General features: G+C 41.8%; 2 protein-coding genes across 3 annotated transcripts; one reads left to right on the forward strand and one right to left on the reverse strand.

Moving 5' to 3' along the window:
* Window positions 1–13834: 13834 nt before the first annotated feature.
* LOC139562410 (inhibitory synaptic factor 2A-like) lies at window positions 13835–39459 on the forward strand. 2 transcript variants are annotated; one of them, XR_011672350.1, is made up of 5 exons: window positions 13835–14415; window positions 24198–25383; window positions 28512–28583; window positions 38250–38739; window positions 38879–39459. XR_011672350.1 is itself a non-coding variant. In XM_071380110.1 (4 exons), the coding sequence occupies exons 2-4, from the start codon at window positions 24203–24205 to the stop codon at window positions 38431–38433; spliced, it is 1437 nt and encodes a 478-aa protein (XP_071236211.1). In that variant the 5' UTR covers window positions 13835–14415; window positions 24198–24202; the 3' UTR covers window positions 38434–39459. The 2 variants fall into 2 exon arrangements, 1 of the variants encoding a protein (XP_071236211.1); XM_071380110.1 differs by having other exon boundaries at window positions 38250–39459.
* Window positions 39460–39718: 259 nt separating this feature from the next.
* Window positions 39719–58142, reverse strand: LOC139562411 (indoleamine 2,3-dioxygenase 2-like). The gene is made up of 10 exons (XM_071380111.1): window positions 57939–58142; window positions 56505–56600; window positions 55679–55798; window positions 55466–55584; window positions 55253–55267; window positions 55028–55127; window positions 54700–54817; window positions 45016–45067; window positions 43709–43857; window positions 39719–42990 (listed from the first exon to the last, which is right to left on the reverse strand). Exons 1-10 carry the CDS (start codon window positions 58035–58037, stop codon window positions 42617–42619), a joined length of 1242 nt encoding a protein of 413 aa, XP_071236212.1. The 5' UTR covers window positions 58038–58142; the 3' UTR covers window positions 39719–42616.
* Window positions 58143–72089: the final 13947 nt, after the last annotated feature.

Consider the following 72089-nt stretch of genomic DNA (forward strand, 5'->3'; position numbering starts at 1 on the left):
TCAAAGTATGAAGTATTTGGGCTTGAAGTGCCAAATCCAAATGTGTGACTTCGGATGTTTCCGTGAGTATTACGGGTCTTTTCCTCTGAGATGAAATGCATTTAATTTTCAGTCTACGTTTCGTTTCAGGGCTGGGTTTTATTTAAATGTTACCACCCGCCAGCATGGCAATGTTTATTAATCAGAAACACCTGCTGCCAAATCCTTCCGATTCACGAGTTGTCAGAGAGCCAAACAGCTTTTATCTGTAGCCTACAGATGGGTTTCTATTAGATGAAACAGCCACAAAGTCAAAATGAGCTATATCATACAAATTCATAAAAACTGAAATGATCTTTTTGATCTTCATTTAAGGTTAGGCTAAGGTTAGCATTGTGGCTAAGGGTTAAGGTAAGAGTTAAGTTTAACATTTTTAAAGAAGATTTTAAGAATATAACATTTATTGATTTAAGGGTTTATGACTTTGTGGCTATGTTAACTAGTGACGGGCCAACATTTGGCCGACTTGCCATGGAGCAATTTAAAAAGGGGGTGCAAACTAATGTTTTTGTATCTCCCTTTTATTAACAGCAAATTATCATAATCTATTGGATCATTTGCCAAGTTTCACTTATTTTTGAGCTAGTCTGCATTAAAAAAGACAATTTTATAAATGCCAAAATTGCATGATATGATTTTAGAACCCCACTCCCCTCATCGCCCCAAGATGAATGGTTTTGACCACTAATGTTTTAGGTAAAATCCTTTTGCATGGCCCGGTGCCCTGGATCTCCAGGGTTTGCTCATTTTCGACCATTCTATTGATCTCTAAGAGAAATCCATGCAAAATGAACTTGCACATTGCTTCAAAAAAAGCTCCAAAACATTCACCAGTTAGGCTATCCATAATAATAGAGCTTATATTCTTTCTAATTCTATGGCGGATTCACGGCCACAATTTAGATAATGCATTGCATTGATATACACTGATTATATCAAATATTAAGAACACCTGCTCTATCCATGACATACAGTCGTGGCCTAAAGTTTTGAGAATGACACAAATATTAATTTTCACACAGTTCGCTGCTTCAGTGTCTTTAGATATTTTTGTCAGATATTACTATGGAATACTGAAGTATAATTACAAGCATTTCATAAGTGTCAACGGCTTTTATTGACAATTACATGAAGTTGATGCAAACAGTCAATATTTGCAGTGTTGACCCTTCTTTTTCAAGACCTCTGCAATCCGCCCTCGGCATGCTGTCAATTAACTTCTGGGCCACATCCTGACTGATGGCAGGCCATTCTTGCATAATCAATGCTTGCAGTTCATCAGAATTTGTGGGGTTTTGTTTGTCCACCCGCCTCTTGAGGATTGACCACAAGTTCTCAATGGGATTAAGGTCTGGGGAGTTTCTTGGCCATGGACCCAAATTATCAATGTTTTGTTCCCCGAGCCACTTAGTTTTCACTTTGAGCAAGGTGCTCCAACATTCTGGAAAAGGCATTGTTCGTCACCAAACTGTTCCTGGATGGTTGGGAGAAGTTGCTCTCGGAGGATGTGTTGGTACCATTCACGGCTGTGTTCTTAGGCAAAATTGTGAGTGAGCCCACTCCCTTGGCTGAGAAGCATACCCACACATGAATGGTCACAGGATGCTTTACTGTTGGCATGACACAGGACTGATGGTAGCGCTCACCTTGTCTTCTCCGGACAAGCTTTTTTCCGGATGCCCCAAACAATCGGAATGGGGATTCATCAGAGAAAATGACTTTACCCCAGTCCTCAGCAGTCCAGTCCCTGTACCTTTTGCAGAATATCAGTCTGTCCCTGATGTTTTTCCTTGAGAGAAGTGGCTTCTTTGCTGCCCTTCTTGACACCAGGCCATCCTCCAAAAGTCTCGCCTCACTGTGCACGCAGATGCACTCACACCTGCCTGCTGCCATTACTGAGCAAGCTCTGTACTGGTGGTGCCCCGATCCCGCAGCTGAATAAACTTTAGGAGATGGTCCTGGCGCTTGCTGGACTTTCTTGGGCGCCCTGAAGCCTTCTTCACAACAATTGAACCGCTCTCCTTGAAGTTCTTGATGATCCGATAAATGGTTGATTTAGGTGCAATCTTACTGGCAGCAATATCCCTGCCTATGAAGCCCTTTTTGTGCAAAGCAATGATGACGACACGTGTTTCCTTGCAGGTAACCATGATTGACAGAGGAAGAACAATGATTCCAAGCACCACCCTCCTTTTGAAGCTTCCAGTCTGTTATTCAAACTCAATCAGCATGACAGAGTGAAAATTCATTTTATCACTTGTCATAACATTCTGGAGTATATGCAATCATACAAACTGAGGCAGCAGACTTTGTGAAAATTAATATTTGTGTCATTCTCAAAACTTTTGGCCACGACTGAAGACTGACCAGGTGAATCCAGATGAAAGCTATGATCCCTTATTGATGGCACTTATTAAATCCACTTCAATCAGTGTAGATGAAGGAGAGAAGATAGGTTGAAGAAGGACTTTTAAGCATTGAGACAATTGAGGCATGGATTGTGTGTGTGCTATTCAGAGGATGCCTTTGAACGGGTTGTGGTAGTAGGTGCCACACACACCGGTTTGTGTCAAGAACTGCAACATTGCTGGGTTTTTCACACTGAACAGTTTCCAGTGTGTAACAAGAATGGTCCACCGTCCAAAGGACATTCAGCCAACTTGACACAACTGTGGGAAGCATTGGAGTCAACATGGGCCAGCATCCCTGTGGAACGCTTTCAACACCTTGTAGGCATAGATTGTGTGTGTGCCATTCAGAGGGTGCCTTTGAGCGGGTTGTGGTAGTAGGTGCCACGCACACTCAATTGAGGCTGTTCTCAGGGCAAAAGGATATACTCAGTGTATTTCCGTTCAATTTAGATAATGCATTTATATATAGCTAGTTTGCTGAAATGATAACAGAGGGAACAAAGAATATAGCTATTTGATAATGTCCGTGTGGATGTCCAAATAATAATGATGTCTGAAATTCTACACAGTTTCACTGGAATTATCAAACGGAAAGAGTCCGACAAACATCAACCCTCAACATGACAACAGCTCGTATTGGCAGGGTTTAGCTGAGACTCATCTCTTGACAGGTAGGCTGCTAGTCTTTTTCTGAAATAATAATTTTTACCTGACTTAACTGAAATGGTGCATAACTTTCAATATCTGGCTAAGTTTAGCATACTAGCAAGTTACACCGACAGCTGTCTGTCAGTGGCCTACTTGTTGTTGTTTCTCTGCTACACCACAGAGTTCCCAACCCCAATTCCTGAATTTATATTAGCAGCCTGCATTAGTCTTCAATGTGGAACCTAAACAATCATTTCCGCTCTAGGAATTACATGAAATATGTGCGGCAACCTCCTCTGAGGTGGGCCTTTAAAAGCAGAGCAGTTTGCGATATCTTTTGCAGAGGGAGACAAAACGCAGTCCGACGCCACAGAGGTTCCCATCATCTGCCTCTTTTTTTTTTAGCCAGAGTCAGGAATGTCTGTTGACACAGTCGAGGTAGTAAACAACACTGTGGTTGTAATCCACTGGCTTCCAGTTGAAGCTCGCATCCGCTACAAGACCATGGTGCTTGCCTACGGAGCTGTGAGGGGAACGGCACCTCCGTACCTTCAGGCTCTGATCAGGCCCTACACCCAAACAAGGGCACTGCGTTCATCCACCTCTGGCCTGCTCGCCTCCCTACCTCTGAGGAAGTACAGTTCCCGCTCAGCCCAGTCAAAACTGTTCGCTGCTCTGGCACCCCAATGGTGGAACAAACTCCCTCACGACGCCAGGTCAGCGGAGTCAATCACCACCTTCCGGAGACACCTGAAACCCCACCTCTTTAAGGAATACCTAGGATAGGATAAAGTAATCATTCTAACCCCCCCCCCCCCCTTAAAAGAGTTAGATGCACTATTGTAAAGTGGTTGTTCCACTGGATATCATAAGGTGAATGCACCAATTTGTAAGTCGCTCTGGATAAGAGCGTCTGCTAAATGACTTAAATGTAAATGTAAGACTGTAACGAGTCCAGCAGATGCTGAGTCTCTCACCAGTGACCATAACAGTAACAGGCCAAAACCGGACTGCAAGAAAAAAAAATCAGGCCCCCAAAGAGATATATATATATATATATATATATACAAAGTACGTTGACAATTAGTGGATTCTGCTATTTCAGCCACACCCATTGCTGACAGGTGTATGAAATTTAACACACAGCCATGCAACCTCCATAAACAAACATTGGCAGTAGAATGGCCTTACTGAAGAGCTCATTGACTTTCAACTTAGCACCGTCATAGCAATTCGTCATATTTCTGCCCTGCTAGAGCTGCCCTGGTCAACTGTAAGTGCTGTAATTGTGAAGTAGAAACGTCTAGGAGTAACCACAGCTCATCCGTGAAGTGCTAGGCCACACAAGCTCACAGAACAGGACAGCCATGTGCTGAATTGCATAGCGTGTAAAAATCGTCTATCCTCGGTTGCAACTCTCACTGCCGAGTTCCAAACTGGCTCTGGAAGTAACATCAGCACAATAACTGAGCTTCATGAAGAAGAACGTTTGGAGCTTTATGAAATGGGTTTCCATGGCCGAGCAGCCGCAGACAAGCCTAAGATCACCATGCGCAATACCAAGCGTCTGCTGGAGTGGTGTAAAGCTCAGCACCATTAGACTCTGGAACTGGAAACACGTTCTCTGGAGTGATCAATCACGCTTCACCATCTGGCAGTCCGACGGACAAATCTGGGTTTGGAGAATGCAGGACAATGTTACCTGCCCGAATGCGTAGTGCCAACTGTAACGTTTAGCGGAGGAGGAATAATGGTCTAGAGCTGTTTTTCATTTTTCGGGCTAGGCCCCTTAGTTCCAGTGAAGGGAAATCTTAATGCTACAGCATACAATGACATTCTTGATGATTCTGTGCTTCCAACTTTGTGGAAACACTTTGGGGAAGGCACATTCCTCTTTCAGCATGACAATCGCTTCTTGCACAAAGCGAGGTCCATATGGAAATGGTTTGTTGAGATTGGTGTGGAAGAACTTGACTGGCCTACACAGAGCCCTGACCTCAACCCCATCGAACACCATTGGGATGAAATGGAATGGCGACTGTGAGGCAGACCTAATCGCCCAACATCAGTGCACAACTGGGGATACTGCAGATAGATTGTATCTTCCATCAATATAAATTGTCTGCATCATTCCCAATCCCCCATATTTTTTGTTGTAAATATATGTATATATACAGTACCAGTCAATAGTTTGACACACCTGCTCATTCAAGGGTTTTTCTTTATTTTTTTTACTATTTTCTACACTGTAGAATAATAGTGAAGACATCAAAGCTATGATATAACATATGGAATCATGTAGTATCCAAAAAAGTGTTGAATAAATCTAAATATATGTTATATTTGAGATTCTTCAAAGTAGCCTCCCTTTGCCTTGATGACAGCTTTGCACACTCTTGGCATTCTCTCAACCAGCTTCATGAGCTAGTCACCTGGAATGCATTTCAATTAAAATTCAGTGAACATCTGTGCCTCGATAAAAGTTAATTTGTGGAATTTCTTTCCTTCTTAATGCATTTGAGCCAATCATTTGTGTTGTGAAAAGGTAGGGGTGGTATACAGAAGATAGCCCCTTTTGGTAAAAGACCAAATCCATATTATGGCAAGAACAGCTCATATAAGCAAAGAGAAACGACAGTCCATAATTTTTTTAAGACATGAAGGTCAGTCAATACGGAACATTTCAAGAACTTTGAAAGTTTCTTCAAGTGCAGTCGCAAAAACCATCAAGGGCTATGATGAAACTGGCTCTCATGAGGACTGCCACAGGAAAGGAAGACCCAGAGTCACCTCTGCTGCAGAGGATAAATTCACTAGAGTTACAAGCCTCAGAAATTGCATCCCAAATAAATGCTTCACAGAGTTCAAGTAACAGACACATCTCAACATCAACTGTTCAACTGCTGGTGGTACTGTCTGTGATTTATTTAAAATTCAAGGCACACTTAACTAGCATGGCTACCACAGCATTCTGCAGCGCTGCGCCATTACATCTGGTTTGCGCTTAATGAGACTATAATTTGTTTTTCAACAGGACAATGACCCAAAACACCTCCAGGCTGTGTAAGGGCTATTTGACCAAGAAGGAGAGTGATGGAGTGCTGCATCAGATGACCTGGCCTCCAACATCACCCAACCTTAACCCAATTAAGATGTTTTGGGATAAGTGTTGGAGAAGCATTCCAGGTGAAGCTGGTTGAGAGAATGCCAGGGATGTGCAAAGCTGTCATCAAGGCAAATGGTGGCTACTTTGAAGAATCTAAAATATATTTGTATTTGTTTAACACTTGTTTTGGTTATTACTTCAGTATTATTCTACAATGTAGAAAGTAGTAAAAATAAAGAAAAACCCTTGAATGAGTAGGTCTCTCTCTCTATATATAAGTAAATTAATTAATGGATTAAGTGGATTAAATGGATTAAACACTTAGGCTTCTACTTCCAGCTTATACATACTATATACATTTTATGGACACAGTATATTTTACAATAGTTATCTGTTGTTTGTTTTTAATCCCATCCTTCAGCTATCATTAACTCCTCCCATCTATCTCTGAAGACCATCCTGTTTGATTTCTATTTAGTGGAAAACCTTCCCAAAATAGTGGAGGCTTTTATATTAGCAAAGAGGGGACCAACTCCATATTAATGCCCATGATTTGGGAATGAGATGTTCGACGAGCTGGTGTCCACATACATTTGTCATGTAGTGTATATACTGTATATATAAAATACAAAATTATCATATTTTTTGGTATTTGGGGATTTTAGCTTTGGGTCAAAAAAGACTGTCAAATCACATTTTTTAAAATCCAGTAAAATCACAGTAAAAAAATACAGTAAAATCAGGAATTGTATTCCCAAGAATTCCCACAAGTAAAAAAAGGGACAATTGTGATCGTGTCTCAATGTAATCAAGGTATGAAATTATTGTTATATTCAAATGCACTCTCTGTTTGGGCTTAGTTGTGGTCAATTTGCATTGTACTAATTATTATCATTATGTTCTGGACCCCCGACCGTTCGCTCCAACAAAAATCGAACCGTGGCTGAATCTAGTCCTATGGACACCAACGCTGTCATTACTGTTTTAAAGTGCAGAAGAATGACTATAATAGTAACACTGATATGAGACCTTTGGTCAGGGATATGGAGACAACTGTCATATGTCAGGACAGGAATTATTCCTGACCATGTGACCTGACAAGTAAACGGCTTCAGAGATTTTCTTAGTTAGGTCACATGGTCATAGAAACCTCTGACTGTTTTGTGTAACTGCAAACATCATCATGGCAAAAAGCCAATGCTATCAGATCAGAGCTTTTGATAAGCAAACATGAAGATTGGCCGGTCATTTTACAGTTCTGATGTGCCACCGTTTCCTCAAACGAGTTACTGTGTTAGTGTTTCTTCTTTGTTTAACCAGATCAATATTCATCAAATGTTTACTCCCCAAAGTGACTCAGTAAGATATCTGGGAGTAAATGAACTAGAGTCTGTTTATCCTGCACCAGTGGAATCATTTAATTAAAATAATAACTAAGTCCAACGGCATACCGCACTGACAAAAGAACCTTGGCCCTTTCTCCTTGATGAAGAACATCCTACGGGGGACAGACTTCAATTCAACGTCTATTCCAAGTTGGTTCTACGTCATTTCATTGAAATGACGTGGAAACAACATTAATTCAACCAGTGTGTGCCCAGTGGGATAACACTAACGTGTTGAATAGGCTGGCTGATTCCTCTGTGCGTACATTCATGTATTCCTCACTAACCCTGATCCCATCAAAGCTGTTGCTCCAAGTCTCTGAAGCTATATTTAATGCTGTGTAAGGAGCTGGTCTCAGGAGGGCTGACTCGCGTTTCTAAAATGTAAATGCCTTGCAGACACCCAATTACACTTTACTCTCTGTGCAGAAGGGAATTCTGGGTTGGAGTGGATGGAAGGGAAGAGAGAATACAAGAGGTAGGAGAGAGAAATAGGGAATGATTGCCAGAGAGGGAAAGATAATCAACATTCTACAGTATGCATGTGTAGATTAGGGATCTGTAGTAGAATGCATGCGTAGAATCAGGATCTCTGACAGGATCTCTGAGAATAACTTTTCCATGTACTCAGTAGGGAGATTAGAAAAAAATAGGTATTTTTACATTTGATTATTACCCTACAATTCCAAAGTCATTTACCTTCAATTACATTTAATTATTTATGGTAGAATTATAGGGAGGCCCAGCCCTTGAAGTGAATGTTTTATTGTCTTCTCAGGAATTCAGCCTTCTCTGTGTTGCTCTCCACATCACCCATTCTGTCACACCTGTGAAGGAGAGGTTCTGTTGTGATAACATCCTGTAGGTCTGGTTGGAGATTAACTTTACAGTAATACTATTGGTCAACAACTCAGAGTTTGATTCCAAACAAGTCAGATGTTTTAAAGGGGTTTCAGATTCATTGTCTCTTTATTTTTGTTCCTGGCCTACCTTGGTGAGATACACTCGTTCTCTCTCCTCACCAGGGACTCTTTGGGGCATAGCCTTTGAGGCTATGACTTCTCTCTCTCAATCGCTGATCGTGCTTAAATACTTAATGTTTTGGTAGCCCTTTCCTGCAGTCAGTTGACCTCGTGGCCTCATGGGTGGAATGTTATTGATAGTTATTATAATGTCATACTTAATACACTTATTTTATATATTTTTTTGCAGAAAATCCTATGTTTCTATGTCAAACGGTTTTGCTATATTTCAGTCTTCTGTGATGTATATAAAGTGGAATTGTCACGATCGTCTTCGGGAGAAAGAGAGGAGGACCAATACGCAGCGTGGTAAGTGTTCGTCATTTTAATGGAAAAAACTGAACACTACAAAAACAACAAAGAAACAACCGTGAAGCTAAATACCAATCGTGCTGACACAAACACTACACATAGACAATCACCCAAAACCCACAATGACAAAACAGGCTACCTAAATATGGTTCCCAATCAGAGACAACGACTAACACCTGCCTCTGATTGAGAACCATATCAGGCCAAACACAGAAACAGACAAACTAGACATACAACATAGAATGCCCACTCAGATCACACCCTGACCAAACAAAACATATAAATATACAAAGCAAACTATGGTCAGGGCGTGACAGGAATATTGGGATGCAAACTCAAAATTGAATACATTTCAACTCTATATGTGACATGGTACAGGTGTCTTGTTTTTTTAAAGCCCATAACCATGTGTGTGAGGTGTATACTTTTGTTTCAAAGTAGATTAGTTTAAGACTACCAAGAAACACTCTATGTGACACTGATTTAGCCGACTGCAGTAAAAGGTTAAGGTCAGTATTGCCTTGTAACTTCTTTATGCCTTTTATAATGTTTTGTTCATTTTACAATGTAATAAAATCTATTTGCCTTTTGATAGACAACTCTCATGACCCTTCCTTAATCTTAGGCAGATAAACTCATAATACTTCATTGCACATTGTTTAACTATAATATTAAATGAAGTCAGATTTATTAAATGCAGATTTTTAAATATTATTTAGCCCTACAGAATAAAATGTGCATCAAACGCAAACCAAGGCCTAGATTCAATCCGGGCCGTGGAATATCCGTCCTATAGGGCGATTCAATTTTAAAGGCAATGAGACTGCGTTCACGGTAAACGCTGATTATGTCGACTCAATCGGAAATAGCCTTAATTTCAATTGCGCTATAACACGGATCTTCTGTGGTCCAGATTGAATCTAGCCCTAAGACTTCAGTGACTTGCAGTCACAAATACAGTGACTCAGCAATGTGAAAAAGACAAGCAACAAATTGACTTATGTAACAACTATGGCCCTATGGTTTTTGTTTACAAGGAAATATAATGGAAAACAGATGTTTTTTTTCCCCTCCAGTAACTGATCCGTGGGTGGTTATGCAGATAGTTATACCAATTTTCAGAGCCATTATTGGTAAATCATTATGACACAGAGTGAATAGGTTGGTGGAGGAGATATTAAACAAAGAACCTAATTTCATGAAAATTGGGTTTCATTCCATGTTTTCAACAAACACTGTTTACCTCAATAACAAGGACAAAAACAATTACAGTTTTGCAATTTGGGGGAGTAGTCACCATCTGTGTTTAACAGGCTATGCAATCCGTGCAAGCTATGCACACACACGCACACACACACGCACACACACACACACACACACACACACACACACACACACACATACATACACACATCTGTATAAACCCTTATAACAGCAAAAAAAAGGATAGTACCAAACGTGTAATACCTGTATGTGTTGCAATGATGTTGTTTGATGTTGATGCATTCTGTATCAGTAACTTAGGCCGGCATTCAATCCAACCACAGGTTGTTGACAATGGTGCTTTTAAAGACAATGCTCCTGTGTTTGCTGAGATCATATTTTTTGGTAAACGCTGCATATGTCGGCTCAATCGGAAATTGTCACACCCTGATCTGTTTCACCTGTCTTTGTGCTTGTCTCCACCCCCCTCCAGGTGTCGCTCATTTGCCCCATTATCCCCTGTATTTATCTATACCTGTGTTCTCTGTTTGTCTGTTGCCAGTTTGTCTTGTCTCGTTGAGCCTACCAGCGGTTGAGCCTACCAGCGGTTTCCCGGTTTTGACAATTCTGCCTGCCCTGAGCCTGCCTGCCATTCTGTACCTTTTGGACTCTGCTCTGGATTACTGACCTCTGCCTCCCCTTGACCTGTCATTTCCCTGCCCCCTGTTTTTGTAATAAACGTTTGTTACTTTGAACTCTCTGCATCTGGGTCTTATCCTGAGGTCTGATAGAAATTGCCATTAAAAGTGCTTTCCTCGCCATCTTAAATAAGCATGCCCCATTCAAAAAATGTAGAACTAAGAACAGATATAGTCCTTGGTTCACCCCAGACTTGACTGCCCTTGACCAGCACAAAAACATCCTGTGGCGTTCTGCATTAGCATCGAATAGCCCCCGCGATATGCAACTTTTCAGGGAAGTCAGGAACCACTATACTCAGCCAGTTAGGAAAGCAAAGGCTAGCTTTTTCTAACAGAAATGTGCATCCTGTAGCACTAACTCCAAAAAGTTTTGGGATACTGTAAAGTCCATGGAGAATAAGAGCACCTCCTCCCAGCTGCCCACTGCACTGAGGATAGGAAACACTGTCGCCAGCGATAAATCTACTATAATCGATAATTTCAATAAGCATTTTCTACGGCTGGCCATGCTTTCCACCTGGCTACCCCTACCCCGGCCAATAGCTCAGCACCCCCTGCAGCAACTTGCCCAAGGCCCCCCCCCCCCCCCCCCGCTTCTCCTTCACCCAAATCCTGACAGCTGATGTTCTGAAAGAGCTGCAAAATCTGTACACAGCCAATCTGTAAATAGCACACCCAACTACCTCATCCCCATATTGTTATTTATCCTCTTGCTCTTTTGCACCCAAGTATCTCTACTTGCACATCATCATCTACACATCTATCACTCCAGTGTTAATGCTACATTGTAATTAGTTTAATGCCTTACATGCCTACTCTTCTAAATTTGCACACACTATACATATATTTTTGTATTGTGTTACTGACTGTACGTTTGTTTATGTGTAACTCTGTGTTGTTGTTTTTGCCGCTCTGCTTTGCTTTATCTTGGCCAGGTCGCAGTTGTAAATGAGAACTTGTTTTCAACTGGCCTACCTGGTTAAATAAAGGTGAAATATATTTATTTTTTAAATTGACGACAACCCATGTCTCTCAACTCAGTAGAAATGGCTGAGAGTGAAGTTCCATTATTGGCCTATTCAAGAAATGTTCCTTTATTCTTGCATTGGGACACATTCTCCACGTTTTATTTGTTCTGGTCCCCTTATTTACCAGCAAAGGAAAAATGAATAATTTTGATAAAAATGTTTAGTGCTTCAAGTGTTTCATCCCAAGCCATAATATGCTAATGTAAACATTTCAGTTTCACCTAGGGATGTAGATCTGAGAGAGGCATTTGACAGCACTCTTCCTTTCTTCTGAGCCTTGGAAGAGTGGAAAATTAACTGGAAAAACAAGTGGAAGACACAGAATAGCGTTGGCTACTGAACCTCAACAGAGTCCCCTTACAATTTGCGAATACATTTCCCATGTTCTCTGTTACCAACAAAATGGGATCACTTTCCAGTCTCAGCACGTACAGTGGCCTTCCAGGCACAAACAGTACCCCTGGGACCACAATGAACAGTTAAGAACTGACAGTCATCACCACGGACAAGCTATTTGCATAAAACACACACTCACTAGCCAGCCCTTGGCGGATCAATAAGTGAAGTGGAAGAGAGATGAAGAGAGATATTTTTCTCCAGTTCGACTTTGCGTTGTCCACTCTTTAAGTCAGTTTTATCTGGGCTTCAGGCTGATGGTGAGAACTTAAGGCTGTTTCTGGGAGTGAGAGAGCAGAGCTACATGTGCATTCCGTAGTGTGGCATAGTCAGGCTTATGAACAGGGGGAGCCAGGAGGGAAACAGACAATTAAATCAATAAGACAGCAGTCAGCAGATTACCATTCTGCCTCCCCCTCAGCTCTTTGCAAGAAAAACTTAATTTGGAACGCTTTCTGCAGGTTGCTTACACAAGCAAAGCACAGGGAAACTTTTAGTCACAAGCAAAGCACAGGGAAACTTTTAGTCACAAGCAAAGCACAGGGAAACTTTTAGTCACACTGGCTGAAGTTGTGCTGAGAGCTCTCCCAGCAGCCACCTGTGGTGCCTTAGGAAACACTGCATCTTTTTTATGGTAGCGATGCTGTAGTTTTTCCAGCAGAGAAAAACAACCCACAAAGGTGGCGGATTGTATTGTTTTGAAGATCCTTTCCAATCACTTATCCCCCTCTTGATATGCACACCACATTTCATTTCACTATATCTAAAGCGTGTATCACAGCCAACTGAATAGAGTTCAAGTATTTCACAGACGTTAGTGCATCTCAGAAGCACGAATCCCTGACTGAATAACAGACATGCCAGTGCACTGACCATGACTGCAGAGAAAAAGAATAGAACACTTGCATCAATCAAGAAATCAAAGCCAGATAGGCTTTGATACAGGCGTTGTGTTTCTTGCTAGTATACCATGCAAATTCCAATAACACGATAACAAGACTGAGAATAAGTTGGACAATCAATATACATTTTGCGTGTATTATATTTTGGAATTACTATCGTTGGCTGCAAGTCAAGTTATCTCTGTGAGGTCAGAAATCAGCAGTAGGTCATGCAGTTGGATGAAATTAATTAATCTCTCTCTCATCTCTTTCTCTCTCATTCCCTTTCATTATGTCTCTCTCTCATCTCTTTCTCTCTCATCTCTCTCATTCTCTCTCATTCTCTCTCTCTCATCTATTTTTCTCTCATCTCGCTCGCATTCTCTCTATGTACTCTCAATTCTCCTCCCTGACTCCCCCTTCCCTCTATATTGCTCTCACACATACTATTGCTGCCTCAACTCCTCTCTCTCCCCACCGTTTCCTCTCCCTCTTTTCCTTCCATCCCCCTCTGCCTCTTCTCCTCTCCTCTCACAAACAGGGTGTCAGATATCTAAAAGTAACGGGGGCAGGAGGCATCCAATTAAAAACACAATGCATTATTATTTCAGAGCCTTCCCCCCCGCCATCTGGGAAGCACATCGGATGATATAACAGCTCTGTGACAGCTAGTCTCACCAGCCCCTACGCCACTACGCCAGCTCAGAGGACATGATAAGGAGCTCTTTACTGTTGCTGCATGAGCTCACCAGCTGTGGCGACTCTGGACTTTCCCCAACAGCTTGCACTATCCCCCTCTCTCACCCTCCCTATCACTCACCCTCACCCTCTCTCACCCTCACTCTCTCTCACCCTCACTCTTCCCCTCTCTCGCTCTCTTTCTCTCACTCACTCACACTCCCAAATGCACAGGGATTGCAGCAGCGCGAGATGGAGATCTCCACTGCGTGTGTGAGTGCCTATTGCCGGTGAGTGCAGGAACGGCAGCGGACGAGTGTCAGTGGTGCTTGAGTGAGGGGAAAGAGAGAGAGAGAGGCAGAGAGAGAGGGAGAGAAGGGGGGGATATCATTGTGGATCTTACGGGTTTAGAGGCTTTTTTCTTTCTTTCTCACTGCTATCCTGAACCTTGGCTGATGTGCCACAACTATTGCAGCTGTCACTGCAGCGGTCCCCTCTCCTCTCTCTGGACAGAGCTCTCTATGCCACTCAATGAATGGATATGCACCGGCTCAGTGGGAGATCTCTGCTTCGTTGTCCTTTGAATCACTGATTTGTTTCTCAAGGTAAGTGTTTTAAGTCTGTAAAGAAATACTGATAGGAAGTGAATGTACAAACATAGGAGAATCTGCACTTAATGTCAGTTTATCAGCTATGATTTGTCAATATATAGTAGGCGCCTGAGTGGTTTGAATGTCTGTACTGTATGCGCTGTGATATATTGTAGTGTTGTATGTTTAACTGCGTTAGTTTTTTGTAGGCTGATATGATTCAGGAGGTGGGGGGGATGGCGGGTGGGGGGAAGCATATCTGCATTCCAGCCAAGCAGTAAAGGGCTCACGATTTATCTGGAGAAAGCAATGATGTTGTCTTTATGTTAGCTGTTTCACTTTTGGCTGATACTATCTGATTCCCTGTTTTGAAAGTGTAATGAACATCTTACTGAACAAGAAAATGTTCAGATTAATATTCAGTCAGAATTTATGTGTTGATTAAACATTGATCAATTGAACTTAAGCCATTATTGCTCATTTGAATGACTTAAACAGACGAGGCAATCATTGACATTGTATAACTCACCATAATTTACCATGGCTTGATTTTTAGGGATATCAATGATAGTGATCAAGTGCTCATGACAGTGAGATGTAATAGGTGTTCAGTGTTAAAAACCATAACTACTGTATTGCTGCTGAAAGCACAGTGAGTATCATGGGCGATGGACGTGTTCTTCAAGACTTCATGTGACGAGGAGATGAGGATCTTGCCTGGGACTGGAGACTTATCATGAGTAATGACATGTGTGATCTTGACGCCACAGGCAGGGCACTGCATCACATTCAGGGCAGATCAGATTCTCTCTCTCTCGCTCTCTCTCTCTCGATCTCTCTCTCTCTCTTTCTCTCTATTAGATACTGTCTCTCGCTCTCTCCCCTCTCTCTCTCTATAGCCCCGTTTATACATGGTTCTAACCTGGTGCTTACATTAAACAAGTGTAGACGATTAAAATACGGATTGTCTCTCTGACCACCTCCTTATGTAGTCAGGGACCCATTGCATCTGGATATCAATCAAGTGTAAACAGATCTGGAGAGTCAAACCATTTAAATCCTCATTATACAGGCCTCTAAATCATTGTCAGGTAGCACCACTGACTTATGACATTAATAATTGTCTATTTTTTTATTCATATTGGTCAAATAATTTAAATACAGGGAGGAAGCAAGAAATCTGGTCGCAATGCAGACACAGTGGACACGTTTTAATGCCATGTGTGGATCAGATCACGGAACACACGTTAGTGCAAGGTGTAAACAAGGCTTCTAAAACCAGTTCAGAAGGTTTGTTCTCCCCCTGCTTCATTCTAAATAGAGACGTGTTCATGTGCCCTTTTTATTAATTATTCTGTTTTTGTTTATGATCATCTCTTTCTACTCTTCTCTGTCTCTACAGAAACCTCGGTCTTAGAAACCAGCTCATGGTATGCGCCCTAGCCATCTTCTATCCTAGGCCCTCCACATCTTTTATTTTTTATTTAAATAGGCAAGTCAGTTAAGAACAAATTCTTATTTTACAATGACGGCCTACCTCGGCCAAACCCTCCCCTAGCCCAGACGACACTGGGCCAATTGTGCACCGCCCTATGGGACTCCCCATCACGGTCAGTTGTGATACAGTAACTATGGCACAATTGGGAAAGGAACAATTACTGGCAAGGGAACATAAACCAATCTGCCTCTCATGCTCTCCTGCATCAGGGAAACAGCCCTCAGTTCCCCACAGTATTCTCTTCCTTCCCACTTTTAACAATGTCAATGCGTCAGGTGTAATGCACTTCTGCCTGTCATGGCAATGCTAAACCTACTTTTCGGAGGATCCATTTCATAATCTATAGCTTTCAGTGAGCAGATGGGGAAACGTAGGCTTTTTAAAAAGCTCCCCTACTCCTCTGTAACAGAAGGTGCTGTGCAGTGATGCATCTTTTAAGTCAATGTCATAAAGCACACTTTCACAGGTGAAGCCTGCAGCCCAGCAAGGTACTAAGAATTCACACACAACTGGGGGATACCTATCCTATAACTTGGTGTGAGTGTCTACTGAAGGGCAATGCGATACAATCAACTAGAAATACAATAACAAAAACTAAAAAAAACTTGCAGTTGTCCTCACATCACTCACATTACTCTCAAATCACATGCTGTGCAATGGATGGCGAAGTGCTTCGGATTCAAAGCATTACAGTACCTTCAGAAAGTATTCATACCCCTTGACTTTATTCCACATTTTGTTGTATTACAGACTCAATTAAAAATTATACGCGCAATACCCCATAATGACAAAGTGAAAACATCTTTTTAGACATTTTTACAAATGTATTGAAAATTAAAAACACAAATATTTAATTGACTTAAGTATACATGTTAGAATCAACTTTGGCAGTAATTACAGATGTGAGTCTTTCTGGGTATGTCTCTAAGAGCTTTGCACACCTAGATTGTACAATATTAGCACTTTTTTTTATTTTTTATTCTTCAAGCTCTGTCAAGTTGGTTGTTGATCATTGCTAGATAGCCATTTTCAAGTCTTGCCATAGATTTTCAAGCCGGTTTAAGTCAAAACTGTAACTATGCCACTCAGGAACATTTAATGTCGTCTTGGTAAGCAACTCCAGTGAATATTTGGCCTTGTGTTTTAGGTTATTGTCCTGCTGAAAGGTGAATGTGTCTCCCAGTGTCTGTATTAAAACACACTGAACCAGAATTTACTCTAGGATTTTGCCTGTGCTTATCTTTATTCCGTTTATTTTTATCCCAAAAAACTCCCTAGTCCATACCCATAATATGATGCAGCCACCACCATACTTGAAAATATGAAGAATGGTACTGTGATGTGTTGTGTTGGACTTGCCCCAAATATAACGCTATGCATTTAGGACATGATGTTCATTTCTTTGCCACATTTTCAGTTTTCTGCTATCACACATTAAACTCTTTAACTGTTTAAAAGTCACCATTGACCTTATGGTGAAATCCTTGAGCGGTTTCCTTCCTGTCCAGCAACTGAATTATGAAGGACGCCTGTAATTAATAATTTCACCATGCTCAAAGGGATATTCAATGTCTGCTTTTTATACCCATCTTAAAATAGGTGCCCTTTGTGATGCATTGGAAAACCTCCCTGGTCTTTGTGCTAACAAGAAAAAACGAAAGCAGGAAGTACCAGTGACTCACTCAATGCGGAAGTGGTCAGTTGACGCGGATGCTGAGCTACAGGACTGTTTTGCTAGTACAGACTGGAATATTTCCGGGATTCATCCAATGGCATTGAGGAGTATACCACCTCAGTCACCAGCTTCATCAATAAGTGAATTGACGTCGTCTTCCCCACTTTGATCTTACATGCTGTACATATCCCAACCAGAAGCCATGGATTACAGGCAACATCCAGACACTTATAAGAAATCCTGCTATGCCCTCAAACAAACCATCAAACAGGCAAAGTGTCAATACAGGACTAAGATTGAATCAATCAAATGTATTTATAAAGCCTTTTTTACATCAGCAGATGTCACAAAGTGCTGTACAGAAACCCAACCTAAAATGCCAAACACCAACCAATGCAGATGTAGAAGCACGTGCCTAGAAAAGAATCCCTAGAAATACAAGAACCTAGGAAGAAACCTAGAGAGGAACCAGGCTCTGAGGGGTGGCCAGTCCTCTTGTGGCTGTGCCAGGTGGAGATTATAAGAGTACATGGCCATCAAGGTCAGATTGTTCTTCAAGATGTTCAAACGTTCGTAGATGACCAGCAGGATTGCAGAGAGTGCAACAGGTCAGTAACTCATAAGAAAATGTCAGTTGGCTGGAGCTCTATAGGAGAAAGCCCTGCATCCAGCTGTTTGCTTAGACATTCTAGGGACAATAAGGAGGCCTGTAGCGTAGGTGTAGGTAGAGTTGAAGTCGGAAGTTTACATACACCTTAGCCAAATACATTTAAACTAAGCTTTTCACAATTCCTGACATTTAATCCAAGTAAAAATTCCCTGTCTTAGGTCAGTTAGGCTCACCACTTTATTTTAAGAATGTGAAATGTCAGAATAATAGTAGAGAGAATGATTTCTTTCAGCTTTTATTTCTTTCATCACATTCCCAGTGGGTCAGAAGTTTACATACACTCAATTAGTATTTGGTAGCATTGCCTTTAAATTGTTTAACTTGGGTCAAACGTTTCAGGTAGCCTTCCAGAGGCTTCCCACAATAAGTTGGGTGAATATGGGCCCATTCCTCCTGACAGAGCTGGTGTAACTGAGTCAGGTTTGTAGGCCTCATTGCTCGCACACGCTTTTTCAGTTCTGCCAACACATTTTCTGTAGGTTTGAGGTCAGGGCTTTGTGATGGCCACTCCAATACCTTGACCTTGTTGTCCTTAAGCCATATTCCTGCCTCATGATGCCATCTATTTTGTGAAGTGCACCAGTCCCTCCTGCGGCAAAGCACCCCCACAACATGATGCTGCCACCCCCATGCTTCATGGTTGGGATGGTGTTCTTCGGCTTGCAAGCCTCCCCCTTTTTCCTCCAAACATAACGATGGTCATTATGGCCAAACAGTTCTATTTTTGTTTCATCAGACCAGAGGCTTGTGGAGGACTCCATTTTTTTTCTGAGGTCTTGGCTGATTTATTTTGATTTCCACATGATGTCAAGAAAAGAGGCACTGGGTTTGAAGTTAGACCTTGAAATGCAACCACAGGTACACCTCCAATTGACTCAAAGGATGTCAATTAGCCTATCAGAAGCTTCTAAAGCCATGACATAATTTTCTGGAATTTTTCAAGCTGTTTAAAGGCACAGTCAACTTAGTGTATGTAAACTTCTGACCCACTGGAATTGTGATGCAGTGAATTATAAGTGAAATAATCTATCTGTAAACAATTTTTGTAAAATTTACTTGTGTCATGCACAAAGTAGATGTCCTAACCGACTTGCCAAAACTATAGTTTGTTAACGGAACATTTGTGGAGTGGTTGAAAAACAAGTTTTAATGACTCCAACCTAAGTGTATGTAAACGTCCGACTTCCAAATCGGAGAGATACAGTAGGTAGGAGCAAGCCCATGTGATGATTTTTATTTTAGCAGTAAAGCCTTGAAATTAGCCCTAACCTTAACAGGAAGCCAGAGTAGAGAGGCTAGCACTGGATTAATATTATCACATTTTTTGGTTCTTGTCAAGATTTTAGCAGCCGTGTTTAGCACTAACTGAAGTTTATTTAGTCCTTTATCCAGGAAGTCGGAGAGAAGAGCATTGCAGTAGTCTAATCTAGAAGTGACAAAAGCATGGATTAACTTTTCTGGATACTTTTTGGAATAAAAGGTTCAGATTTATGCAACGTCACGAAGATGGGACAAAAGCTGTCCTCGAAATTTAATTGATATGTTCGTGAAAAGAGAGATCAGGGTCTAGAGTAACGCCGAGGTCCTTCACAGTTTCATTTGAGACGACAGTACAGCCATCAAGATTAATTGTCATATCCTAAAGCAGATATCTTTGTTTCTTGGGACCTAGAACTATCATCTCAGCTCTGACGCTCGTTGGATGTGGCAGGGCTTGCAAACTACTACAGACAACAAAAGGAAACCCAGCCGCGAGCTGCTTTGTGAGCCTACCAGATGGGCTGAATGCCTTTAATACTCGCTTTGAGGCAAGTAACACTGAAGCATGCAGGAGAGCACCAGCTTTTCGGGATGACTGTGTGATCATGCTCTTTCCATAGTTGATGTGAGCAAGACCTTTAAACAGGTCAACATTCACAAGGCCGCGGGGCAAGACGGATTACCAGGCCATGTACTCAGAGCATGCGCGGACCAACTGGCAAGTGTCTTCACTGACATTTTCAACCTCTCCCTGACCGAGTCTGTAATACCTGTATGTTTCAACCAGACCATAGTCCCTGTGCCCAAGAATGCCAAATGAACTTGACTAAATGACTATCGACTAAATGATTATCAGTAGCCATGAAGTGCTTTGAACGGCTTGTCATGGTTCACGTCAACACCATCATCCGGAAAAACCCTAGACCCACTCCAATTTGCATACTGCCCCAACAGATCCAAAGATCTCAATTGCACTCCACACTGCCATTTCCCACCTGGACAAAAGGAATGCATATGTGAGAATGCTGTTCATTGACTACAGCTCAGCGTTCAACACCATAGTACCCACCAAGCTCATCACTAAGCTAAGGACCCTGGGACTAAACACCTCCCCCTACAACTCGATCCTGGACTTCCTGACGGGCCGTTTTTACACTGCTGCTACTCACTGTTAATTATCTATGCATAGTCACTTAACCCATGACTGCATGTACATATTACCTCAATTACCTTAACTAACCTGTACACCCGCACATTGACTCGGTACCAGTACCCCCCTGTATATAGCTTCATTATTGATATTTTATTGTGTTACTTTTTTACCTTAGTTTATTTAGTAAATATTTTCTTTACTTTATTTTCTTCAAACTGCATTGTTGGTTAAGAGCTTGTAATTAAGCATTTCACGGGCGCATGTGACAAATACAATTTGATTTGATTTGATTTTGAATCTGTGTTTGAAATTCACTGCTTGACTGAGGAAACTTACAGATAATTAATTGTATGTGTGGGGTACAGAGATGAGGTAGTTATTCAAAAATCATGTTAAACATGATTATTGCACACAGAGAGAGTCCATGTGACTTATTATGTGACACATTTGTACTCCTGAACTTAATTTAGGCTTGCCATGACAAAGAGGTTGAATACTTATTGACTTATTGACTGAAGACAGCTTTTCCTTTATTATAAATTTGTAATAAATTCTAAAAACATAATCCCATTTTGACATTATTGGGTTTTGTGGGTAGGCCAGTGACACAAAATCTAAATGTAATCAATTTTAATTTCACGCTGTAACACAACAAAATGTGATAAAAATACAGGGGTGTGAATACTTTCTGAAGGCACTGTAAGAAACCTTGCATGGTCAAACCGTAGACACAAGTACCCAACCAAGAGTTATGACCCCTCCTCTTTGGGCATCCTAGATGGGCTTTAAAAATGCTGACAGTATGCTATTCAACATCTGGCATGTCCTCATATATACCCTATTATCTTCTGTATTAATGGGTTTTCCCAAGCTGATATCATGGGGGGATTGGTGCGTTGGGGAATTGGTATGTGCCTTCTTATTGCTTCATGTACAGTGCCTAGTGAAAGTCTACACACAAATCTCTGCCTTCGACTAAATCTAAAAAGCGATTCAATTAAATTTTTTGCTTCCACAAAGTATTAACTCTGGGGTGTGAAGACATACGCAATCAAGACATCTTCTTTTTATATATACATACATTTGAAAAACTTTTACTTTGAAATTGGGGAGTATGTTGTTCAGATCTGTGGGGGAAAAATCTAATTAAATCCATTCTTTTTTATTTTAAGGCAGCAAAATGTGCAAGTGGTGTGTAGACTTTCACTTGGCACTGTATGTACAGCAGCCAATTTATATTCATTATTGACCATGCATACGGTGCATACATGGATAATGTACAGTTCATATTATAAACAACACTGAATGTAGCCTGGTGATTATCAGAAGCACTAACGCTATATGGTGTCATAACAGAAATTTTCCGAATTGTTATGATTTGATGCACTGAAAGAACATGCCTTTGCAACAGATAGACAGCAAACAGAAAGTGAGATATGGCCTTCCACACACTGATGATACGTATCACGTGTGCTGTGTCAAGGTCAATGCCATTGATAGCACTGTTTTCCAAATGGTTGCCGTGTTAGAACAGTCAAAGTCAAGGGCCACTCTAATAGCATTACTACACAATTAATGAGAGTGGATAGGCTGCATTTTCATCCTATAAACACGCCATAGAGGAGCATGTCAATCATTTATCAGGTCATGTGTGGGTCCGTGACACAACACCTCAAGAGACCCTCTCCTTTAAGAAGCTGGTGTTGGAGCTGGAGGCAGAGCTAAATATCGTAAGTCAGAAATGTTATAGACTTGCGAGCAGGGATAGTGATACATTCATATCTATAACCAGTCAGCTCAGCCCTATGTCCAAAGAACTGACTGGAAACTCAAGATAATTATGGAGATGACCACTCAATCATACCATCTGAAGTGGAGTTTTATATCTAACATTTTTGTATGAAGAACTGACGGGAAATTGGAACAGACAACATGGTCTGCCAGAGTACATAAGTAGATTTAAGAGGATTACTTTTGCAATTTTAGAGTCAATGCATTATTTATAATCCCCTGGATGGCTGGGGCCAAACCAGGAAAGGACCTCTGGTCATTAGCAGCGATAGCTAGCCCTGGGAAGTGGGGAGTGAGGAAGAAAAAGGAAAAGGAACTGGGGATTCAGAGGGATTGTGTTGGTGACACAGACTTAGTTGTCTTTAAATATATGCCACTCCAGGTTGGCTCAAGAACCGTAAGGGAATGAGGGATTTTTTATTTTATATTCTCCAAGGTTGAATTACCATTTAGCTTATTTACATGCTTGGCTTGTGTCTGAATATAAAGCGAGGAGGACTTGAGTGGACATTGTATGAACGTAGATATGGTTTCAGTGTGTAAGATTGCTATTTCCTGGTGTGAAATAGTAGGATCCCATGTAAATCAGCCTTGAAGCAATGGAAATGTAATAATATACTTTTTTTTGTCAATCAACCTTTCATAACTTATAATTTCAGCATTGTTTGGCATGAAGTAGTCGTTTAAGGTATCTGAAGTGGGTTAAGATTCTACTTCCGATATAGACATGAAGAGAAAAATATGTCTGAAAAAACGTCCGGTAGACTGAGATACAGAAAAGTCACAATGTCCTGCTCGCATGGTGATTCACCAGGCAGGATTCCCAGTGCATTCAGCTGGCCCTTTCATCAGGCCTCATCCACTGCTATCAGAGTATTGTGTGAGTGAGAGGACCTCTCTGACTAAAATACTGACAGACTTTCTTTAAAAGGTAATGGGGCTTCTTACTTTCTTCCTTCTTCCATTCAGGTGACATTGAGGGAAACTGTGGTAGAATCAGTGCTGATAAATCAATCACATGGACAGAGGGCAATACTAAGGATAATACAGGCTCTTGGACGACTCTGAAATATTAATGACTTACCTATGCTAGCTTCATAACCTCATTACAATCTGTTTCATTATAAGCAAATTGTGTGAGGCAGTGCTTTGGGCTTTGACGTGAAAGTGACTAATTTTATCAATGACAAAGAACAAATCTCACCCCAACAAGCATATTGATGGAATTAAAATGTCTCAAAATGATTAAACGTGATTGCTCTCAGAGAAGCGACTATGTCATGAAGGGGCTGCCTTTGTGTAATAACAAACAATCCATTTAGGTTTATTCATCACATGGTGTCTCGTCGTATAAAGATGATGAACTACCTCAGCAGTGATGTGTCCTTTATCCCCATTTCATTCCCTTACACTGCTTTCCATGTTTATCCATTGGTAATCAAATCTCTTATTAATCTTGTCAGACATTATTCAATGCAATACAGCCCCTTAATATGACAGCTCTGCATATGGAATACCTATAGAATTTTTGGGGCGGGGCACATGAAAAAGAAGGTGTGTCTGTCCGTGTGTCATCTATGATATCAATCATGATCTGGTATAAATAAAGCTCTGACAGTTTAGATGTTAGTTGCTCAGTGACAGAAAATAAGAAAAACTAGGCCATCTGCTACCTTCCTACAGTATATCTACTGTGATTCCACCCCAGAATAATATTACATACACTGTATATTTCTCTCCCTTCTCCCAGAAACCATGGTGAGCAAGGAAAACAGCAAGGTCGTGCTATCCAACTCAGAGTCCGATTCAGAGGCAGGCCCGTCACAAAGCCTGGAGGTGCAGTACGGTCCTGACGGCAAACAGCAGGTGAAGAAGAGGAACAAAGCCTTACAAGTCCGCTTCAAGGACATATGTGACGCCCAGAAGGAGCAGCGGGCAGAGGGGCGAGGAGCCAGGTCCATTTCCTGTAAAGTGGCTTACAGGAAGTACATGACGATGCCTGCGCGGCGCTCCATCCCCAATGTGACTAAGAGCACAGGTGTCCAGACGTCACCGGACCTTACGAAACACTACCAGACTTTCCCCTTCGAGCGAAAGAAAGGACACACGATCAAACACACAGCCTTGGTGGAGGACTACAAGGGTCAAAACAACGGGTTTTTGAGTGACTTGAAAGGGCAGGAGGAGGCGCTGAGTTTAGAGGAGTGCTCGTCTTCTCAGGGTGCAGGGAAGCATGTGCGGCAGACGCAGGCACTGCTCCACCACACGGACGACAGCAGTGGCACAGAGGATCTGTTATCCATTGCCAACTGTGTAGATGGGCGTGCGTGCCCGGACTCCTCTCGCATCACAAAGGACACAGAATGCTTTGCAAACGACCCAACTCCCAGGGGAGAGCCAGAGAACCCTGCCTGTGGCGCGAGGACCAAACACAAAGGATTATCCAAAGCGGACACAATGGGTGCCAACCCTTCTGCCAAGCGCCAGCTGGCCAACTGTGAGGAACCCTTACAGGACACAAGGTCAAAGGTCACAAGTCCAGTTGCCTGGAACTCCCTGACGCAAGTGGAAGGTCTAGGCCTAGGGAGTCCATCGGTGCGCTGCAAACGCAAAAAGGCCATGCAGCCCAATGGACAACAGTCCCAGACACTGCCCCACCCCCACAGTGCTGGCTGCTCTGTAGCTAGGGTAAAGGCACAACAGTGCCGATCAGGGACTTTACCAACCCCAATGAAACCCCAACCGGGCCTGGAGAGCCAGGCTTGCCCCCCAGGACGGCAGGGTGCCTGCAAGGAGATAGTTCCCTTAGCTGGGAACGGGGATATTAAAGAAAAGCTCCAGGCCATGGAAAACCTCATCAGCTCCAGTCAGGAGACCATCAAAGTCTTACTGGGGGTCATCCAAGAGCTGGAGAAGGGCGAGGCTCAGAGAGAAGGGTGAGTGGAAATAATTTATGTTCACCAGGCATCGTATAGGATTGGCATTACATTTACATCATTAGCAGATGCTCTTATCCAGAGAAACTTACAGGAGCATTTAGGGTTAATTGCTTTGCTCAAGGTGACATCAACAGATTTTTCACCTAGTTGCCTCAGATATTCAAACCAGCGACGTTTCAGCGATCTTTCGATTGCTGACCCAACGTTCTTAACCGCTAGGCTACCTGCCGCCCCACATAACTAACCTATTCAAGTAAAACATACATTTTCAGTGTGGTTCAATCTTCACTGAGGTTTGATGTTCCTGCTGGTCCTGCAGCCCTTGAAACTGCTGTGGTCTACAGCATGTGTAAGCTACATTTAGCATGTGAATACAAACATCACGGCTACCTGTGTCATTTAATTCCAATAGCAAGGAAGTGAGTGGTCTCTGATTGTTCTGTAGATACTGTATCGTTCCATGTATTTGCTCAGGGGTACAGAGGCACTAACAAGTGCATAACGTTTCTGAGCCGTGTCCAATACACCAAAACTCTACAGCAATAGACTGAACGTACAAGGCTGTCTGCTTTGCTTCCTAAAACCTGGAGCGGCACAAAGCTAATTGTATTAAGCCTTCTCCAAAGCCACCGGACTCCCCTGATGTTGCTCCCTGAAACCTGGTTTAAAAGGACCAATTAGCAGCGCCTCATAAAGCACTGGCTTTCATCTCCTCTGAAGTGTGTGGCTCATATGACACCTTCAATATGTTTCATCACTATTATTAGAGCCTGCTACTCACCATAAGGCCCAAGCATCTCAACTCCTCCCCACCTTCTCCCTCTCTCCCTGCCAAGGCACTCTAACTCTCTCACCACGTTCTCTCTCTCTCCCTGCCAAGCCACTCTAAAGCTTTCTGTCTTCAAAGTGATGGTCCCAGACTACTGGTGGAACAGAATAGTGTCTGAAAGCCCCTCTTATTCTCGCTGGGATAAAGGCATCATGTGGGTGGTATTTTCAGGAGAAAGCTCTGCACATGGTGATGTGTCCACGAGAGGTTTCAGTGCTGTTCCCAGCAGACCAAAGACTGAGACAGGCACATTTATAACATACTGTGTTGAGCAGTGGTTACTTGGTTTGCAGATGTTTGCATGACCTTATCAATGATGCTCATTCCTATTTCTATTGGCTTTGTTTATGCTCACACAATACATCAATGTGAGGTGAATGATTTAGTGTTGCACAAGCCTCTTTTTCCTCCCTGTACTAAACTCCTATCACATTCTGAGGGTCATCACTGGTCCAACACTCCTGCTGGTTTCAAGGTCTCAGGATGATTTGCTTACAGTTCATACCAGTCAGGTTAGGAACTGAATCCTATTCTGCTAACATACAGGATTATCCAACCTGACCCCACTGTATATGTTGTTCACAAGATATCAAAAGAGCAGAGAGCGATATCCATTCAGCCAGGCAGTCAGCGGTATAGGGACAGTGAGGATATCTCCCCCCCCGGAGAGCTGACGTGTGCAAATAACACCGGAGTGAGCCTGTGCAAACAAGTAACACAGGAGTGAGCCTGTGCAAACAAATAACACCGGAGTGAGCCTGTGCAAACAAATAACACCGGAGTGAGCCTGTGCAAACAAGTAACACAGGAGTGAGCCTGTGCAAACAAATAACACCGGAGTGAGCCTGTGCAAACAAATAACACCGGAGTGAGCCTGTGCAAACAAATAACACCGGAGTGAGCCTGTGCAAACAAGTAACACAGGAGTGAGCCTGTGCAAACAAGTAACACAGGAGTGAGCCTGTGCAAACAAATAACACAGGAGTGAGCCTGTGTAAACAAGTAACACAGGAGTGAGCCTGTGCAAACAAATAACACCAGAGTGAGCCTGTGCAAACAAACAGTGGCACAGCTTATAGTTGACTTATAGTGTCAGAGTTTAGAGAATGATTCTCCGACACAGCGTCCGTACATAAATTAATCTGGCCTAGCAGAATAGAACATTGGTACATTGCTAGATTAACTGAAAATACAGTTCTGTAAATACAATTGTCGTTTAGATGGTGTATTACAGTACATGGAGGCTGTGCAAAAAAAATTGACGACCTTGATTATGACTGTACCACTCAATATCTCAACAAAAAAAATCCCTTCTGTTTGGTGACTCGAATTGACCTTTTTTTTTCTCCCAATGATTTGATATATCAAAGGAGTTATTGTGAATTCAGGCCCTCAACTCCACAGTCAAGAGCAACCACCTCTAAGGTGACATGGACAGATGAACTTGGTGACCTTCCATTCCCATCAGCACTTTCGATCTATCCAAGGCAGACAAGGTCACCCTTATGACATGGTGAGCAGCAGGGTTCAACCTCTCTAGTTACCATTCATCAGCTCCCAGTGACAATAGGCAATTACATGTCCTAGTGGACCCGCTTGCCCCATCCGCTTTCCAGTTGACCACTCTCTACACACCCTCTGATCAAAATGAATGAGAAATCCCATCGCTGCCACCAACGTACGCGACATGATGGATGGTGACTGTTACTTCTGGGAGAGACCTGAAGAGATTGATACAGATGCCATCAAATCTCCATGCATGTTCAGTGCACACTTACGTCTGCTCAAGTTTTCATCCGAGATGCCTCGGGAGCAGAATGTACATAGAGTTGTGCCGAAGATGGAGGAGGCATTGCAATCTAAGTAATGACAGGACAGTACAGGGCGGACACTGGGCTTTAGGGCTCTTTGAAATGCCATACAGAACACAGACATAATGTGTCATGTTGATTGTCTTTTGCCTCCCTAAGTCTCATTATTTTCTGAGAACGTTGAGTTGGATGGAGCACAGGGAGATCGAGTATATTGACTTTTCTATAGTATTCATAAACATGAATAATAATGCATTTTGTTTTGTCAGAAAGATGACAAAAACCATGTGAATACCGTGTCAATAGGAAAGAGATCAGCATATTATATCAAATGAGCATGTCTATTACCGGACCAACCTAATCTCACAGAAGACTGTACCATTCAGAACGCAAATCCATATCAGTTTGAAAAATAGATAATGTAAATTAAAATAATCCAAGTCAAACGAGCCATGAAAATCATCCATTTTCTCACCACTCCCCAGGCTTTCCTACCGAACAGGACAGGACACAGCCAACTGCGACACGTGTCGAAACAGTGCCTGCATCATTTATAGGTGAGTACCTTAACATCTACTCTCTTGTTAGCAGCTTGAAAGGTCGCTTCCGCCTGCTATGGCACAACATATTGATGGCGTGAGGCAAGAGATACCTTACGGGAAAACAACATCAATTGTATATGTGTACACGTGAAGTGTTCCAAAAATAAGTTTTGTGTGATCACGTGCTCTTATGTGAAGTTAACGTGACAACATGTAAAGCAACATGTGATAACAATAAACTACACATGTGAAAACATGAACTCGTGATTTTTCACATGTGAATTCACACGGTTTTTCTGTAAAGGGTGCTTTATGTGTGAGGTGATATACTGTAATGCTACAAACCAAGTGCTAAGAATCAATTGAATATAATGTATTTTACTGTAGGCCTTGAAATGTTTCTCCATATAGCAATAAATGCCTTTTCCGGGTAATGAGTAGAATGGAATACTTTACTGAACTCAGAGGATATTATTTGTCTCACTGCAAGATTTTAATGAAGTATTAAGGGCATAGCTCGGTTGTGATACAATAATGACAATTGATAGAATACTTCTGTCAGAGTGAGAGAAATTAATTGAGCACCATTAGATACTAGGAAATGGTGTGACTGAGATCAATGACAAGTTAACTGAAGGAGAATAGAACACTCCTATATGGGATTCAGATCAATGATGAAAATAAACGTTTGATATCCTATTACAATGATGCAGAGATGTCCTCAACTCTGATTTCAGACTCTGGTAATAAATACAGAATATACTCACTGTAGAAAGGAATTAACACTTCAGCCGAATTGGAAGCAGCAAATTGAGTTGAATTTCTAGACACAGGTGGTGCAACTATAATGTTGTTATTGTAGAAGGTAATAAAATAAATAAAGACAAATCTCTCCAGCACAATTGCAAAGCACTGTGGGTGAAGCACACCTCCTGAGGGAATAAGTAATCACACACAACAGAGGGAAATGAATTAGCCCAGAGAGGAAATGCAATTGGGGCTCGTACAGTATGAGAGCAGCTGGGAACTGGACATGATATCCTGACAGAGTCCCCTTTCAAAGTGCCTTATGAATAACGGCTGCAGTGATGGACGCTAAAAGCCATGGAAACTTGACTCAACTTCTGTGTCCACTTCACTTCAACTGGTCCAGAAGTAGTTGACGAACGATTCCACCACCCAACCGTCTCACTTGGGTAAACACTCGCAGATGTTCCGACTTTTCCACTCGTCTGAGAGAGCCTCAGGCAGGTTGCAAAATCCACTCACACTGTGACTCCGTTCAGAGACAAGAATAAAAACATCCATCTTAGAGATCAACGCCAATTTAAAGAATATACAGTATTGCAGAACATACTATAGCATACCATCTGAATAATTGGTAAAAACATGATTACTGAGCCTCCAAAGTCTGGCACGATCAAGATTTGAGTCGTTGTTGTACCCTAGCGTGCCTGCAAACACCTTCCGTTGTGTTCTGCTTCTTCAGCTGTACGGCCTGTTCTAGCCTTGCAGCCAGAGAAAGACTCACAGGGGAAAACATCAGATAGCAGGGTTTGTGAGGTCACGGAGTCGCAAATAAACACCACAACAAGCACTGCTGCAGCAGAGTTCTACATTTAAAAAGTGAACCAAGTTCTAAAAATACAAGTCTTTTCATGTTTATTTTTTGCACTCATTATCGTCGTCTTAGTAAACAACTCATGCATAAGTACATCCGCTTTACTCAATGACAAAACAGCATACGTTTGTTTACTTTGGCTGAGGGGACATCTAACTTTGACCAACAACCTCACTCGTGTCTCCAATTAGTAGATGTTCATCTCCATCTTAACCTAATCAATTCCTTGTCAATCAATGTTCTCATCCAATCAAAGCCTACTTTTTTGTTCATCCCTGGGGTGTTAATCATTAGTCCAAACAGTTGCAACCAGTTGGGTTTTGCAGTTGGGCAAATTCAGGAAGGTCACTCCCTGTTTCGTTCCATTTGCTTCAGTTTAAGAAATGTTTTGCAGCAGTAGTAATAAATACACTCCTGTTTTTATTTAACCTTTATTTAATAAAGAATAAAGAATGCATCATCATTGCATAAAGAATGCATAATTTAACAGCCATGGTGTCAGATTGAAGGAACTGACATGCAAGAATCATTAATGTAATTATGTGTAATTTCCTGCAACATAGTCTCACGAGAAATATGTTACATTTTCTCAAGCGATGATCTATGATCTGAGATAACTCATGTGACAATGCACATTTGCTAGTACAGTATCTAATTGAAGACCAGTATGGCATGAAAGAGGATTTCAAATGATTCAATTCATACCCCGAATTCTGCTATGAGTCACATTGCTTAGTATTGTTGTCTTCCGGATTTACAACCCGTATAATGTAATTAGTGTATGTATGAGCTGTTGTGTGCTAACAAAGTGATTACAGTAGTTGATGTGTTGGAATGATTTCACTAGAATGCTCCTTCTTGTTGGTGATGCTATATGCATTAGGTGTGATATGATTATAGGATTACATTAAATAAACACAGTTCCCATACTAATATGGGAATGCATGTCATAACATGCAACAACTAAACAGATAAATATTAAAGCATAGATCTGAGAACCAGACTACAATATAAGTATTTACGTAGGTAAAATGTTTGTGGGTAGCCTAATGTCCTTTGGGTAGTGTATGTACTGAAAAAAGATGTCTTGAAACTCTTGTAATTCCTGGATTACTACTGAATAAGCTGCGACATGTTCCTTTTTCATGTCCATTCTCATCATCATCCAAGAGGGCCTAAATATGTACACATTTGCTGCTTTATTCATGAACCTTGGCTGGCGAAATGCAAAGATGTTACATGAATTCTGAATGGCTTTGTTTCAGTAGAGGTTGATTGTAATCGAGATCCTGAAGTGGTGCTTGATATCTATTTAAGTCACATGGTCACATGGAAGAAAGCAGATAATGTACTGTTTACTAACTGCAGATGCATTACAGTACATTACATCATAAACACTATAGGGTCAGAGATTCAGCATCCTCTACAGAGGCAAACAAACACTAAACTACAAAGTATACAGCCAGGAAGCATAATAGGCACAGAATGAGAACTGTTCTGATAGAGACGGAAATACTAAATAGTAAACATGTTGTCTCCCACGAATGATTGAGCCAATTGAGATATTGCGTGTGACTAACAAATTTCAGTTAATTACTGTAGCTCCCGCCTTGGACCAATCAGTGCAATTTTGTATATGCCGGTTCTCTATGGCAAGACGCATCATTCACCAAGTTTCGTCAAAATTGTGAGATATAACATGTGACTATCGTACGAACGTACGGACGAACGTACGAACGGACAAATGGACATACGGACGGAGATAGATCCAGAGTCCACTACCCAATTTCATCATGAGGGACAATTATAAAGCTCTTTATCAATGCACTGATCACAGAGAGAACAGCTTCACAAAGACCCAGGTCAAGAATGCATGATAATTCTGTTCAAAACTTGAGATAATCAATAGAAGGTTCTCAACAATCCCTAACAAGGGAAATACGTTTTCACTGAAAGTGCCGTAATGTAACATTTCTAAACAAAGTCGTTCTATGACAAGTCAATACAAATGATCCATTTTGTTATTAGAAGAAGGCTGGTACGTGTACAAGGGAAAATACTATAATTCCATCTGTGGTCAACAGATTTTTCAGCTCATCGTTCCAAAATTGTGCATCTCCACATTATTTTTTTTACTTTCCTTGAATAGGACTTAACAGCAATTGGCGAGCAAGACGACTATCTACCAAGCTCTATCTGTCTCTGCCAAAGCAAATGGCAGTAAATATATCCCAAAACTTTGCAAATAGATATAGTTCGTTTTTTTTCTCTACCATATCTCCTTCCTCGATCTTGCTTATTTACAGACTGGATTGACTGATGTGTCACACCGAAGGTATTTATCAAAGTCAGCCGGGTGAACGATGATTCGGTTGTTTACCATTTTCTTATATCATGCACTCTGTTTACACTATTACAGTGTTACGTTTTACAGTGTATATGTTTAACCATTCCTTTTTTGCAATTCTTTCTTTTCAGAGATTTTTGTTGATATCTTGAACTGTTAAGTTATGACCGTGGCTTTCAGTGCTAGCTATGTGGATAAAACTAGATATCCGACATAAACTTGAACTTGAACATACGGTAAAGTATATTCTACAGGTTTGTTATTTCTGCCAGGGCCTGTGCTGGTGACTCAAAGTGCTCATAGGGCACCAGTAATCCCCTTGCTGGGCACGCCACTCAGCCCTTCCACTTAATGAGCTGGCCTGGCTACAGTGAGCAGAATTAAAAAGAGCCAAGAAGAAACAAAATCTGAACCAAAAGGCCAATTATTCCTCAGACTTGGACAGTAACTGCTCATTGCCAAGATTAGCAGCCGCGGCGATGTGGCCTCTAATTCCGAACAGCAAGTCAGTACCAATATGGCTAATAAATCCAGGGCTTGGGCTCCTGCTGGTGCTCAGTTGAGCTGAGATAGTCAATCTACAAGCCCTACCCAGAATTCAACACCCGACCGACACTCCCAGCCCCCTCCCCCTTGTATACTGCAGCATCCCATGCATCACTGCTACTGATACAAATAGGACACAAACAAAGCATAGAGAGAGAGAGGAGGAGATGAGAAAGAAAGAGAGGGAGATGGGAGAGAGAGAAGGAGGAGGGATGGAGATGAGAGAGAGGGCACAAATGCCCCACTACTGTAGTCACATCACATCCCATTGAAAAGCAGGCTGGGGAAACAAATGCAAAGAAATGCATTTGACCGCAGAAAAGTAGTCTAAGCGGGCCCCTGAGAAAACAGTGGACGAAGAGATAGATTACGGCCCAGTGTTTCTAGCCTCTGCTCCTTACAGTTCCCATGCTAATGTCCTTCTGGACCTTAGACCACTTAGTCTGGCTCTGCAGTAACCTCAACAGTAAACAAGGTGGGGTCTTTGCCCATATCCCATACCAAGGGAACACAAAGGGGTCACCTGCTTTCTAATGCACACCCACACTGAATGGGTGATCATTCAGTGTTCATAATGCCTAATAGGTATAAGAATAAGATTACAAAAAGGGGAGGGTTTAATCTTGTTTGCACAGATGTTTTATTACATTTGAGGCTAATAATGGCTTAACAAATCAGTACTAATACAGTTCCTGGTTGTGTAAGTTGGGTTTAATTAAGATGTCATTCAATTACTCATAAGAGCAAGTAGCTAATTAGGTTAGCTCTTATGCCCCATGCTGTTAAGGAAGATGCAGTTGTTTCATTGGTGTTGAGAAAACTTGGAGTATCGATGTGTTCATTAAAGTACATGTCTGTCAGTCTGTGTGTGGACATCACTGTGCTATTGTAAGGCAGTCAACCATTAAATAGAGCTGGACCTTAGTTGGCTTTTTAACAATAAAGGCACTCTATCAAAATGGCCCCTCGTCAATCAAAGAGAAATATGCTCAGTGGTTTCAAGTAATTTGTACTCTGGTGAATTAAATCAATAAACCAATTGACGTACAATTTGTTGGATTTGTTTGGGGGAAACATTAGGCCTATACAATACATGTAGGTAGCCCAGAAGGAGAGACAAATAGGGAGCATTGTACAATAATATCCTGGAAGTGCTATTGGAAGGGGAGAAAATATCAAAAGCATTTGCATCTTCATTTAACAGAAGCTCAATCTTGAATAAAAATCAAACGTACAGTAATGGTAAAGTAATGTGGTTTCAAGTAGAAACCAACCAGTGAAGGGAGACAGTGAGAGGATATAGAAGACAACACCTCCCTCCCATAAAGAACAATCATTAAACAGGGTTCACTCCAGCTAAACAATCAGGCACCAGTGATCACAGACACAGCTATTCCCAGACCGTAGCTAAACAGATGATTCATCTGCTTGTGAATGCTTGAAAATGATACACCCTGTCTTTAGCCGTCCCGATCTTTTGGCCGATGAGATGATTTGAGGTCTGTGGTCTTTGTTTACTCAGTCACCTGCTCTCCAGGACCACCCGCACAGTACAGCGTGCCTCAGGCTCCCTGCAGAGCCAATTGTCCACAGCATACAGTAATTGCAGCTCTCTGCCAAGTGATTAATTGCTTAATAAGTGCCAAGACCATTCCATAGTGTGCTGCGCTGTTGTCTTTTCTGCTGTTCTCTAGCGAAAGCTTGGCATCAACAAGAGCCCAGAGATGGTGAACTTTTAGAATGGCTCTAAAAATACTGGGAAACAAGGGCACGTCTTCTGTAAATATACAAAGCGTGCAACTCATTTCAAATGTTGTGGCAATTCAGTCTTGATGGAAGTAAGAAGCTGGTCTTTGTGTGTTGCTACTGAGCAATGTGAAATAAAATAAAATTGTCACATGCGCCAAGGACGACGGGTGTAGACTTTACAATGAAATGCTTGCTTACGAGCCCTTCCCAACGATGCAGTTAAAAATCACATGAATAGTAACACAAGAGGAATAAAATGCACAAAAATGGAGCTATACTGGGTGGGGCTCGTATACTGGGAGTACCAGTACCAGATCAATGTGCAGAGATACAAGGTACTTGAGGTAGATATGTACATAAAGGCAGAGTAAAGTCACTAGGCATCAGGATAGATAATAATACGAGTAAAATAGAGAACAGAGTAACAGCAGCAAATTATGTGTAAAAGTGCGTGTGTATGTATGAGTGTGTGTATGTGTGTTTGTGTTATGCATGTGTATGTTATGTGTGTGGGTATTGTGTGAGAGTGCCAGCGTAGTGTGAGTGAGAGTTGTGTGTATAGTGTGTATATATAGTCTTGTGAGTGTGCAAAGAGTCAGCACAAGATAGGATCAGTACAGATAGTCTGGGTAAACATTTTATTAACTATTTAGTAGTCTTATGGCTTGGGGGTAGAAGCTGTCTCTGAGCCTGTTGGTAAGAGAGCCGCTCCGGTAGCGTTTGCCAGACAATAGCAGAGTGAACAGTCTATGGGGTTTGGTGGCTGGAGTCTTTGGCGATGATAGAGGTCCTGGATGGCATGGAGTTCAGCCCCAGTGATATACTGGGCTGTCTGCACCACCCTCTGTAGCGCTTTGCGGTCAAGGGCAGTGCATTTGCCATACCAAGCAGTAATGCAGCCAGTCAAGATGCTCTTACTGGTGCAGCTGTAGAACTTTTTGAGGATATAAAGGCCCATTCCAAATCTCGACAACCCTTATCAGAGGTGTGTGCTGGCACATACTGTGTAATTGAAGTGGGCTCATCATGTCACAATTATGTTTTGGGGTTAAAGGTCAGCTATTAATTCCTGATAGTCTAAGACGTTGGGGGGGGGGGGGGTTATATGGTATTGTTTTAAGATGGTCATACTATGGATTATTTCGATATTTGATTGGAAATGTAGGAGTCCCAACAAAAATATTAAACAAGTATTTGATAAAATATTGCTTTTGGCTTTTACTACTAAAACCCATAGAAACGTTGGGGGGGGGGGGTTATATGGGGGGGGGTTATATGGAACACATTCATAAAAGACAGTCCAAAAATCAATCATAAGAAACAAGGTTTTGAAGTGTCTGTCATAAATCTAGGAGATATAAAAAAAAAATCGGGAAATACATATATGCAATGTATATTTTTTTACACACAAATAAATAAAGGGGGTAGGCACAAAGCTACCTTCATACTTATTTGTTTTTTTAAACCGGTACCGGTTACCTTCAGGCAAGTCGTGTGACACATGTGGGGGTTGTAGAGCAAAGCGGAGAATACCATAGTGTTCGTGAGAGTCTTCCCTTTCCATAGTTTGTAGGTCGAACCGTTTGGACGCACGCTACAGATGTTTTCGCGAGAAGACCAATTTTCGGGATGTCTCATGGTCTGACAAACACCGCTCTGGCTCTGCCACCTTTCACCGCAGATGCGGTAGCGCGGTGGATTGAGACACATCCAATGCAGAAAAACAGATATCTCTAGCTTAAATTGACAGATTTGTATGGGGATTTTTTGTTATGTAATTTAGACTGACGCACTGGTGCGTCAATCGACTCTCAGGGGTTAATTAACTGTATACATTCAAGATTGTATTCATAGTCAAGTTTATATTCATATAATCAGACCTTTATTGATTGATTCAATCTTCTGCACTGCCAAATTCCTCTCTGGCACCCTGTACCGTTTTCTCTGAAGGTTGTAATAGAGTTGAATAACTGACACTTATCGTAAGGGTAAGGATAGTTACTAAGATTCATTCTGTCACTTTAAGCAGAGCATCGCCTTCAGAAAATGAATTGGACTGCCTGTCAGGCCGGTGAATCTGAACAGAGCTGAACAGGGCTTTGCACATTCATCTGGCTGCCTAAGCTGTCTAGACTTGTGTTTGACCTTGGAGGGTTTAATGTCCTTTAAGCAAGTTTGGCTCTTCCTCTATCCTTCCATGTGTTTGACTGGCAGAAATATGCCACTTCAAATCATTCTATGCTTTCAATAAAACAATGTATCAATGATAAACAACATTGTGTGATAAGGTTCATGCTATTAAAATGAAACTTTCTGCTACTATTGCTATTGTTACTTCTACTGCGGTACAACCATACATTATAATCTTCAGAGAAATTATGTTTTTTATTAAGTTGGCAGAGGATTGGAAATATAATGACTTTGTGGCAATCATTTTTGTCAATGTGTATTAAATGGGCGGGCAAGTATGACAGTATGATTCATACTTGACTCATTCCAAGCTAGTATTCTGCCAAAGATGATACATAAATGCTGTACCTACATGTAGATGAACTTAATCGATAGCTGTATAGATGGGGAATACACAATGTGTACTAATGCATAATATGTCCCTCGCTTATGCTGTAGTACGTCCGGGTCTGCTTTGGTTCCGAATGATTTCATTTGGTTGGGATTAAGCTGCTTCTCCCAACAGTCAGAGATTTAATCTGTGAGTTCAACCTCAGTTCCCGAATGGAATCAGATGATGGCCAGCCAGGGATTACAGGAACGGATGAGGAAATCAGACTCCAGAAATGACCCATACAATAACGGACATATTGTATCATGACTATGCACTAAAACATACAGATGTGCAGACTGTTTACATTTGTCTGATTTCACACTCAATACATTTCAGCATCAAAGGAATGTATTTGTGTTGCTAGAATTATCAGACTGTACTGTGCCCTCCCCCGACAATCCATCTGGAGCCTATGGCTAGCAACTGCCCTGGATTATCAACAGACAAATTGAATGCCGGCGTTTTGGCAGTACTCTTGCATCCTATTATTAACTTAACATAACTTTTATGGGATCAAAATTCAATGTACCAGATTGTGCAGAGTCGTGGTTCATACTTGAGCTGCGTCATTCATGTTCAATTTGTGATACCCACAATTAAGATTGGTTTGAATGTAATTGAATCTCTTAAATCCTGGTAGTCTAAAAACTAAAGCTAAAATAGGATTGAACCGCCCTTCCACAGTTTCAAATTGTAGTATTTTCCTTCTCTAAGTATTTAATAGAATTACCAGTAGAATTCAGACATTTACATCCAGTTTATCCCCCACAAGAATAAAATAATATTGTGTTTCATTGTATGTTTGTATGTGTTACTGTAACCCAATATGATAGTTTTTGTGTGTGTGTGTTGCAGTGTGGAGCTGGACTTCAAGCAGCAGGAGGACAAATTACAGCCCCTGATTAAGAGACTGTGCCCCTTGGACGACCCTCAATACCCTGCTCTGCCTTACCCCCACGAGGTGTTCACCTCAACCCCCAAACGCAAGTCCAAGACTGAGTCCAAAAAGCATGGTCGCTGGAAACTCTGGTTCCTTTAACTTAGGGAACACTTTGGATTTTGGAATGGCCTTTTGGATCAGTTTTTACCCATTTACTATCTTCCCTCAAAGGGATTTATCAGAACAGATTTTTTGCTCCAGAGGACAGATAACCAGATACCAGTAAACCATCTACAGTATATCAGGATTCTGAGTTGGAACTGCACTAGAAATCAATGGGGGGGTAAAAAAATATATATATATATTTTCTCATGGAGGTTTAGAGTCTGCCAAGCCTTCAGTTTCTGGCTCAAACGCCAGAGAAGATCAACTTATACCCTGGCTAGAGGTTAGCAAAACAATAAGGTGAGACTGGATATATTTAGGTCATCTTGAGATGTAGCCTACAATATGAAGACGGATGTTATTTATTTACTGGGCAAATGCTTCTCTCACTTTTTATTTATGAATTCCAATGGCACACCTTTTTGGTCTCTTTCCCCAGAGACCTCTGCTTGAGTAGAAGAGGAATCACCATGTGGAAGGCCTGTTTCTCTACAAAGCTACTTTAACCGTACATCAGCCTGTCGGCAAAGCACAAACATTTGGAGACTGAGAGCATCATGGAAGAAGAAGTTATATACAGTACATTACAGTATATTAGTGAACCAACTCTACATGAACCCTTCTTGCCCCTTCTCTCCAGTCTTGAGAGAACCCAATCTCTGTCTCCCAGTCTCTCTCTCTGTCTCTCTCTATACCCTCTCACTCTCTCCACTCTCTCTCTGTCTCTCTTTCCCCCCTCTCTCTCTCTCTCTCTCTCTCTCTCTCTCTCTCTCTCTCTCTCTCTCTCTCTCTCTCTCTCTCTCTCTCTCTCTCTCTCTCTCTCTCTCTCTCTCTCTCTCTCTCTCTCTCTCTCTCTCTCTCTCTCTCTCTCTCTCTCTCTCCCCCCTCGCTCTTTCTCTTCCATCTCTCTCTCTCGCGCTCGCTCTGTCTCTCTCTCCCATTTCTCTCTCTCTCGCTCTCTTCCATCTCTCTCCCTCATTCTCTCGCTCTCTCTCTCTCTCTCTGTCTGCACACAGACATGCACTTCAGGAGTAAGTTAAGAATGATTGAGGTATCTGAGATCCTAGACCGCTTTGTCTTTTAGAAACAGGATGTAATCCAAGTTATAGTTCTCCTCGAAGCTGTTCTAATCCATCAGTGTTCAGAAATAGAAAAATTGACTTATTTTTAACATATTAAAGTTTATTGATATGTTTTATTACTGTGTTATTCAACCTGCAGCAGACTATTTTATATCAAAAAATATCTTAAATGCTTTTCTTGAATATCAGTTGAAAAAGCAACTTCTTTGTCATGTCACACGCATAAAGCTTTAACTTACGTACTGGCTAACATCGCACTAACTTATTCTCACCCACAGCAAGGAAATGTACTGTAAAGACATGATGAAATTCATCACTATTCTCTCTGCGATATGTATTTCACATTCTAACACACTTGGCTCAATTGATCCTCATCACAGACCACATGGTCATTCACATGATGCTATAATTCTGCAGCTCACCAATAATTTTGATTAACACTGATCAGCACCAAACGCCTTTGATTACCATCTCCTATATGATTAGGTTAGGGGTGAAATCAACTCACCACCCAGGAGAAGCAATCCATGCACTGAACTTGCAATCTTTATATTTCTAGACCAGTGATAAATAGTCACTTTGGTAGCAGAGAGATTCAGTTGATGTAGCCACTAAAACTATACACTTACTGCACCATTATTTTATGGACAATCATTTCAATCTCACATTTAAAAATGTCACACAGACATCATGTGATTCAATCACACATCTGTTCTTGTCGACTGGGTTACCAAGTCTTTCATTGTTTGGCTGTAGCATACTGAAAGACAGACACATAGCGATACCTTAAGGAAGTGCAATTCATTGATCATGTGCAATATTATGCATTTTGTACTGTTTTTACCTCACACAAAATGCATTTTCAATAAAACCAATATAATTATGAAAGGTGTGCTGAAATTATTCTGTGGTATACTATGTGAATTGCAGGGCAGCGACAATTTGATACAAAGCAATGTTGATGGAACATAAAAAGTTGGACCATCTGAGAACCAGTAGGTACATCAACATGGTACAGTACATTTCTTAATCTATGATCTCTTCCCTGTCTTGTTGAGAAAGACTTGTAGCATGACCAGGGCTCAGCTGCAGTGTAGGATTATGTAGAGGTCTGCCCAGTCACTCTCAGAACTCTTTCGCCCTCTCTTTCTCTAAATGTGATTGGCTCACTCTCTGGCAGGGACACTACTGGCGTGCCCTGAGGTTTGACAGTTTCCAGCCTGCCACCTGCTGCCAAGATACTGTCTGCTTGGACACCTGAATTCAAGGGTGTAATTTCCCTCTCTCTACCTCCCTCCCTATATTGCTTCATCCCTCACTTCCGGCTTGTGGAGCTAAGTCCCCGAGCTACAGTGAAACCACGGTTACTATGGTGAAACAGGTTGGATAATTGACGCAAGCTCAGTGGCTCAGCTCCCTAAGGAGCTCAGTGGCTCAGGTCCCTAAGGATATTTATAGTGTATGAGTTTAACTGTGCTTTTGTATGTGTCAACTTTCCAGGAAAAAATTGATGGAATAGAAAATCTCCCTTTATAGAACAATGTAAGGGCCTTCTCATTATCCACATCCCCATGGTGATTAAAGCCAGGCGATGATGGCATTTCTTCCCATACTTACTCTATCCATTATTGGGATATCTAGTCATAAAAGCTACTTGATAAGGGAGCCCTCTCAAACTGCATACTGATGTTTCAAGTTGAAATGTGAGGCAATGCTGAGGCATGTAGCCTACTGCAGTTTACCACATCAGTGAAGGATTTGCTATGGCATCAGCCAGGTCCTTTCATGTTAAGTGTCCTGTGCACATCACAGGACCATCCACTTTCAATCCCTTTTACCAACCCGACCCAGTACTGTGGCCACTACTACAGACAGATAACCATAAAAGACATCAGTGAACAACCATCATTTTTTGGGGCCATTTGAGACCCCATACAAAAGCATGGCTGGTAAGTCCATGTGGTTTATCTACTGTAAGCCAGCCAACATCACACTTCATGACTGAGGGTTCCTACTCAAGCATAGAATCCTTTAAACCATGAATCCAATAACTGCTGGCAGGTTTAAGATGTACTTTGGGTAGAGTTGGAGTTCCACAATGAAGGTTACAAGGCAAAGGGTTTTACAATTCAATACCTATCACAGAAACCACCACTATCACCAAAGCATCAATGTTTTAAGATTTCTATATACCGTATACAGATGTAGGATCTTCATTTGATCACTATTTTAGTTGTTGAGAATTTTTATGCACAGCAGGAAATGCAAAATTGGTAGAATTCTAAAGTTTGTAATTTTCACTTTAAATCTCAGACATGATTCACCCTAAAGAAAAAAATGTATGTACATCAAAAATGTATTCCACATAATGATTCACATTTCCTGTTGTTTGCAGGATTATTTTCCTGCTGAAGGAAACTGGCTCAAATGAAGATCCTACATCTGTATTTGTCTTGTATGCTAGTATGGCGATTGGGATGTACATTTTCCACAACCATAAAGTTGTGTTGTTAGGTCATAAACAGCTGGTATATAAAGCATTTAGCTGTGATGGCTTAGTTGATAGCTCTACATCACGTGTCAAGCTCATTCTGCGGAGGGACGAGTGTCTGCGGGTTTTCGCTACTCCCTTGTACTTGATTGATGAATTAAGGTCACTAATTAGTAAGGAACTCCCCTCACCTGGTTGTCTAGGTCTTAATTGAAAGAAGAAAAAAAACTGCAGTTACTCGGCCCTCCATGGAATGAGTTTGACAGCCCTGCTCTACATCATTCGCTTGGTTATTCCTAGTCAAATAGATCATCAAACTAAAACGCACTAGGCAGTGTTGGAAGTGGGCCGGCCCTCGCCAGAACCCAATTTTCAACTAGTTTGAGTAATATTTACAATAATTATGTAGTGTTTGCCACAAGAAACACAAATATAATAGTCAAGCATAATGATATATACTGTATATACAACCAATAAAATTATGAAAGGTGTGCTGAAATTATTCTATGGTATACTATGTGAATTGCAGAGCAGCGACAGTTTGATACAACAGCATGTTGATGGAACATATGCTGTATAAGTAACCAAACGATAGTGATCTATATCAGCGTTGACTCTGTGATGTGAGTCGTGTCTGTGAGATCAGTGCTCTCTGAGTGGCATCACGGATGCTCTTCAGGAAGGGCAGTGGGCTGGAGCCTCCGGTACCGGTTTCATCCAATGCTGAGCCGACGCCGTTGAGTGGACAGCGCATGGCACGGGCCCGGTGACCAGGTACAGTGATGTATCGGGTCACGGCGGAGAGGTGATAACTCCGCAGGTTCACCAGGGCAGACACACAGGAGTCATAATTGATGCAGAGAGAGGGGCTTGAGCAGGAGAGGATAAAGTCACGTAGAGGGGGACAGCCAGACAGAGTCTCTATCAGCTGGCGGTGGGAGGGGAGCATGTACTCCCGCATGCGCTTCAGGAAAGATGCTGTACATGGAGAGATGGAGAGGAGGAACAATTGAGGAAAAATGAGGAGAGGGGAAAGGTGAGATCAGAGGGGAGATACGCTTTGATTAGAACCTGCCTTGGAATATCTAATAAAAGGGAAGAGAGACTGCAGATTCTTTCAAACAACACTATCATAAGATTTGCAAAAATGGAGAATCAACTACCCACTCAACAGTGCATAGTTGAAAAGCTCAACGAATAGTGCCGGATCAATGCTTTTATAGAGAAAATACATACAACTCATTTCTGTATACGTGGCAGTCAGCAGATAGTGTGTAAAAGGTAATTCGTTGTCTATGTAAACTTAAGATAGCACAAGGTTGATAGCCCGAGGGCTCAACCGTCTAACTGCGTTCACATCAACAAACACTATATTGTACTCCTTTCTGCAAGGTTCCATACATGTGACTTTCTGTAGATAGTAAACCTACAGGATTTCACATGCTGCAGTTGCACCCAAATATCTCTTAGCTGTAAGCCCAGTCTTATGACTAAGTCACACCAAGACAAGTTTGTATCAGGTTAGGAAAAACACTAGCATATAACAAGAGACTATTCTTTAATTAAGCAATAAAACATGGGATAGCATGACTAATTATGTAATTTTCCACGACAAACCCAAATTGAAATATCACTGGAAATTCGCTTGGAATTTTATTCAGAAACAGAGCCTTATGGGGTCAGAATGGGGTCATACCTGCATGGTCGTCATGACAGATGCCCAGTAGCGCATCAAAGCACTGAATGGAGGAACTCTGGGCGGCACTTCCTCCTGACAGCATCATCGGTTCCTCAACCACACCCTCATACAGCAGCCCTCCTGGAAGCATAGGGTTATCCCTCCATCTACGAAAGCACAATACAGAGTTATGCATGAAACTATTACAGCACAGAATGGGGTACATAATGTAGGGATAATGCATAAAATACGTTTTATTTTTTGCCAAATTCTGTTTTCTCCATTGTGTTTTTCCACGTTTCAGAATTTTTCAAATTGTATGTTATAAGTCCTCAACAATGCATAAACCACATCAGGAGACACTTTTGAGGTCTGGGAAAAATTATTTTTGGGTGTAGAATATACATTGAGTGTACAAAACATTAGGAAAACCTGCTCTTTCCATGACATAGACTGACCAGGTGAATCCAGGTGAACGCTATGATCCTTTATTGATGTCACCTTAAATACACGTCATTCAAAGCCTTGAGACAATTGAGACATGGATTGTGTATGTGTCCCATTCAGAGGGTGAATGGACAAGACAAAAGATGTAACTGCCTTTGAACGGGGTATGGTAGTAGGTGCCAGGCGCACCGTTTTGAGTGTATCAAGAACTGCAACGAACTGCAAGAACTGCAAGAACTGCAACGTATCAAGAACTGCAACGTTTTACGCTCAACAGTTTCCCGTGTGTATCAAGAATGGTCCACCATCCAAAGGACATCCAGCCAACTTGACACAACTGTGGGAAGCATTGGAGTAAACATGGGCCAGCATCCCTGTGGAACGTTTTTGTCACATTGTAGTCCATGCTCTGACGAATTGAGGCTGTTCTTAGGTGTTCCTAATGTTTTGTATGCTCAGCATAGATGCCCTTTCATTCAAGTGTGCACCAACAAGAGACTTGTTTGAATAGCAGTGTTTCTGTAGCACACATGTGATTTCCGAGTTTGCTAAACAAATCGCCACTGGATTACAGCAAATAATGATATCATTCTGTACTTAACATTTAATTGAAAAGGCATTTTGGAAAGCCTTTCCATCTACCAGAAGATGGTTAGCATTATCATCTTTGCTAACTGCCTAACAAAGTGCTACAAACGTGCACACAGACAGGGGCATTCCCACATTGCCTCTTCAGAAAGTTGAAAATATAAATCACTGATGCGTTTTGTTAATGTCTTATGATTAACTTGGGCAAATTAATCAAATTTATAATAAGTTGAATACATTTAGTTGATAATTAAATGGATTTGACATGTATTCATTGCCTCATACATTACCCTGAGAAGAAGATTCTCAGAGTTCCATGGAATGCAGTGGGGTCCACGTGCCCTGAAAACAGAAATATTTCACTATTCCAATAATTTGCACTTGTGTTTATATATATATATACTGTATATATATATATATTGTGACAGGTGTCAGGGGGAGTGGTGATTGAAGGGAGATATCTTGCAGCCCGCTGGCTCCACCCTGAAGCCTTATATGGACTTCCTACCCCAGGAAGCCTGTGGGTCATTAAGCCATGGAGTGCTTGGGGATAAAAGAGGAAGCGGGCTGCACAAACAGAGAGAGGACTGAAAGGGAAACGTGTGTTATGGAGAGTGTGAGAAGAGAGAATTATCTGTGTGATTACCCGTTGTGACCTGGACTGTCTGATTACCCCCACTGTGTACCGAACCGGTGTGGCTGAGGACCCGAGTTTTAGGATTACCCTTGGAGAATGAAACGGACAACGAGAACGGATTGTGGACTGTGAACTGGTTGCTGAATTACCCCTTTTCCCACAGTGTGAAAATGTCCCTTATAAATACCCCATTTGTATTCTAGTTGTGCTTTGTGTGCGTGTTTGGTTATTGAACTTGGTGATGTGGAAACCCCACCCCCTTGAGCCTGCTACATGTGGTGGAGAATGCGGGCAAAGCAAACCATGAACTAAAATGGCGGTGGAAGAAATGGCAGCAGTTTTACGGGTGCCCAACCAATTGTGCTGTTATGTGGGGGTTTTTCGCATTATTTGTAACTTATTTTGTACATAATATTTCTGCAACTGTATCGTACTGCAAAAAAGAGCTTCTGGATATCAGGACAACGATGACTCACTTCGGATTAGACAAGGATCTTTTCTACAACAAGAAGACGCACAAGACATTCTCCAAACACCCCACAGGACCGACATCCCCGTTATTTGCAAGAGGAAGCGACGCAGGTAGAAAGGAAAAAGCGCCGGATGCCTGGTCAGGACCCGGAGAAGGCGACTGGGAAAGCTGCCATTACCGTCAATACTACTCGCCAATCATTGGACAATAAAATAGATGAGGTACAATCACGAATATCCTACCAATGGGACATCAAAAACTGTAATATCCTATGTTTCACGGAATCGTGGCTGAATGACGACATGGATATTCAGCTAGCGGGATATACGCTGCACCGGCAAGATAGAACAGCACACTCTGGTAAGACAAGGGGGGGCGGTCTGTGCATATTTGTAAACAACAGCTGGTGCATGAAATCTAAGTCTCTAGATTTTGCTCGCCTGAAGTATTGTGATAAATTGCAGGCCACACTACTTGCCTCCCTCGCCCTCCATTTGGTAAATCCAACCACAACTCTATCCTCCTGATTCCTGCTTACAAGCAAAAATTAAAGCAGGAAGCACCCGTGACTCAGTCTATAAAAAAGTGGTCAAATGAAGCAGATGCTAAACTACAGGACTGTTTTGCTATCACAGACTGGAACATGTTCCGGGATTCTTCCGATGGCATTGAGGAGTACACCACATCAGTCACTGGCTTTATCAATAAGTGCATCGAGGACGTCGTCCCCACAGTGACTGTACGTACATACCCCAACCAGAAGCCATGGATTACAGGCAACATTCGCACTGAGCTAAAGGGTAGAGCTGCCGCTTTCAAGGTGCGGGACTCTAACCCCGAAGCTTACAAGAAATCCCACTATGCCCTGCGACGAACCATCAAACAGGCAAAGCGTCAATACAGGGCTAAGATTGAATCATACTACACTGGTTCCGATGCTCGTCTTATGTGGCAGGGCTTGCAAACTATTACAGACTACATAGGGAAGCACAGCTGCGAGCTGCCCAGTGACACGAGCCTACCAGACGAGCTAAATCACTTCTTTGCTCGCTTCGAGGCAAGCAACACTGAGGCATGCATGAGAGCATCAGCTGTTCTGGACGACTGTGTGATCACGATCTCCGTAGCCGACGTGAGTAAGACCTTTAAACAGGTCAACATACACAAGGCTGCGGGGCCAGACAGATTACCAGGACATGTGCTCCGGGCATGTGCTGACCAACTGGCAGGTGTCTTCACTGACATTTTCAACATGTCCCTGATTGAGTCTGTACATGTTTCAAGCAGACCACCATAGTCCCTGTGCCAAAGAACAAAAAGGCAACCTGCCTAAATGAATACAGACCCGTAGCACTCACATCTGTAGCCATGAAGTGCTTTGAAAGGTTGGTAATGGCTCACATCAACACCATTATCCCAGAAACCCTAGACCCACTCCAATTTGCATACCGCCCAAACAGATCCACAGATGATGCAATCTCAATTGCACTCCACACTGCCCTTTCACACCTGGACAAAAGGAACACTTATGTGAGGATGCTATTCGTTGACTACAGCTCAGCGTTCAACAGCATAGTACCCTCAAAGCTCATCACTAAGCTAAGAATCCTGGGACTAAACACCTCCCTCTGCAACTGGATCCTGTATTTCCTGATGGGCCGCCCCGAGGTGGTGAGGGTAGGTAGCAACACATCTGCAACGCTGATCCTCAACACTGGAGCTCCACAGGGGTGCGTGCTCAGTCCCCTCCTGTACTCCCTGTTCACCCATGACTGCATGGCCAGGCACGATTCCAACACCATCATTAAGTTTGCAGACGACACAACAGTGCCTGATCACAGACAACGACGAGACAGCCTATAGGGAGGAGGTCAGAGACCTGGCCATGTGGTGCCAGAATAACAACCTATCCCTCAACGTAACCAAGACTAAGGAGATGATTGTGGACTACAGGAAAAGGAGTACAGAGCACGCCCTCATTCTCATCAACGGGGCTGTAGTGGAGCAGCTTGAGAGCTTCAAGTTCCTTGGTGTCCACATCAACAACAAACTAGAATGGTCCAAAAACACCAAGACAGTCGTGAAGAGGGCACGACAAAGCCTATTCCCCCTCAGGGAACTAAAAGGATTCGGCATGGGTCCTGAGATCCTCAAAAGGTTCTACAGCTGCAACATCGAGAGCATCCTGACTGGTTGCATCACTGCCTGGCAATTGCTCGGCCTCTGACCGCAAGGCACTACAGAGGTTAGTGCTTCCGGCCCAGTACATCATTGGTGCAAAGCTGCCTGCCATCCAGGACCTCTACACCAGGCGGTGACAGAGGAAGGCCCTAAAAATTGTAAAAGACCCCAGCCACCCCAGTCATAGACTGTTCTCTCTACTACCGCATGGCAAGCGGTACCGGAGTGCCAAGTCTAGGACAAAAAGGCTTCTCAACAGTTTTTACCCCCAAGCCATAAGACTCCTGAACAGGTAATCAAATGGCTACCTGGACAATTAGCACCCTTCGCTTCTCTAATGATTTTAGAAAGGTAAATTAAATCTCAAAGTTCAACGCCTACCCCATGCCCCGAATTGATGAACTAATCGAACGGCTAGGGACCACCCGATTTATCAGCACACTCGACCTGACGAAGAGTTATTGGCAGGTGCCCTTAGTTCCCGAGGTGCAGGTGAAAACTGCTTTCACCACCCCTGACGGGCTGTTCCACTACAAGAAGTTGCCCTTTGGGTTGCACAGGGCCCCCTTCCAAAGGTTGATGGACCCGGATTCTCCGTCCCCATCGTGAGTACGCAGCGAGTGGGAGACACATCTAAACCAGGTGAGCATAGTATTGCAGGCCTTACGGGGGCTAACAGCTAATCCAAGGAAATGTCGGCTCGGCCTGCGGGAGGCTGAGTACCTGGGGGTACACGATCGGGAGGGGATGTGTCAAACCCTAGGTGAAGAAAGTGGAGGCGATTCGGGACTGGCCCCACCCCCTCACCAAGAAGCAGGTACGCACTTTTGTGGGATTGACTAGTTACTACCGGAGAATTATTTCCCACTTTTCCTCCCTAGCCAGCCCCCTGACAGATCTGACCAGGAGCCGTCAAGTGACGTAGACCGAGGAGATGGAGAAAGCCTTCCAGGACCAAAAGGGAGCACTGTGTTCTGGACCAATGCTGGTGATCCCGGACTTCTCCAAACCACTGGTGGTACAGACCGATGAGTCTGAAACAGGGGTGGGTGCCGTCCTATCACAGCTACAAGAAGGTGAGGAACACTCAGTCGTGTACATTAGCCGGAAGCTGTTGCCGCGGGAATAAATATATTCCACTGTGGAGAAAGAATGTTTAGCGATCCAGTGCGCACTGGAGATACTGAAATATTAGTTATTTGGACGGCACTTCACCCTAGTAACGGACCATGCACCACTGGTTTGGATGTCACGGAATAAGGACAGTAATGCCCGGGTCACCCGCTGGTTCCTATCCTTACAGCCCTTTGCTTTCTCTGTCGTCCACAGATCAGGTGCAGCCCATGGAAATGCCGATGCCCTCTCCAGGAGTGATGCTCTAGGGAGCTGGACCGCCCCTCATGGGGGGGTGGTGTCGCACATGTCAGGGAGAGGTGAGGGGAGTGGTGATTGAAGGGAGATATCTTGCAGCCCGCTGGCTCCACCCCCGAGCCTTATATGGACATCCTGCGCCAACGAGGCAAGCCTGTGGGTCATTAAGCCATGGAGTACTTGGGGATAAAAGAGAAAGCGGGCTGCACAACCAGGGAGAGGACTGAGAGGGAAACGTGTGTTATGGAGAGTGTGAGAAGAGAGAATTATCTGTGTGATTACCCGTTGTGACCTGGACTGTCTGATTACCCCCACTGTGTACCGAACCGGTGTGGCTGAGGACCCGAGTTTTAGGATTACCCCTGGAGAATGGAACGGACAACGAGAACGGATTGTGGACTGTGAACTGGTTGCTGAATTCCCCCCTTTCCCACATTGTGCAAATCTCCCAAAAAATAGCCCATGTGTATTCTAGTTGTGCTTAGTGCGCGTGTTTGGTTATTTAACTTGGTGACGTTGAAACCCCACGCCCTTGAGCCTGCAACAATATATACAGTTGAAGTTGGAAGTTTACATACAAGTTTACACACACTTTCGTTTTTCAACCACTCCACAAATTTCTTGTTAACAAACTATAGTTTTGTCAATTCGGTTAGGACATCTACTTGAGTCATTTTTCCAACAATTGTTTACAGACAGATTATTTCACTTATAATTCACTGTATCACAATTCCAGTGGGTCAGACGTTTACATACACTAAGTTGACTGTGCCTTTAAACAGCTTGAAAAATTCCAGAAAATTATGTCATGGCTTTAGAGGCTTCTAATAGGCTAATTGACATAATTTTAGTTAATTGGAGGTGTAACTGTGGATGTATTTCAAGGCCTACCTTCAGTGCATCTTTGCTTGATATAATGGGAAAATTAAAAGAAATCAGCCAAGATCTCAGAAAATAATTGTAGACCTCCACAAGTCTGGTTCATCCTTGGGAGCAATTTCCAAACGCCTGAAGTTACCACATTCATCTGTACAAACAATAGTACGCAAGTATAAACACCATGGGACCACGCAGCCGTCATACCGCTCAGGAAGGAGACGCGTTCTGTCTCCTAGAGATGAACGTACTTTGGTGCGAAAAGTGAAAATCAATTCCAGAACAACAGCAAAGGACCTTGTGAAGATACAGGAGGAAACAGGTAGAAAAGTATCTATATCCACAGTAAAACGAGTCCTATACGAACATAACCTGAAAGGCCCCCCATGCAAGGAAGAAGACACAGACTACGGTTTACAACTGCACATGGGGACAAAGATTGTACTTTTTAGAGAAATGTCCTCTGGTCTGATGAAACAAAAATAGAACTGTTTGGCCATAATGACCATTGTTATGTTTGGAGGAAAAAGGGGGAGGGTTGCAAGCCAAAAAACACCATCCCAACCGTGAAGCACGGGGATGGCAGCATCATGTTGTGGCGGTGCTTTGCTGCAGGAGGGACTGGTGCACTTCACAAAATAGATGGCATCATGAGGACGGAAAATTATTTGGACATATTGAAGCAACATCTCAAGACATCAGTCAGCAAGATAAAGCGTGGTCGCAAATGGTTCTTCCAAATGGACAATGACCCCAAGCATACTTCCAAAGTTGTGGCAAAATGGCTTTAAGACAACAAAGTCAAGGTATTGGAGTGGCCATCAAAAAGCTCTGACCTCAATCCTACAGAAAATGTGTGGGCATAACTGAAAAAGCGTGTGCGAGCAAGGAGGCCTGCAAACCTGATTCAGTTACACCAGTTCTTTCAGGAGGAATGGGCCAAAATTCATCCAACTTATTGTGGGAAGCTTGTGGAAAGCTACTCGAAATGTTTGACCCAAGTTAAACAATTTAATGGCAATGCTTCCAGATACTAATTGAGTATATGTAAACTTCTGACTCACTGGGAATGTGATGAAAGAAATAAAAGCTGAAATAAATAAATCTCTCTATTATTATTCTGACATTTCACATTCTTAAAATAAAGTGTTGATCCTAACTGACCTAAGACAGAGCATTTTTAATCGGATTAAATGTAAGGAATTGTGAAAAACTAAGTTTTAAACTCAGGCTAGGGGGCACTATTTTAAGGCTAGGGGGCACTATTTTCACGCACGGATGAAAAGTGTGCCCAAATTAAACGGCCTGCTACTCAGGCCCAGAAGCTAGGATATGCATATACTTGGATAGAAAACACTCTAAAGTTTCTAAAACTGTTAAAACTATGTCTGTGAGTATAACAGAACTTATTTGGCAGGCGAAACCCCGAGGACAAACCATGCAGGAAAAAAAATGTTTCTATGTGGATCTAGATTTCTAAGGCACTTGCTTGCAGTTCCTATCGCTTCCACTAGATGTCAACAATCTTTAGAAGTTGGTTGATGTTTTTCCTTTGAGAAATGAAGAAGTAGGGCTGTTCAAAATGAGGGTCGAGTCTAGTGTTGTGGTTGGGGCGCACTACCTGAAAGCTTGCTCCACTTTGTTTTCGTCCGGTATTGAACACAGTTTAAATTTTAACGATTATTTACGTTTAAAAATACCTACATTTGGATTAGGAAAGTTGTTTGAAATGTTTGGATCAAGTTTACAGGTAACTATATTAGATACTTTGTAGTCATGTTGCGCGAGTTGGAACCGGTGTTTTTCTGGATCAAACGCACCAAATAAATTTACATTTTGGAGATATAACAACAGAATTTATCAAACAAAATGACCATTTGTAATGTTTAACTTCTCTGGGTTATGTGGGATGGTAGCGTCCCACTTGGCCAAAAGCCAGAAAAAATGTAGCGCGCCAAATTCAAATGTATTACTATAAGAATCAATCTTTCATGAAATCACACGTGAAAGACACCAAATTAAAGCTACACATGTTGTGAATCCAGTCTGATTTCAAAAAGGATTTACAGGGAAAGCACACCAAACAATTATGTTAGCTCAGTACATAGCCACAGAAAAACACAGCCATTTTCCCAGCAAAAGATAGTAGTCACAAAAAGCAGAAATACAGAAACAAATTAATCACGAACCTTTGATGATCTTCATCAGATGACACTCATAGGACATCATGTTACACAATACCTTTATGTTTTGTTCGATAATGTGCATATTTATATCCACAAATCTCGGTTTACATTGGCGCCATGTTCAGAAATGCCTCCAAAATATCTGGAGAAATTGCAGAGAGCCACGTCAAATAACAGAAATACTCATCATAAACTTTGATGAAAGATACATGTTTTACATAGAATTAAAGATACACTTGTTCTTAATGCAACCGCTGTGTCAGATTTCCAAAAAACTTTAGGTAAAAAGCACACCATGCAATAATCTGAGACGGCGCTCAGATTTAACAACATTTCTCCGCCATGTTGGAGTCAACAGAAATACGAAATTACATCATAAATATTCCCTTACCTTTGATCATCTTCATCAGAATGCACTCCAAGGAATCCTAGTTCCACAATAAATCGTTATTTTGTTTGATAATGTCCATTACTTATGTCCAAGTAGCTACTTTTGCTAGCATGTGTAGTACACGTGTCCAAACGCCCGTGCAGATGCAGTTAAACGTCGGACGAAAATTTCAAAAAGTTATATTACAAGTCGAATAAACTGGTCAAAGTAAGTAGAGAATCAATCTTCAGGATGTTGTTATCATATATATCCAATAACGTTCCAACCGGAGCATTCCTTCATGTCTGTAGAAGTTATGGAACGCAAGGCGATATCATGAGGAAAGCGCATGACCAGGAACTGGCAATCTGCCAGACCACTGACTCATTCCCCTCTCATCCGGCCCCACAACACAGTATAAACTTCATTCAACGCTCTACCGACTGTTGACATCTAGTAAAGTTTTAGAAACTTCAGAGTGTTTTCTATCCAATAATAATATGCATATATTAGCATCTGAGACAGAGTAGGAGGCGGTTCACTATGGGCACGCAATTCATCCAAAAGTGAAAATGCTGCCCCCTATATCAAAGAAGTTAACTTCTTGTGGGCAGGAGCCAGCATTTTCACTTTCGGAAAAATAGCATGCAAAAATTCAACTGCCTGCTACTCATCCCCAGAATATGAGATATGCATATTATTAGTATATTTGGATAGAAAACACTCTGAAGTTTCTAAAACTGTTTGAATCATATCTGTGAGAATAACAGAACTTATGTAGCAGGCAAAACCCTGAGGACAAACCATTCAGAATTAGTATTTTTTTGATGTCACTGTCTTTTCAATTAGTTTTTATAGAGACACCAGATTTCTAATTGACTTGCTTGCAGTTCCTACCGCTTCCACTGGATGTCTCCGGTACTTGGAAATTGGTTGAGGTTATTCCTTTGTGTACTGAAGAAGTAGGACTATCGTAAATGAGGGTCACATGAAGTAAATTTTTTGAGAGAGCCACGTTACGAAAAAAGTTGCGTCAGTTTGTTTTCTTTTGTATTGGACACAAATCATCCCGTCTTCAAATTGATCGATTATTAACGTTTAAAAATACCTAACGTTGTATTACAAAATTAGTTTGAAATGTTTTGGTAAAGTTTACATGTAACTTTTGATAAATTTACATTTTGGATATATATCGACGGAATTAATCGAACAAAAGGACATTTTGTGATGTTTATGGGACATATTGGAGTCCCAACAAAAGAATTTCAGCAAAGGTAAGGCATGATTTATATTTTATTTCTGCGTTTTGTGTCGTGCTTGCAGTGTTGAAATATGCTACTCTCTCTTTGTTGACATTGTGCCGTCATCAGATAATAGCATCTTATGCTTTCGCCGAAAAGCCCTTTTGAAATCTGACATGTTGGCTGGATTCACAACGAGTGTAGCTTTAATTTGGTATCTTACATGTGTGTTTTAATGAAAGTTTGATTTTTATATCATGTTATTTGAATATGCCGCGCTGTATTTTCCCTGGCTATTGGCCGGTGGGACGTTTGCGATAATAGCATGGTTTGTTTTCGCCGTAAAGCCTTTTTGAAATCTGACACTGTGGCTGGATTAACAAGAAGTTCATCTTTAAACCGATTTATAACACTTGTATGATTCATTAATTATTATTATGAGTATTTCTGTTTTTTAATTTGGCGCACTGCTATTTCACTGGGTGTTGTCAAATCAATCCCGTTAACGGGATTGGCGCGCGAAGGGTTCACTAAGAAGTTAAATGTATTTGGCTAAGGTGTATGTAAACTTACAACTTCAACTGTATACTACCTGGGTATGGATATGATTCAATGTGGATAAGGTAAGGATGAAACTTACTGTGCATGAGCTCAAATATTTCCTTCATCTTCCTCAGAGACTGGCCCACTTTGTAGAGGCCCTTCTGTATGCTGATGACGTCACAGGTTACCACAGCATTCATCACTGAAAACGCCCCCTAGATGTAGTTCAGGACAATTAGGACTCATAATCAAAAGACCCTTAGTGGTCATAGCGAAAGAGAGAACATTAAAGAGAGAAAGAGATTACAAAAACAGAGAGAGAGAGAGGGAGAAACTGGGTTATGAGAGACAGAGAGTGTGTGAGAGATACAGTACATAGATAGAGACAGAGACAAAGAAAGACAGAGACACACATAGAGACTTACCTGTATCCCTGAGCTAGCAGCCCTCTCCACCAAAAGAGAGACCAGGAAGAACCCTTTACAGCTTTCTCCCCCAGGGAAAGAGAACAGTGTTTCCAAGTTCCTATATTAAAATGCACATGAATATCACATGGAAACCACAACAATATCAAATAGAAACCAAACGGAACCGAAAACAGGAATTTACAGGATATGTAATTCTCATGACAGTGTTTCTGTCAAACTCACCCAATTTCCATGTCCCTGAAATAACAAGTGTGAGAAAGAATGTCAATACATTGCATGTGTTTCCTAAACAGTACATAGTCCCGTCGTGTTAGTAGAAGAAATGGTAGTAGACATAGGTGTAGTGGCATTTTGGTACGGGTTGGAAAGAAAGTGGTCAAGGGGGTAGAGGTTATATTGACAGACCAGGGTGTAAGGGTCAAAGGCCCAGCTCACCCTGTAGGGTCCTTTAGTTTCCAGTTGACCAGAACAGAGTCTGCATAGGTCAGGATGGGAGGCAGGCCGAGTCTCTTAGAGATCAGCCAGTAGGGCAGAGCCAGGGATTTGGGGAGAGTCTAATAAACACAAACAATAAACATGCCAACAATCAATGGGACAGATTCCAGTGTTCATGTCCGAGGTTAAAGGTCACTCTGAGCTGGTTTTTACCTGGGCCGGCAGGTGTTGCCCCTCCTGCCAGACATACCCCATGGTGATGAAGCCCAGGGCCAGGTGAGCCAGCCTCAGTTCCCGATGGCCCTTTAGGTGATGGGAACTCAGCACGGGCATCTGTTTACAACAATGGCAACAATGAGTCTGTTAGTATGGAGTCTATCAGCAACACTGGTACAATCACACACGCAGCGGTGTAAAATACTTAAGTATAAATACTTTTAAGTACTACTTAAGTAGTTTTTGGGGGAATCTGTACTTTACTTTACTATTTATATTTTTGACAACTTTTACTTTTACTCCACTACATTCCTAAAGAAAATAATGTACTTTTTACTCCTTACATTTTCCCTTACACCCAAAAGTACTCGTTACATTTTGAATGCTTAGTAGGACAAGAAAATTGTCTAATTCACGCACTTATCAAGAGAACATCCCATATCATCCCTACTGCTTCTGATCTGGCAGACTCACTAAACAAATGCTTCGCTTGTGAATTTTGTCTGAGTGTTGAACTGCCCATGGCTATCCGTAAATTAAAAAAACTTGTCTGGTTTGCTTCATATAATAAATGTTAAATGATTTATACTTTTACTTTTGATACTTGAGTACATTTAAAACCAAATACTTCTAGACATTAGTCATTTTCTTTTAAAGTATCTTTACTTTTACTCAAGTATGAAAATTGGGTACTTTTTCCACCACTACACACACGTCAGCACGGACATCACAAGCCCAGACACATGCAAAATTACATCAGTACTGAAGCCTAAATCAAGTGTATTTGATTGTTGACTGAGATACAGTACATGTGGTTTCTCACCTCATTGACCAGGTCTCGCAGCTGATGTGTTTGGATGAGGGGTGTGAGGTTGCTGGCCAAGCCCATCCATACCCGGTAGTAATCTGGAAGGTCTGTCTGAAATGGGCAAAGGTCATATAGCTAGATATGACAGTACACTGTTTTATCTGTGCACTATACGCAAAAGAAGAAAATTGTTGGTTCTAGAAGTTCAAGCAAAAAATATGTTTCTGTCTGAAATTGGAACGTACTGTAAGTTAATGAGATGTGATGGGATAAAATAATGCACTAAAGTAGAGAGTAGAACTGTATCTAGTCCCTCAAATCTCATTGATCTAGTGTTGACATTGAGCACACTGTCTCCAGTGTAAGTCAATAGAGACCAGAACAGACCAACTGTCATTGGCTCACAGCTCAGTGCACGCTGGAGGGAGAAAGATCAACAGGTATCTATATAACCACCCCATTCTCTGTTCTGTACAGTATCTATTCTATCTCCAGTCTCATTGTCACGTTATGATCGCTTCACGTGGAGGTCAGCCTCTGTGAGTGATCTGTGTCTGAGCTTGTTTTGCTATACTGTATCTCTGTCCCTTTATTATTGAACACATCCCTTTTATCATTGTTTCTGCGGTCCTCAAGTCCAATAATAGAAGGTTGTGGACAATGTCATGTGACAACCAAGCAGTTCCTCAAATCTAGGCTAGGGAGTTTAGGAAGTTTTGTAAATTTCCCTAAATTTACAACCTGTTGATTGTCATACTGGATTTTGGTTAGAAAGAAACTAGACATGGCAGTATGGTGTGATGGGATAAAAGCATGATCTAAAGTAGAGAGTAGAACTGTATCTAGTCCCTCAAATCTCATTGATCTAGTGTTGACATTGAGCACACTGTCTCCAGTGTAAGTCAATAGAGACCAGAACAGACCAACTGTCATTGGCTCACAGCTCAATGCACGCTGGAGGGAGAAAGATCAATAGGTATCTATATAACATTAACCAAAGCAAACATATTTCTGAGTTTAAAACCATGGTAGCACATGGGATTAGTGGATCAAGACTTACTGGAGGAAATACTATGGGTCACTGACACAGAAGTAATTCCACACTTCTCATTGTTTCTATTGTGAAGTCTACAGACTGATATTAAATGTGGAAGTAGGTTCTTTAATTATGCTTTTCACATCCACAAAACAATACCAGGAAATTATTTGAATGGTGACTTAGTGAGTAGATCAAATTTGTAAAGAGCAGCGGAGTCTAGCTTGTTTTAACAGAATACGAAACAGCATGTAAAGGAAAATTAACCAATATTGTAATAAATAAAATGCCAACAGATGAACCTGAAGACTCACCATTTATAAAGTTATCTGTTAACAGTAATTGCAGTAATTTTGAAAAAAATTTATGCTCAGCTCAAAGTACATGTATAAAGTTGGAAAAAGATGCCTTACTGCTGGCTGCTCCAGGATGAATCCAAACTCCTCAGACACAAAGAAACAGTCCAGGTCAATCTGCAGTGCTGACCTGGGGAATCTCTCTCCGTCTCCCATTCTCTGTTCTGTACAGTATCTATGCTTATCTATCTCCAGTCTCGTGTACACGTTATGATCGCTTCACGTGGAGGTCAGCCTCTGTGAGTGATCTGTGTCTGAGCTTGTTTTGCTATACTGTATCTCTGTCCCTTTATTATTGAACACTTCCCTTTTATCATTGTTTCTGCAGTCATCAAGTCCAATAATATAAGGTTGTGGACAATGTCATGTGACAACCAAGCAGTTCCTCAAATCTGGGCTAGGGAGTTTAGGAAGTTTGTAAATTTCCCTGAATTTACAACCTGTCATACTGGATTTTGTTAAGAAATAAACTAGTATTTATCATGAAGTTTAACAGAAATCTGAATCATAAGCCCATGTGCCACAATTAATTTTACATTGCATTCCTGTATCACACATATTTCAGGTGTAAAAAATCCCCATAAAAAAACTAACGAACAGATACAAGCCTATGGACCCACTCCCTTGTAAAGCATTATTAGGACATACAGTACAGTATATGCAGAGATGGAGAAATGAAGGAAGAAAGGAGAGGGAGAGAAAAAGCAAGAGAAAGAGAGAGGGAGAGAGAGGAGGTTCTATTTTTGGCTGGTGTTAACCCTTTACAGACTAAAGGCGGCCCCATGCTTCCCAACCGAAACAGTTTGGTACAGTTTGTGCATATATTATGATGGGGCGGCAGGTAGCCAAGTGGTTAGAGTGTTGGGCCAGTAACCGAAAAGTTGCTGGATCAAATCCCAGAGCTGACAAGGTAAACATCTGTTGTTCTGCCCCTGAACAAGGCAGTTAACCCACTGTTCCCCGCTAGGCCATCATTGTAATTAAGAATTGGTTCTTAACTGACTTGCCTAGTTAAATATCAAAAACATATATAAAAAAACATTGGATGGAAAATGTTATTTGGCCTTACTATTAGCCCATACAAACACAATGAAAAACAGATTCACTACATTGAACAACAGATAGTCCCCCCAAAAAGGAAGTTTCTTCTGAAGTGTCTGTCTTATATCTGAGAGATATAAGAAAGATCAGGAAACATTTGTTATTTCTTATTATTCTTGGCACTAAACAGTCTCCATAAATACTTCCAGAAATGTTTTCAACTGGTACTTGGGGACCTTCAGACGAGTCTTGTGAGGCCTGAGGGCTATTAGAGCAAATCAACCGTCATGTACATGTTCGTGAGAGTTTCACCTTTTCACAGAGTGGTCATATTAGTGTTCAGATGCTACAGACAGAAGTTGGTAGATCGACTGTACCGACTTCAGACGAGTCCCAAGACGCTTGTGGGGGGTCATAGAGCAAAACACCACTCTAGCTCTATCACCTTTCACAGCAGATGCGGAAGTGCGAGAAAGGAGGATTATCTCTAGTTTAAACTGACAGATCTTTATGGGAATTGTTTTAATTATGCTAATTATAATTCAACGGGGGCGCAGACATCAACTCTAGGGTTTTTTAAGGCAGCGCTACGGTCAAACGTTCTTTCATTGGAAATTTCCCTGTTACATCCAGCATGCTGCTATTTTTAAACAGTTATGCAAGGATTGGTAATTTACCATTTTTATATCAGCTCCTTGGGAGGGGTGGAAATATCTGAGGTGTGGCCTTATAAACGTGATCACAAGTGCTAATTTCAGGCAGCACTGGTAGGGATATTTAAGTGTCTAGGTCTTGTCTCCTGTCTGATACATTTGTACTCGGTCTTGACTCGGTCTCGGACAGTGAGGACTCATCATTTCTTGCCAAGACTAGACGAGACTAGCAGAGTAAATAACTCCTTTTATCAGCTTCCATTCAGTCAGCCCATAAAACCGCTTCGCCATGTCAAATATATACACTCCTTTCTAGATACATTAATACAGTATCTTAACAGCCATTATATATTTTATAGACATGTTTGCGCAGTGACAAACCTACAGAATAGGCCTTCATTGTGTGACAGGTTTGTGATTGTGAAAGGACAGCAACTGTAATACCAGCACACTCATTTAGGAGAGTGCACTTTCTGTAAAACAAAGGGCCAGTGGTGTAGTGGAGGCTACAGTATTTGCAGGTATAAGCCGGATACCCACAATTTTTTCAGTGGGCATTGCGTATACTCCTTAATCACGACTGATACATATAAAAGTAGTGTAGTGGAGGTATATGACTTATCAATTATGTAGTAAAATAGAGAAATCATGCACAAAGTAGACTATACAATCGCAGAGTATGTGAAATATATTGACATGCGCGCCGCACACATAGTCAAGTTTCAGAGGAACATCATCTGCAGGCAGCAAGAGTGTGCAGCTCTCAATTGGTTTTGGCATGGAGCAGCTCACAGAAGAATGACATCGCTAGTCGGTAGGAAAGACGTTTCAACTTATGATATATACCAGTAAATGCTAACTAAAGCAACAATGGGTATGCAAACCAGGTATTGAAAAAGTTTAGTCCGAAGTGTTGGTTAGTAGGCTAGGCTATTTGTGATGTGCAATTGTCATCATGCCTGTTTGCATCAGGGACGTAGACATGGATTGGCCCACCCACTGGGGAGCCAGTCAGCCCAATCAGATTGATGTAAGATGGCGCCGACAGATATGGCAGCTCTGCTTCTAGCTCCTAAGCAACTTTGCAGTATTTTGTTTTTTTATGTGTTATTTCTGTCAAACTTTTGGATATCAGAGCGGTGGTAACTCACCAACATTACATCCAAGATTACGACTTTCCCGAATGGATGCTTTGTTCGTACCCCCCAGGGCAATTTAACTTATTCCAGTGGCTGCTCCATAACACCGCCGGAGGAGAAGAGTTTGGAGTGGACTTCTAGTCCGACTGAGTAGGCTTGCACACCATCCACCGCTTCCGTGTATATTATTTGTCAATGTTCAGTCTCTGGATAATAAAGTAGACAAGCTCAGGGCAAGGATCTCCTTCCAGAGAGACATCAGGGATTGTAACATACTCTGTTTCAAGGAAACATGGCTCTCTCGGCATATACTGTCGCCATCCATACAGACATTTGGGTTCTCAGTACATCGCGCAGACAGGAATAAAGAACTCTCTGCAAAGAAAAATGGCAAAATGTTTCATGATTAACTACTCATGATGTGATTGTGATAACATACAGAAACTCAAGTTCTTTCCTAGAATACTTCACGATCAAATGCCGACCGTATTACCTCCCAAGAGAATAGTCACAGCCGTGAATTTTTCCCCTTAAGCTGATATTACGACGGCCCTCAAAGAACTACACTGGACTTTATGCAAACTGGGAACCACATATCCTGAGGCGACATTTATTGTAGATGGGGATTTTAACAAAGCACATTTGAGGAAAACGCTACCGAAGTTCTACCAACACATTGACTGTAGTACTAGTAAAACATTGGACCACTGCTACTCAACTTTTCGAAATTCCTGCAAGGCCCTCCCCTGCCCTCCCTTCGGCAAATCTGATCACGACTCCATTTTGCTCCTCCCTTCCTATAGGCAGAAACTGAAACAGGAAGTACCCATGCTAAGGTCTATTCAACGCTGGTCTAACCAATCGGAATCCATGCTTCAAGATTGCTTTGATCACGCAGACTGGGATATGTTCCGGGTAGTCTCTAAGAATAACATTGACAAATGCACGGATACGGTGACTGAGTTCATCAGGAAGTGTATAGGAGATGTTGTACCCACTGTGACTATTAAAACCTACCCAAACCAGAAACTGTGGATAGACGGCAGCATTCGAGCAAAACTGAAAGTGTGAACCACCGCAGTTAACCATGGCAAGGTGACTGGGAATATGGCTGAATACAAACAGTGTAGTTATTCCCTCCATAAGGCAATCAAACAGGCAAAAAGCCAACACAGAGACAAAGTGGAGTCGCAATGCAACAGCTCAGACACGAGACGTATGTGGCAGGGTCTATAGACAATCATGGACTACAAAGGGGAAACCAGCCGCATCGCGGACACTGACATCTTGCTTCCGGAAAAGCTAAACACCTTCTTTGCCCGCTTTGGGGATAACACAGTGCCACCGACGCGGCCTGCTACCAAGGATCTCAGGCTTTCCTTCTCCGTGGTCAACTTGAGTAACCCTCACAAGGCTGCCGGCCCAGACAGCATCCCTAGCCGCATCCTCAGAGCATACGCAGATCAGCTGGCTGGAATGTTTACGGACATATTCAATCTCTCCTTATCCCAGTCTGCTGACCCCACTTGCCTCAAGATTTCCACCATTGTTCCTGTACCCAAGAAAGCAGAGGTAACTGAACTAAATGACTATCGCTCCGTAGCACTCACTTTGGTCATCATGAATTGCTTTGAGAGGCTAGTCAAGGATTATATCACCTTACTTGACACCCTTGACTCACTTCAATTTGCTTTCCGCCCCAATAGATCCACAAATGATGCCATCGCACTGCACACTGCCCTATCCCATCTGGACAAGAGGAATACCTATGTAAGAATGTTGTTCATTGACTAGAGCTCAGCATTCAACAGCATAGAACCCTCCAAGCTCATCATTAACCTGTTGAGGATGGGGGCGCTGTTGTGGCTATTTATGCTAATCGTGTAATTTTTTGAAACGGCTTCCCACAAAGTTCTTGATCGTACAATATGCATATTATTATTATTATTGGATAGAAAACAGTCTATAGTTTCTATAGGAGTTGAAATTTTGTCTCTAAGTGGAACAGAGCCCATTCTACAGCAATTTCCCTGACATGGATTCAGATTTCAGAAATGTTGGCCACTGTTCTGGAGTCAGTTAAAAGGGCACTGTTATTGATATGACTATACGGACACTGCTTACGTCTTCCCCTGGATGTCTTTACGTGATGACGATTTGAATCAGGTCGATTGCGCGTTCACAGGCACTATAAATTAAAAAACCCTGAGGCTAGTCAGTCTTTTGGAGCTGCGTCAAGCGCCTAGAGGCCACCGACCCGCACCTGTTCCAAGCATTAGTGGAGGGAGTAATATTACTCGGGTCATGTTTCTACTCGTTATGGGAGTTAAAAACATCATAAGGTAGTTAATTTAAAGCGTTTTATAGCAATTTATATCCGTTTAGTGCGGTTTTGGGACATTTATTTCTGAAAAGCTGTGAATTGCTGGGCACGCTTCCAGTTCATCCCGAACGCAGTTGGCATTTCCACATGGCAAGAGGACAGCTTTCCACCAAAAGACGATTGGACCCAAGAAAGGATCCTTTGCCCAAGATACCGATGGAAGAACAGCTCAAAGTAGGACATTTTTATTATGATAAATCGTGTTTCTGTCGAAAAGTGTTAGTGGCTTCGGACGCCATGTTTTTTGACGTAGCTTCGCTTGGCGCAAGCTGTATTGAAAAGTAAGGATAATTTAAAAAATGTAATTCCGCGATTGTATTAAGAATTAAATTGTCTATCAATCCCTGTCCACCCTATATTTTTTAGTCACGTTTATGAGTATTTATGTATAAGAGTAGATCACTGTCTAAGTGGCGCACAGACTTTTTCTGACCAGCTGAGCTACATTTCACATTGTCTAACCATGATTTTGGTGGCTAAATATAAACATTTTCGATCAAACTCTATATGGATTGTGTAATATGATGTTACAGGAGTGTCATCTGAAGAATTCTGAGAAGGTTAGTGAAAAAATTAATATATTTTGGCGATGTTTACTTTTATCGCTCACTTTGGCTAGAATCAATGCTGGGCTGCTATGTGCTATGTGCTATGCTAATATAACGATTTATTGTGTTTTCGCTGTAAGACACTTAGAAAATCTGAAATATTGTCTGTATTCACAGGATCTGTGTCTTTCGATTCGTGTATGCTGTGTATTTTTACGAAATGTTTGATGATTAGTAAGTAGGTAAACACGTTGCTCTAAGTAGTTTTTCTATTCCATTTGTGACGGTGGGTGCAATTGTAACCTATGCCATCTACCTGAAATATGCACTTTTTTCTAACAAAACCTATCCCATACCATAAATATGTTATCAGACTGTCATCTGATGAGTTTTTTTATTGGTTAGGGGCTATAAATATCTTAGTTTAGCCGAATTGGTGATAGCTACTGGTGTTGGTGGACAAATAAAAGATGGTGGATTATGCTAATGTATTTTTAGGTAATAGATGTACATCTTTACATATTGTGTCTTCCCTGTAAAACATTTTAAAAATCGGACATGTTGACTGGATTCACAAGATCTGTGTCTTTCATTAGCTGTATTGGACTTTAATGTGTGAAAGTTAAATATTTAAAAAAAATATTGTTTTTGAATTTCGCGGCACTGGTTTTTCAGTGGGGGTGGGGGGGGAGTGCCGCTAGCGGCACTCTCATCCTAGACAGGTTAAGCTAGGGATCTGGGTCTGAAACCCGCCCTGGCCTTGAATCGGTATTACATTTACATTTTTACATTTTAGTCATTTAGCAGACGCTCTTATCCAGAGTGACTTACAGTAGAGTGCATACATTTTATTACATTTTTACATACTGAGACAAGGATATCCCTACCGGCCAAACCCTCCCTAACCCGGACGACGCTATGCCAATTGTGCGTCGCCCCACGGACCTCCCGGTTGCGGCCGGCTGCGACAGAGCCTGGGCGTGAACCCAGAGACTCTGGTGGCGCAGCTAGCACTGCGATGCAGTGCCCTAGACCACTGCGCCACCCGGGAGGTATCTCTTAAGGTGGTCTCAAACACAGCACTGTATTTAAGACCAGCCAAAATCTGGTTTTAGCAGTAACGCGGTTGGTTATGGCATGAATTTTGACAAGGTAAACGCAGCCTATCCAGCCGTGATGCGCACAATTGCTTATTTTACGTTTCATATGTTCGGAACCCAAGCCCCCAGTAGGCTAGCCTTACCCTGCTATAATAAAGGTTTGTTCAACAGCAATGCGTTGTATATTTTCTATCCTGGAGATTTCATGATATCATTACATTTTACATGTATTTATTTTTGTTACGATATCCAAGCTCAGCCATAATGTGATTTATAGTAGGCCTAGCCCCTATATCAGTGTGAATGCTATGTATATATTTCCACATTGAAGTTATGCTATTACTTATAACAATGTGGACTGCAAACAAGTTAATATATTTAAAAAAAGATGGGATAGGTCTACATTTTGTTATTTGTTTCTGTAAGCTATTTAACAAACTCGAAATCAAATCAATTGTATTTGTCACATGCGCTGAATACAACAAGTGTAGACCTTACAGTAAAATGCTCACTTATAAAGCCCTTAACAATGCAGTTTTAAGAAAATAAGTGTTATAAAAGTATTTACTAAAATAAACTGAAGTAAAACATTTATAAATAAAGAAGAAAATAGAAAAAACACTAATACTGAAGTAGAGTATATTGTGATAAATTGCAGGCCACACTACTTGCCTAGAGAGTTCTCAGGTATACTTGTTGTGGCTGTTTATTTACCACCACAATCAGATGCGGGGACTAGACCGCACTCAGTCAGCTGTATAAGGAAATAAGCAAACAGGAAACCACTCACCCAGAGGCGGCGCTCCTAGTGGCCGGAGACTTTAATGCAGGGAAACTTAAATCAGTTCTACCAAATCTCGATCAACATGTTAAATGCGCAACCAGAGGGAAAAAAATTCTAGATTACCTGTACTCCACACACAGAGACGCATACAAAGCTCTCCCTCGCCCTCCATTTGGTAAATCCGACCACAACTCTATCCTCCTGATTCCTGCTTACAAGCAAAAATTAAAGCAGGAAGCACCAGTGACTCAGTCTATAAAAAAGTGGTCAGATGAAGCAGATGCCAAACTACAGGACTGTTTTGCTATCACAGACTGGAACATGTTCCGGGATTCTTCTGATGACATTGAGGAATACACCACATCAGTCACTGGCTTTATCAATAAGTGCATCGAGGACGTCGTCCCCACAGTGACTGTACGTACATACCCCAACCAGAAGCCATGGATTACAGGCAACATTCGTACTGAGCTAAAGGGTAGAGCTGCCGCTTTCAAGGTGCGGGACTCTAACCCGGAAGCTTACAAGAAATCCCGCTATGCCCTGCGACAAACCATCAAACAGGCAAAGCGTCAATACAGGGCTAAGATTGAATCATACTACACCGGCTCCGACGCTCGTCGGATGTGGCAGGGCTTGCAAACTATTACAGACTACAAAGGGAAGCACAACTGCCCAGTGACACGAGCCTACCAGACGAGCTAAATCACTTCTATGCTCGCTTCGATGCAAGCAACACTGAGGCATGCATGAGAGCATCAGCTGTTCCGGACGACTGTGTGATCACGCTCTCCGTAGCCGACGTGAGTAAGACGTTTAAGGACCCATGCCAAATCTTTTCAGTCTCCTTAGGGGGAATAGGTGTTGTCGTGCACTCTTCCCAACTGTCTTGGTGTATTTGGGTCATTAAAGTTCGTTGATGATGTGGACACCAAGGAACTTGAAGCTCTCAACCTGCTCCACTACAGCCCGTCGATGAGAATGGGGGCGTGCCCGGCCCTCCTTTTCCTGTAGTCCACGATCATCTCCTTTGTCTTGATCGCATTGAGGGAGAGGTTGTTATCCTGGCACCACACTGTCAGGTCTCTGACCTCTCCCCTATAGGCTGTATCATCGTTGCCAGTGATCAGGCCTACCACTGTTGTGTTGTCGGCAAACTTAATGATGGTGTTGGAGTCGTGTCTTGACATGCAGTCATGGGTGAACAGGCTGTACAGGAGGGGACTGAGCACGCACCCCTGAGGGGCCCCTATGTTGAGGATCAGCATGGCAGATGTGTTGTTACCTACAGTAAGGGAATTTTAATGTCTGTGCTTTTCTTTTAACTCATTTCTGTCTTCTATTCATGTGCTGTTCTAATAACCAATTTCTGTGTACATGCAAGTGACTGATTTAACGAATCCTCACTGTTAGTAGCTGCAATTTGCCAGTACGCCCAGACCTTGTTTTGAAAATGAACAAAGATATCTCCGTTTCAACGTCTCAGCTTAGAGAGAAGAAGCCTCATGAGGTATTGGTCTGTCACATGTTATGAACCAGTCTGTCACATGGATGAAACAAAATGGTAATGATTAATTAATTATACTAAATCATGCAAATATAACTTGTCTGTGTATAGCCGAATATCAAATCAAATCAAATTTTATTGGTCACATACACATGGTTAGCAGATGTTAATGCAAGTGTAGGGGAATCCTTGTGCTTCTTGTTCCAGCAGTACAGTAATATCTAGCAAGTAATCTAACAATTCCCCAACAACTACCTAATACACACAAATCTAAAGGGATGGAATAAGAATATGTACATATAAATAAATATAAGACAACAGCCCTTCATGGCTACAGATGTGAGTGCTATTGGTCGGTAGTCATTTAGGCAGGTTACCCTGGTGTTCTTGGGCACAGGGACTATGGTGGTCTGCTTGAAACATTTTGAAACATATACATGGACTAAGATTGGAATTTGAGTTGATACCAAGGCAATACATAAAATTCCGTAAATTCACAACTTGAAATAACCACATATTTAGCTATGGAGCATGTTCTGATTGTATAACGAATGCACTGAGAGTCGGGAAGCAAGTACAGGGAGTGAGTGTTTAGTAAATAAACGGAACACAAAACAAGGAACACAAACAACGGACTGACATGGAACAGAGTCAATAACACCTGAGGAAAGAACCAAGGGGAGTGACAGATATAGGGAAGATAATCAAGGAGGTGATGGAGTCCAGGTGAGTGTCATGAAGCGCTGGTGCGCGTGACGATGGTGACAGGTGTGCGTAATAATCAGCAGCCTGGTGACCTAGAGGCCAGAGAGGGAGTATACATGACAGATTGGCCAGTGCGGGGTTAAGACTCAACACACCTACAACTTATTTATTAATCAAAGCTCAGCCCTTTTCGCACCACTGCCAGTAACAAAATATTTCAGAGACACAGCGCTTAGATTTACCATTGCGTTTGGTTGGTTAAAATAGAGCCCAGAGACAGAGAGAGCTTGTCAAGACTGGACTGAATCTTAAATCTTAAAATTCAAGCCATCCTTACTGCTTGTTAAATAATAATGGACTGCTTCGGGAAAAGCAAGCTTTAAAAGCTATCGCTTGCCGCATCACAATTTTATGAGTGACGCAAAGTGGGACAACAACTGATAAGGGGGAGGACAGATAATTTGTGACCAATGTCAGTTGTCAAAGAATGGAGAGGTCGGTGTTTGCTCCATATGAAAGATGTGTATGTGTGGAGGAGGACTGTGGGAAGGAATTATACCGTAGGATGTGTGCCTCTGAGACATGCTTATCATAAAACCACACCACACCTCATCAAAACCTCTGATCTTGGTGGCGAACACTCAATTGTTGATTACTAACCTGTTTAGAAGGTTGGAACCTGCCCCGTGGTGAGTATATGTTTGAAGCACAGTAGAGTGATGAGGCTGCAGTAATATAGCTGGTGTCAAAGCTGTGGGCAGGGTTCAACCATAGACCTATCATAACTGTAGAGGCCTAGAGGCAGGGTTCAACCATAGACCTATCATAACTGTAGAGGCCTAGAGGCAGGGTTCAACCATAGACCTATCATAACTGTAGAGGGATAGAGGCAGGGTTCAACCATAGACCTATCATAACCGTAGAGGCCTACAGGCAGGGTTCAACCATAGACCTATCATAACTGTAGAGGGCAGTATTTTTGTGTTTAGACTTTGGGAATTACACACTCTTTAAAAATACCATGGCTTACTCAAACAACAATGTAACTCCACATGGTAAAAAATACTCAACATCACCCAACAGGGCCATTTGTTGAAATGAGACTCAAATTGTGCTAGGTTTAGTTCAGAGACATCACTAAGCTGTCGGAGAGACCTTGAACAAGCTGCCTCTCATGTTCTGTGCACTTTGCGCAGCAGTGTATTTGGGGAGAACACTGTGTCATTACATGCATTGTTAGGCACTGTGATTACTCAGAGACATTTCTGACATAGCAGTGCTTTGACAGCTCACATCATGTGTGGAAGAACGATGGAGGAAGATGGAAGGAGAAGGAGGAGGGAGGAGGGAGAGAGCTCAGGGCAATGCTTCAATGTCAGAGCTGAGCTATATAGTTCATTATCAGCACCCTTCCTGTCATGTCACCAGGCAGCTCAAGTCTCCCTCCTCTCTCCCTTTTTTCTCCGCTCAGTAACACTTTATGGGAGCATTTCGTCTCAAGTCCCTAGGAAAAGACTCAGCAGGGTGACTTCATGCCACACTCATCCATGATGTGGGCAGCAGGTATTTGTATTTATTATGGATCCCCATTAGCTGCTGCCAAAGCAGGAGTGACTCTTCTTGGGGTCCAGCCTAGAAGTTAGAGCGTTGGGCCAGTAACTGAAAGGTCGCTAGTTTGAATCCCAGAGCCATGAAGGTAAACAATCTGCTGATTTGCCCTTGATTTTGAATTTTAATGCCACTTGAAGTATAACAAAAAATATCTAAACAAAATATTTGATTTAAAACTATTTTTAGCCTTACTGCTATTAGCCCATACTGTACAAACACATTTAATAACAAATTCCCTACATGGAACAAGAGATAGTTCCCCCCCCAGAAAAATCAGAGAGATATAAGAAAGATCAGGAAACCTTGTATTTACAAACCTCTTAAATGTAATGGCAAAATGTAAAATTCCGCCTAAATAGATATACCCAAAAGTACCTGCTATTCATGTGTAATTACATGATTCTGACATGCAAATATTTGGAAAGAAGACATCTGGGAGATTATGAGGAAATGATCAGAAGATAGACAGGAGTTACATAGTTCAGAATACACAAGATCAAGCACACACAAAATACGCTTTTTTTATTTTTTTATTTTGAAAGTCATCTTTCATTGATAAGCTATAAGTGAATTACTGATGACTAGAGCTGGAAACACATCAGATGGCTTCCACAACATGTGAACAATATCAGAAAAAAAGGGATTGATAGACCTAACAACTAGAAATGGGGATATGGATGCCTACAGCGTGTAAGCTGGCAACATAATTTTTTTGATGTGCAAAGATATAGTGTACTTTCAATGTTACCATCCACCCCTTTTTTTCAATTTTCGCCTGAAATGACATACTCAAATCTAACAAATCTAGCTCAGGCCCTGAAGCAAGGATATGCATATTCTTGGTACCATTTGAAAGGAAACACTTTAAAGTTTGTGGAAATGTGAAAGGAATGTAGGAGAATATAACACAATAGAACTGCTAAAAGATAATACAAAGAAAAAAAAAACCGTTCTTTTGTATATTTTTGGGGGAAATGCAAGGGAAAGGCCATAATGTATTATTCCAGCCCAGTTGCAATATACATTTTGGCCACTAGATGGCAGCAGTGTAAGTGCAACGTTTGAGAATGATCCAATGAACCATTGCATTTCTGTTCAAAATGTAGTATCAAGACTGCCCAAATATGCCTAACTTTTTATGTTCAAAATTGTGCACTCTCCTCAAACAATAGCATGGTATTCTTTCACTGTAATAGCTACTGTAAATTGGACAGTACAGTTAGATTAACAAGATTTTAAGTCATACAATCATTAGGCTAGATTTGTTCCTACCAACCTAAGAATTAATTTGATACCCCCTATGTAGATATAGCTCAAACACAGACCAAATCGAAGCTTACCTTGTAAGATGTTGCTGTTTGGTGAAAACATTGTGTAAAATCTACATTTTGATTCTCGGGGCTGGTGATCAGTAATGGTAGGTCACAGGCAGACAAATACGATCATGATCTGTGGAGTCCCGCCTTTCGGTATTTATCAACATATTCCTTGTTAATTTCGTTAATGCTTCACAACGCTAACCGGAATGTAGGTAGCAGCCATCTTGAAATGAGGTAATCGGCTCGGCCTGCCCTTATAAATGTGTATGCCCATATATGGTAGTAAGTCATACCAAAGATTTGAAGGCACCGATCAACAGCCAAGATACTCAGCTTCACTCAGATACCTTGCTTTGCAGATAGGGGCTACCGTTCCTTTCAACTGGTACCAGGAGACCTTCAGGCCTGTGGGCATCCCAGAGTAAACAGCTGACATAACTTGTCATAACCTGTCATAATATGGTCATAATACTGTCATGACCCATATATTTACACCTGTTGTGTAAATGTAAATGTAAATGTTGTGACATATGTTGCGTTATTTTATGAACAGTTATGACACCTAAATAAGAGCGTCAACATGCAAATTAATTGAAATTAGTTTTTTCCTGCCAAGAAGTTTCCTTTCATTTGAAAGTTTCTTTCTTAAATCCTTTGTTGTTTTTATTAATTATTTACAGTCATGCTTTTTTCCATCATATTTTAAATAACTTTATGACACTGTCATGAAGCATTAATACCATCATAATTATATAAGCCAGATAGGCCTATCACGTACATGCCCTTATGTCAGTCATCAGTCAAAAAGAGGGTGTCTTGTCCAGCTCCTGAAATCTGCTCCTGCATTCATCCCAGTCATCATCAACAGCGCATTGGGGTAGCTGCATGTCTGACATAAATGTGTGCACAATTACAATGAAAATTGTACATGGTGTACAATTTTGTACATGGTGTACATTTAAAAAATATATATAACATCAACATACTGTTGACACATAGGCTATGTTTTGCCTTATGTGGTAGGTTTTCTGGGTCTTCACACTCTTATGTAGGTGTCATAACCAGCCATTAAATGATGCAATATATGTCAAAACAGGTCTAAATATATGTGTCATGACAGTTTATGACAAGTTATGATTGCTGTGATGACATATTATGACATGGTTATCACCGTGTCATAATGTGTTATGACGCTGGGTGTCAAGTTAAGTGTTTCCCATCTTTCCATAGAGGGGTCACAAACATTCAGACGCTACAGACGATTTTGTGAGAAGACCGATTTTCAGGATGTCTCATGGTCTGACAAACATCGCTGTAGCTCTTTCACCCGAGATGCGGAAGAGCGACATAGGCGGATGCAGTGGATTGAGACAGGTGTCGCTTCAAAAAAGAAAAATAGGTATCTCTAGCTTAACCTG

The sequence above is a fragment of the Salvelinus alpinus genome, chromosome 32 (assembly GCF_045679555.1).
Source record: "Salvelinus alpinus chromosome 32, SLU_Salpinus.1, whole genome shotgun sequence".
Classification (NCBI taxonomy): domain Eukaryota; kingdom Metazoa; phylum Chordata; class Actinopteri; order Salmoniformes; family Salmonidae; genus Salvelinus; species Salvelinus alpinus.

Excerpts from the sequence above, each read along its gene's own strand:
- LOC139562411 (XM_071380111.1), bottom strand. The coding sequence starts at position 58,037 with ATGGGAGACGGAGAGAGATTCCCCAGGTCAGCACTGCAGATTGACCTG. Across the intron at positions 56,601-57,938 it reads TCATCCTGGAGCAGCCAGCA|ACAGACCTTCCAGATTACTA; the intron begins GTAAGGCATCTT and ends TGCCCATTTCAG. Across the intron at positions 42,991-43,708 it reads CTGTCATGACGACCATGCAG|CATCTTTCCTGAAGCGCATG; the intron begins GTATGACCCCAT and ends CTCCATGTACAG.
- LOC139562410 (XM_071380110.1), top strand. The coding sequence starts at position 24,203 with ATGGTGAGCAAGGAAAACAGCAAGGTCGTGCTATCCAACTCAGAGTCC. Across the intron at positions 25,384-28,511 it reads GGCGAGGCTCAGAGAGAAGG|GCTTTCCTACCGAACAGGAC; the intron begins GTGAGTGGAAAT and ends ACCACTCCCCAG. Across the intron at positions 28,584-38,249 it reads AGTGCCTGCATCATTTATAG|TGTGGAGCTGGACTTCAAGC; the intron begins GTGAGTACCTTA and ends TGTGTGTTGCAG.